Source organism: Blennius ocellaris (genome assembly GCF_963422515.1).
Source record: "Blennius ocellaris genome assembly, chromosome: 4".
NCBI classification, from domain to species: Eukaryota; Metazoa; Chordata; class Actinopteri; order Blenniiformes; family Blenniidae; genus Blennius; species Blennius ocellaris.
In genome coordinates this window covers 26,309,206-26,381,294 of record NC_137653.1, presented here as the reverse complement: position 1 = coordinate 26,381,294, position 72,089 = coordinate 26,309,206, and the positions used below count along the sequence as shown (strand labels likewise).

Genomic DNA, 72,089 nt, shown 5'->3' with positions numbered 1-72,089 from the left:
TGATGCTTCCTTTAGAGCCTCCTTTAGCCTAGGAAACACTGATGCTTCCTTTAGAACCTCCTTTAGCCAAGGAAACACTGATGCTTCCTTTAGAGCCTCCTTTAGCCGAGGAAACACTGATGCTTCCTTTAGAGCCTCCTTTAGCCTAGGAAACACTGATGCTTCCTTTAGCCAAGGAAACACTGATGCTTCCTTTAGAACCTCCTTTAGCCAAGGAAACACTGATGCTTCCTTTAGAGTCTCCTTCAGCCAAGGAAACACTGATGCTTCCTTTAGAGCCTCCTTTAGCCTAGGAAACACTGATGCTTCCTTTAGAGCCTCCTTTAGCCTAGGATACACTGATGCTTCCTTTAGAGCCTCCTTTAGCCTAGGAAACACTGATGCTTCCTTTAGAGCCTCCTTTAGCCTAGGAAACACTGATGCTTCCTTTAGAGCCTCCTTTAGCCTAGGAAACACTGATGCTACCTTTAGAGCCTCCTTTAGCCTAGGAAACACTGATGCTTCCTTTAGAGCCTCCTTTAGCCTAGGAAACACTGATGCTTCCTTTAGAGCCCCCTTTAGCCTAGGAAACACTGATGCTTACTTTAGAGCCTCCTTTAGCCTAGGATACACTGATGCTTCCTTTAGAGCGTCCTTCAGCCAAGGAAACACTGATGCTTCCTTTAGAGCCTCCTTTAGCCTAGGAAACACTGATGCTTCCTTTAGAGCCTCCTTTAGCCTAGGAAACACTGATGCTTCCTTTAGAGCCCCCTTTAGCCTAGGAAACACTGATGCTTCCTTTAGAGCCTCCTTTAGCCTAGGATACACTGATGCTTCCTTTAGAGCGTCCTTCAGCCAAGGAAACACTGATGCTTCCTTTAGAGCCTCCTTTAGCCTAGGAAACACTGATGCTTCCTTTAGAGCCCCCTTTAGCCTAGGAAACACTGATGCTTCCTTTAGAGCCTCCTTTAGCCTAGGACACAGTGATGCTTCCTTTAGAGCCTCCTTTAGCCGTGCAGAACCGAAGAACTTTGAAAATAAAATTTGACAATCTTCATCATGATAACATCATCAGTTTTCTTCAGCGGTTTTATTTGTTTACTCCAGAAATGGTTGAAAAATAAGTATAAGCAGTTGTAAAAACAACATTTTTAACCCAGGATCTTTCAAATCGGTGACGTTTTGACCTCGAGATGAAGCTTCTTTGCTTGTTGAGCCTGTTTTAACTACAAATTCAACCCGTAGCAAAACAACAATATCAGACAACTTCAGCAAGTTACTCCCACCGTGATACTTTTTACAGTGTGCACTGTAATGTGTACTTTTGTTCCTGAGAGAACTTCACTTTGTTACACTCTACACCTGCTCACGGCCGTTAGTTAAAGCGTCTGATTCCTTCAAATTGGTTTCAAATGCCACTAAAACCTCCGACGCGTTACACCTGAAACATGAGGCCATGATCTAACTTGGTTTCTTTAGCGTTTCCTCAGATTTCCACTGGGAAATGGGTTTTTTATGTTGAGTGCGTACTTCTCTGAACATCAAAGATAAACAAAGAGGTGAGGGGGGGAGTGGAGGAGGACGAGGAGGAGGAGGAGAAAGAGGTAAATATCCAGCAAGTTCACATGAAGTTCTCTCACAAACGTGTTTTTAAAAACCAACACATGAAACAAAACAGGTTGATCTGAGAATCTGTTCTATTTCCATCCAAACAAGTTAAATCACACAGAGACGCTTGAGTTTTAAATTCCTACTGGAAACTTTAAACTCGTATGAAGAGATGAGTGACGATGAAGTTTTGATCCTTATCGTTTCACTTCATAATTAAACTGGAACACAAATATCTGGATGATGGACTGTGTGTGTGTGTGTGTGTGTGTGTGTGTGTGTGTGTGTGTGTGTGTGTGTGTGTGTGTGTGTGTGTGTGTGTGTGTGTGTGTGTGCGTGCGTGCGTGCGTGCGTGCGTGCGTGCGTGCGTGCGTGCGTGCGTGCGTGCGTGCGTGCGTGCGTGTGTGTGTGTTATCCAGATTACATGGTGAAAATTATTGTTTTGTACAGAATAAAATTACTTTCTCAACAGAATTACTCAAAAGTACACATCCATTACAGTAATGTAATACCACATCTTTTCACTCTGGAGTACACAAAACACACACACATCTGTATGAGTTATATGTATTTCCTTGGCTGCTGGCCTGAAGGAGTATAAGCTCAACCTTTTAGATGCTGAAAAAAAGATTTCGATATAGTGTTTCGTGTTTACATTTGGCACATCAGAGATTCCTTCAATTAAAGGAACGATTACATATCGATGGGAGGAAGTTGTAGTGGAAGACGTGTTTCACACGTCTGCTGGGTCTATATGGAGAATACAGAAAAAACACCAAATGACATATAGTCACTTTTGAAGCTTGATTTCTGCCGATCGCTCAGTTTCTGCCTCAAACAACAGGAATGTCTTGTCAATCTGTGCCTGTTTATCGTTCACGACCCTGATGTGTGGATGTGTGCGCTCCCTCGCTCCTCACAATGCTGCCTGACCTGAAAAATGGATTGACCGTCCAACATTGTCGCTGTGTAGATTCTGCTTTTCATCCTCTCCAAGAGGAGGGGCCGCACGCAGCACACACACACACACACACACACACACACACACACACACACACACACACACACACACACACACACACACACACACACACACACACACACACACACACACACACACACACACGTACACACACACTGTCATGGAAATAAATATAAAGTGCAGGATTCATTTCACTGCCAGAAGAGCATTTGGGGATAAAAACAAACGATTGGACATGGTCGGCTCAGGAGTCTGAGGAGCGACGGGAAAACTGAGAATTCAGTTTAAAAACATCAAATCAAGCAGCTTCTGTTACAGCCAGCTACAGGTCGGGCTAAATTATCAATGTTTTTGCAATACATGTTTTAATCCATTTGCAAGACATACATCTGCTGATATGGCAGAATAATAAATCCAGAAGTGTGTTGTGAGTTTTGGATCTGGTTCTTCTGCTGCCATCTGCTGCTCTACTTATGTCATTTCATTCAACATCTAGCGTCCAGATTATAGAGCATCTTCCTCCACTAACCTCTTGGTTATAGAGCATCTTCCCCCACTAACATCCGGATTATAGAGCATCTTCCTCCACTAACCTCCAGATTATAGAGCATCTTCCTCCACTAACCTCCAGATTATAGAGCATCTTCCTCCACTAACCTCCAGATTATAGAGCATCTTCCTCCACTAACCTCCAGATTATAGAGCATCCTCCTTCCTCATCTGTTCCCCTCATAGTTTAGTCTTGTATTATTTTCATTTTCTAAAAGCGTTTCACCTGATCGTCTTTACTTCCTCACAGTGTGTGGAGGCGTCCCGGCCAGCCTCCCTCCCCTTTAGAACCTCTCTCCCCCCTGATTTCTAGGCCATGCTGGGTTCTCTTGCAGTGGATCGATGTGAAACCAAAGAAGAAGCGTCTCTCATTGGTCAACAACGTCCTCGTATTGGAAGGTGGCGAAACGTTTCACTCTGAACCACATGTGCCAACCTCATGGTGGTGCTAGAGGAAAACCCAGAGCGCCACCCATCAGTCCACCAGCTTCATGTTTCATGCGTTCCGTGAGACATTCTAGAACCAAAGTGGTGAAGACAAGCAGACCTAACACAAGCAGGACTAAGAAGGACATCATGGAGTCAATATGCACCAAGAAATGCATGTTATTTGTAATCTGTGATGAAAATCGGCCTCAGAGACCAGATTCCTGGCTCCTGATAAAGCTTGTTATGGTGAATGTGACCTTTAAGTGCACCCCGAAGACAAAGAGAAATATCCACATTCGTATTCGATTAAGCCGGAGTCCATCTGATTAATTTAAGTGCGGTATGGTTTCCCCCGCAGGTCTGGATTTGTTTCCACCTCCTCCCAGGGGAAAGTATGTAGCACTTCATCAGCTCTCTTCCCGCACCAGCTGGTCACTTTTCAACTTTCTGTCCAGATCCGACAGGGAGTTCGTAGAAGGACCTTCTGTGTTTTCTTTCTCGCCCTTCTTATTAAGTGTGTCGAAGGAATACCGTCTGTAGTTGCGGCCATTTTAATAACTCCCTCACCACCACCCCCACCACCCCCAATGAAACGACTGTTTCCAGTTTCCCAAAAACAAAGTGCTGATAAACTGTTGACGTTGTCGGCATGAGAAGAATTTAAAGTTGAGTCCTGCTCTATTTCAGATTCACACGGTCGCCTGCATAACACTCTCACACCCCCGTCTGCCTGCGTGTCAGAGGCACCAATTAGCCACAAACTTTGGCATGAGGACAGGAAGAGATGGGAATCAAACGTGCAACCTTCCGATTGGGAGGTCACTGCTCTACCGACTGAGCGTGTGGCTTTAATATCAGCGCTAATGTGTCACGTGAGCGACACAAGCGTGAGTCATAGACAGATGTGACGGAGAGAAGTCGGTCAATTTTCAAAATAAAACATTGTTCAGACTCCGATAATGAATAAAATGGAAACGACGTAAGTTATTTATTCTTTCTGTGCGGCGGAACAAAAAAAAAACAACAGCACCCACTAGTGGCCCAACAGGAAAACTGCAATTAAAAAAAAAATGTTTTCGCATTTCTGCCGTTTCAGTTCAGAAGAAGTATTTGCCGCGGCCGTGATACACAAGTGCAGTAGCAGCGTTTTAGCCGTCTCCATGGAGACGGCGCCCCTCGTGGTTACAGGAAGTTTTGTTTTCCCTGGTGACACACCGACAGAGTTGTAGCGTTCTCAAAGAGTTCCACCTCGGGAGCCATTCTCAAAAAGTCACGTTTTCAGTGGATCGACATCAATTAAAAATCAAACTTTATTCACAGGATAAACAGAATAAAAACAGAATGATACCCACCCACCTGCCCACCCCTGGCCATTGTGTGTGCATATCAAAAATAGCTGAATACATTAAAAAATGTATTAATTAATAAAAAAAAATATATATAATAATATATATATATATGTAATTTCTATCAGGCAAAAAAAGGGAGAAGTTAGTTAAAATCCTCATTAAAACCCAAAGTCTTGAGCCTTCTTTTGAAAAGGTGAGTGTTGCTCTGCAGCCCTCCGGTTCTGATCAGGCTCTTCCATAAACAAGGTGGTTCTTGTATTGACGGCGCGAACGATTAAATAGAACCGTCGCCACGGTTCACAAGGTCAAAAGTAAATGTGTGAGATAAGAAGGTGCCATTAAGACCTTTTAAAAGCGTTTAAAGAGCGAGTCTTAACAACACTGACAAATTGCCACCAGCTTGGCCACAAAGCCAAACCACTCAGACCTTCTCGCCTGGTCAAAACATTGGACCGGATCAGGATCCATCTTGTTTGGGGTTCAGACGTTCACACGACTGATGGCGTCCTTGTAGTTGGGATTGAAGAAATGCTGTTATTGTGGATTTAGTGGAAGTCCAAACACCGTCTACTGTCGCTCTCACACATACAAACTGGGCTCCTCCATCTCCTGTACTTATTCAATGAAAACTCACTCATGTCATCGGACACAAAAGCCATATCATTCACTGACACGACGTGTCTGATGAATCCCGGAGCGCCGCGTTATGAACTCTGTTACAAAAATTATTCATTTTTACAAAATGAGTTGCACTATTGCATGTTGCGCCATTATTACACAACGCGCTGCTACTTTCAGCGTCAGACTTTGACAAACGTCTCTCAGTGAGCCACATGTGGATGTGAAGTTTCCACATGCTCTCAAGTTGAACGTGTATAAAATGCATTGTCACATTTTCCATAAGTGCTTCGTGTCCTTGAGGACATCTTGAGTGCTTGGAGTCCTGGACTTCTGATTTATTTATCCAGAAAACAAAAGAGCCGCTAAAGTCCAAAGAGCACAGCTGCTCCGCAGAAACAGGAAGGAAAAAGAAACATGTGACGGGGAAAACATCCATCCTGTGTGATGACTGCTTGATGAAGCGTCACACATGTACTATTCTGAAATCCTTTTCTGTTACTTTACAGTTTGTCAGTGGATTTTTGTCAGAACATCTGGAAATGTGTTTTAGTATTTTTATTGTGTTTTAGTATTTTTATTGTGGCTCCTTGTCGGAGTCTATTTATCCATCCATCCATCTTCTGCTCCTCTTCCTCCACATGTGATGAAGGTGGCATTTGGTGGTTTTATTTTGACAGTCACTGTAATAACAATCCAACTTGGTCACCTGTCCACATGACTCTCCGTGTTCTCCCGTTGTTAATGTTCATCATCACATATAGTTTGCGCCACAGCAAAGAAAAAACTTTAAAGGTTAATTTTATAGGTCTCATTTTATGGGAAATCCACTCTCTAATGTTTTTTTTTAACAGTAACGTGCGTCATTGAATGAGGCTCTGGAAGTGAAGAAATTCTGTTATAATAATAATCCAATCTATCCACCTCACGATGTAAACTCTGTTTTGCTCCCATGGTTTCCTTTCTTCTTGAGACCTGATGAAAAGGTTGAATCCCTGTCTGCAATAATCTGTCAGTGATGGTCCCACTACTCGAGATCCTGATTTTGAGTGGGATCATATTTTTAAAAATGTCAGGGAGGCTTCCCGCAACCCGAGTCACCAGCAGATTCACTGTAATTATGCCCAGAGAACCGATCTCACTCCCTGTAGACGACATGTTACGAAACTGATAAACGATCCTTGTTGCGGCCTCTGCAACTTGAATTCTCCAGGTACTTTAGCTCACCTGATGTGGGCGAGTCCTCCGGTTGGGCAGTTCTGCACTAATGCGGCTTCTCAACTATGAAACTTAACATCTGGTACTGCACCTTGTGTTTGTTTTCTTTCTTTCCGGTTCGTTTTTCAGTTGATGTGTTGGTTTATGTTCCTGGTTAGTTTATGCTCTTGTGGCCGAGGCAACATTGCAGGTCAGAGTTTCTGTGTAATGTACGACAATATTGTGAAAATGAAAGGTGTGGTTGAGCCTCTGAGGGAACTTGAGGGAAATGCTGAGGCTGTTCCCGCCATTCTGACCTGCTCCAGCAGTATGTACTGGCTTTCACCGTATGCTGCTGAATCTAAGACCCTTGTTATGTTTTTACTCTTTTATGTCAAATAAGTATTGTATCTTGTCTAATCTGAGTCAGTTATTTAAAAAAAAAAATTGATCACAAAAAATAAGAAAACTGACATGAAGTAGGCGTGGCCACGCACTTAAAGGTACAGACACAGAAACAGCCTGTTTTCTTGTAATGCTCACTGGAGGGACTTTTAGACTGAAAATCAGGACCGGGGTTGGATTTGAGGAAATACACTTATATATAATATAATGTTGCTGAGGCTCTGACACCAATATTAAATAGTTGAAAAACTGTCTAACATGGGACCTTTGAAGGGTTTTCTTGCACTATTTTACCAGTGCTGCTCACTCAAGGTGAAACTAGGTGGAACGTGGCCCCTGAACTAAATCGTGTTTAACTGCCCCGGTCCCGGCCTCCACTGGCCTAACGCCTAACGCTCACTTCAACATACTTCATGTGGGATATTAATAAATCAAGCCCAAAGGCACTTCAGTATATTTCATAGTGACTTTCTTATTTCAGTTATGATGGACCTGCAGATACATTTTGAAAAGTGAATAAATTGAAATCTGGATAATCCTTCATTCCGCCTGGCAGCGCCGAGTCCAGCGTCCATCAGAAATATGTCGATAAATGAAGAAGCAAAGGAGACGGGCCGTCGGCCAGATTCCAACATGACTGTTGGACAAACTAATGCGCTTGTCTTGGACCATGAAATAACCTTGACGTTCCAATACGCAGGAAAGCTTCGCCTTCATATAGACCAGTAAGCTCTTCGGCTTCAAAAGAAGAAGAAGAGGGAGAAATGAGAGAAACAACAAATTCAAACATCTCCAGCCGAGCTGGTTTGATTTACAAACGAGATGCGGTCACAGTTTCTCACCTCCAGCTGAGCAGCAGTAAATATCCGAGGTTGATTCTTGGAATGTTTGAAAATGTTTCAGGTTCACTTTCTGAGGCGTTCGGGGTCTTTCACATCCGTCAGCAGGGGAAAGAAAGGATCGGTTGAAAACTGAAAAAACACAATTTTTTTAATTCATTTTTGGAAGGTCTGGATATAGTCCAATCAATCAAAATCCTGTAAGAGGTAAATATGTAGAGCAGAGGTCCACAAGCATTATGACCAAAAGAGACTTTTATTTGTGACTTTCCACCAAATCAAAGTTAAAAGCCGCAAAACACAGCTCTTAAAGTCTCATTTATAATTTGGATTTATGATGATGAATGTGTTTTTATGTTATATTTATGAAGCTTCAATTACAATTAAAGATGCTAATGCTAGACATTTCATTATATCTTCAGCTGTTTCCATGCCTGATTTTAGAGGTTTCAACCTTTTCTCTATGCGTTTTTTAGACAGTTTTGACATTTTAGTTGTTCTAACCATTTGTGGCTCTTTTTTAAGTGTGGTTTTGTTTCCCATTTTCAAGCTTTTTTTCTTTTAGACATCCTAGTTATTTTAGTTTTTTTTTCTATTTCTTGTATTTTCTAGCTGTTTTTCCATATTTGAGCCATTTTAGTTGTGCCTTTTTGAAAAGTTATAGTTCCTTTTGAAAATGACTTTTGCGTGTAAATAAAATGAATACAAGATAAAACATGTATTTATTGCAGAAAGGCCAAGGAGCGGCAGTTTGCAGTCCGTTGGTGGAAAGCACTTCAATTGATGCCAATCAACTTACTCAAAAAAAAAAAAAAAAAACATTGAAGACGAGAGTGTGTCACACACATGGTGTAAATAGCAGTGAGTAACCACAGACATGTTTATCCGTTATGTCCACATGCAGAAAAAACGAATCGCAAACTGTGCGCACAAACGTTTCGTCAAAGGAAACCATGTAGATTATATAACCTGAGATGTTACACAATCAAATGTATGTTGCTTATGTATGCAAATGCATACAAGCATAGACATATGGACATAGACTTACAGTCCTGTTCACCATTATTGGCACCCTGGAAGTTCAAGTACATAGTGTGGAATAACAAAGACATAAAAAGAAACAACTGGTCTTTGATAAAGTGTAGCTGAACAAGCTGAAATCCTTTTTGTGGACAGATGAAGCCAAAATAGAAACATCCAAACGTTCACAGGAAGGTTTCAAAATAAAAAGAAATAACCAGGAATGAATTCTAACCTCAATCTGATTGAAATTCTACTGGCAAATGTTAAAGTATTTGAGTTTTAGTGGCTTTCAGCATTACTATTGCAACAACACATCATCAATAGGGTAAAACTAACCTGTCTCATGACGGTCTAAACCCAGCTATATATATATATATATATATATATATATATATATATATATATATATATATATATATATATATATATATTAGAGATGCTCTGATCGCTGTGGCTCACCTATGCCAATCACATGGATTGGCCGTAAATATTTCAATTTCGTTTTAATGAGTGCCACTGGCGAGATGATTTTGAAAAAAGGAACGATGAAATCACCTTCCTTTAGACAAAAGGATGTTTTTACTTTTTCAAGAGAGAAAATACAAAAAACTTGCAAAGAACAAGTGAAAAACACTTCAGATTACCTTCTGTCAGTAACACAATCTTTAACAGATTGAAAATATTAAGACTCTCAACAGGCTGAATAGTGCAAAAAAAATCTAATAAATTAAAGGCAGTACATACTACGTTAGTGCTACGTCACTGTGTGGTGCTCTGGCAGGGCCACGTCAGTACACTGTGGGTAGGGCTACATCAGTACACTGTGTGTAGGGCTACGTCAGTATACTGTGTGTAGGGCTATGTCAGTACACTGTGTGTAGGGCTACATCAGTATACAATGTGTAGGGCTACGTCAGTATACTATGTGTAGGGCTACGTCAGTACACTGTGTGTAGGGCTACATCAGTACACTGTGTGTAGGGCTATGTCAGTATACTGTGTGTAGGGCTACGTCAGTACACTGTGTGTAGGGCTACGTCAGTACACTGTGTGTAGGGCTACGTCAGTACACTGTGTGTAAGGCGACGTCAGTACACTGTGTGTAGGGCTACGTCAGCACACTGTGTGTAGGGCTACGTCAGTACACTGTGTGTAGGGCTACGTCAGTATACTGTGTGTAGGGCTACGTCAGTACACTGTGTGTAGGGCTACGTCAGTACACTGTGTGTAGGGCTACGTCAGTACACTGTGTGTAGGGCGACGTCAGTACACTGTGTGTAGGGCTACATCAGTATACAATGTGTAGGGCTACGTCAGTATACTATGTGTAGGGCTACGTCAGTACACTGTGTGTAGGGCTACATCAGTACACTGTGTGTAGGGCTATGTCAGTACACTGTGTGTAGGGCTACGTCAGTACACTGTGTGTAGGGCTACGTCAGCACACTGTGTGTAGGGCTACGTCAGCACACTGTGTGTAGGGCTACGTCAGTACACTGTGTGTAGGGCTACGTCAGTATACTGTGTGTAGGGCTACGTCAGTACACTGTGTGTAGGGCTACGTCAGTATACTGTGTGTAGGGCTACGTCAGTACACTGTGTGTAGGGCTACGTCAGTATACTGTGTGTAGGGCTACATCAGTACACTGTGTGTAGGGCTACGTCAGTATACTGTGTGTAGGGCTACGTCAGTACACTGTGTGTAGGGCTACGTCAGTACACTGTGTGTAGGGCTACGTCAGTACACTGTGTGTAAGGCGACGTCAGTACACTGTGTGTAGGGCTACGTCAGCACACTGTGTGTAGGGCTACGTCAGTACACTGTGTGTAGGGCTACGTCAGTACACTGTGTGTAGGGCTACGTCAGTATACTGTGTGTAGGGCTACGTCAGTACACTGTGTGTAGGGCTACGTCAGCACACTGTGTGGAGCGGGGCTACGTCAGTGTAGTGTTTACATCATGGCAGCACGTAGCGAGGCTCCACGTGTGAGAGAGTGGTCAGAACCCGGTGTCTTCCACCACTGAGAGGCTGCTCATCTGGTCTCATGAATTCAATGATGTTCCTGGTGATTTGCTGAACCTTCTGACCGTCACACTCACGAGGAAGAGCGTTGCACAGCGTGAGCTGCGTTATTCGCCGTCTGTCTGTTATTGTGAGCCTCAAACTCACCGTACTCCGTCAAGAGTTCGTTTAAATGTCGGAACAAGTTTGTTGTGTTGAAGCCTTCTAACGTGCTTCCCCCGCCAGCTGTTTTATTACTCTCACAGATCTTAAAGTTCCACACGGCCGACATGTTTGTTGGTGATGTTTGCAGCAGCACATCTGAGCAGAGTGAAGGAAAGGGGCCGAGGTTTTGTAATCAGCAATGAAAGGCATTGATCGGCAAACACCGATCACGTATTTTCCACAGAGATCGGCAGATAATTATCGGTGGCTGATTGATTAGAGCACAACTAATATATTCATATATATATAGAGATGGAGATAGATATATATAAATATGTATGGATATTAAGTGGGTACATCTCCATTTTTTGCTGATATGCGCAATTATTTAAGATATTGCACAAACACGTGGCAACAATGGCGAGTGGCACTGCACATACATGCCTTCATAATGAATAAACACAATCCCTCCGTTTGAAATCCAACCTTATTTCAGGACATGTGATCTGAATTTACACTGTCGTTTATTTTTTAACCTGGAACACGTCAGTAGGTTTTACTCTCTCTGTGTCGACGCTGTTATGTGGTCGTATCGCTGATCGCTCCGGCGTTCTTCCAGGAATGTCCGCCTGACATGTCTGGTCCTCGTCGCCCAGGCTACGCCTACCTGGGACTTGTGACCTGGTTTCTTAACGTGATGGGTAGTGTGTGTGCGTGTGTGCGTGCGTGCGTGCATGTGCATGTGTGTGCGTGTGTGTCTGTGTCTGTGTGTGTGTGTGTGTGTGTGTGTGTGTGTGTGTGTACACCCCCACCCCCCCCTCCCCGTTTCTCTGCCTTACAAACAGATTGCGAGGTGAGCAGCGCTGTAATAAAGTGGCTGTGCAACAGAGGGATAATAGCTGTTTATAGGGAAGCGTTGCAAGCCATGTTCTGCTGTTATTGTCATTTTTATGTACAACAATCCCCCTTTGAACTTTTTCCATCCATTCTGTCGTGACCTCACGACTCCACTTCAGCCTCTGGATGTTCCTTCACGGATTTACCTGTCCATCTCTGCTTGTCTCTTTGTGTCTCAGGTATTGTTCACTGAGGCGGAGGAGGAGGAGGGGGAGGAGGAAGAGGAGGAGGGGGTGGAGGAGGACATGGATAGAGACCAAACAAGAGATAGCTGGTGGGCAGAAGCAAGTGGATAACAGCACCGGAAGACCATCAAACAGCAGGGAGCTCAAAAGACACTCATGGACAAAACCTTTAAAACACACAGCAGAGACAGACTTGACACGTTGAGCCACAGGAAGAAAGTAAAACAGCAGGTTACTGCCAGAACACATCATAAACTGATGACTTACACACACACACACTATGAATCGATGATAAAAAGAAACACAACACAAGAGATACACTCAAAAGCTCTGTCAGTGCTGCAGGCACATAGGAAAGACAGCAGACTGTTATCAAAGCACTTTTTAAATTGACAGATTTTACACACTCACGCACACAAACACAAAAACTCACAAGGCCCTGATCTGCTTCACGGAACTCAAAGCGCCGACGCTCGGAGCCCGTTGTTGATTGAGAGTTTTGGTGACCCTTCATCTACAAACTACGCCACAAAAAGATCAGAGCGACTATTCATCTTTGACACTCCCGCGCCGACCGACGCGAAAACTCATTCGACAACAAACCTCAGAGAGGTTTGTTCAGGGCAGAAGCTCTTGCTGTGAAACGTTCCAGCAGAAGTGAGAGGGAGCGCTCATCTTACGGTTCGTATAGCGTCTTTTATAAACACTGGGAATTTGATCCTTCTGATGAAACGTCCATCCATCCATTCATCGAGTCACTTCAATGTCCCAAATGAAAACTCGTCGTTTTCGCGTCTCCGTTTCAAAAAGTTTCGAGGTTGGAGGACGGCGTCCGTTCACACGGATGAACTCATGTCTTTGCTACACAAACTCATGAATTCACCTGGAGTTTTGAACGCTTGCTGCACAACACTCGTTCCAGATCAGAACAACATTTAAATGACATCGTCGCCCAGCTGATATTAGAAAGACGTCCAGTCAAGACTGTCGGAGCATCGGGATGACACTTGCTCGAAGCCAGTCTCAGTCACGGGGCAGCAGAATCTACTCACCAAATCAGAAGTGTTTTCAGAAGCGTCTTTATTGTCATTGTAACAGGTACAACGAAATTGCATAGAAAGTTTGGGGGAAAGAATGACAACATGAGGTTAGGGGGGGGGGGGAGCAGATTACAGACTGTGCTCCTCTAGAGCACAGTCTGTAATTGGGGGAAAAAAATCCACCTCAGGCACATTTAGCATCACATTTAGACCCTTCATTCCACGCTCACATCCAGGAGAGTTGAAGACAAAACACCAGCCTTGACGACTGGGTGTCTGGGAATCCGAAATGTCGATTAGGTTTGTTTTCGTTCAGGCGATTCAGCTTTATCTGTCGAACTTGAGTGTCTCTGGTCTCCAATGTTGCTCCAATCGTGGCAAGATTTTAGCTTCCCAACCGAGTTCGAATATCCTCCAAGATCGATCCAATTTCGCGAAAATTAAAAAGCAAATTAAAAGTCCCATATTATTTTAAATTCACTTTCTGATGGTTTTCTAACAGTGGTATTTGCCTCCACAGACTGTATGAGGCCCCAGAAGTGAAGAAAGTCTGTCATCCCCCTCACTTGCTTCCACCACTTTTCAGCCAATGTGTGCTCATGCTCGCCAATCAGAGATTTTCCCTTCATGATGTCATGCGGGGAAATAACCCCCGTCTCTGGATACTCAATTTGACTCTCCCACGGGTCGGTAAAAACTTACAAAGATTACTGATACAGTGAATAAATTCAGCATAATGTGAAAAACAGCCACATGGTATTAACTGTAACGACACGCTAACCGTTCTGAAACGTCCTGCTGAGGCCGCAGATCTTCTCCTCATGGGTCAAACTGATGCGGTTGTAAAACAGCGTTTGTACGAGCCATAGCGACAAATCTCCCTGAGAGGGGTGTGGACAGACACAGCTCATTAGCATTTAAAGGTACAGACACATAAACTACCTGTTCTCAGTAGAACTCAATAGAGGGACTTCTATGGCCTTTTCTACTCGTGCCTACTCAACCCGACTGGACTCGCCTTTGACGCTTTCCCACTACATGTTAGTCGCCGCTACCAGGTACTTTGGTGGTACGCTCTCAACCAAGGTTCCCGGCGAGTTGAGGTGAGTAGAAAATGTGACGTTGGCAGATGGCAGGTCACTGATTGGTCAGGGTGTGTGGACACCCCGCCATTTTTAGGGGCCGTCCAAACGAGATCGCCGGTTCACATAATCGAGCCGTTTTTGACCGATCAGCCACACGAACCACTATTTTAGAAGCTCGAAAACATTTTGTTTTTAACACCTGTCCCAGAGTGGCGAAATTCTAAGACTCCGACTCGGCTGTGAGGTGTGGACGGCAGAGACGATCGTCTGTGGAAAAACGATGATGTCACCAACCCCCTCACCACCCATGGCGGCCCGCAATGTCACCTAATAACCACAATAACGGCGAACTACAAGCTGCAGTCCAGCTGCAGAAGCTGCAGAAGCTACTGACGCTAGCTGGAGGAGGAGCAGGAGCATAGACCTATATAACTCAGAGTTATATAAAAGTCTATGAGCAGTCTATTTCAAAATTTGTATGTGCTCCGTGTCTTCTTCTGTGTTTTTGGTGTATTTGGTGAGTCACAGTGCCTCTAAAGGCCTGGCATGTGTACTACAGGCCCATGTTGAGCCAAGTTCATAGTCAAGTGTGAACAGAATTTGTTTTGAGAACCTCCAGGAGAAAAAAAGATGCTATTTGGATCATGTGGATGTGGCCTTAACACTCAATTACAACCAGAATGCTAACAAACAGAGAGACGCACAGAAATCAACCCCGTGGAGCAGCAAAGAGCTGCAGGCGTTTCTTTGTCTGGTGGCGACCAGAAGATTCAAGAGCTCGACGGAGCGACCCGCTACGAGTGTCGGAAGGTCTCTGAGCCGCGGATACCACCGGTGTTTTGGATTAACTGGTTCCCTGACAGGCTTCTTCAAGTGTCCCCTTTTCACAGCAGATGGTAAAAAGCTGACCAAAACCCATAGCTGTCCCGGCAGCGCCAGTTAACCACATTTCCATTAAATGAAAAAGTATCATACTGTTAATTGTGGCAGGGGTCACCAGTTAACAGGGGGAAAAGTTAAACCGAAACACCAGACAGTGAAGCACATCTTTACAATACAGCACTATCGTAACAATGCACATTTTGTAATATTAATCATTTGAGCTGATATCCAACTTGGAGTTGTGACTTTACTCTTCCAAATGCACGTTGGCTCTGCGTCCGGAGATGCAGATTATACCCGGGTTGATTGTGGCACTATATTGTAATGGGAAACGAACGAAGCTGAGGCAAATTGAGGATAGCCGAGAAGGCACTGGTGGAGAAGCGCCATCAGACTGGCTGAACTTCAGCAGCAAGGCTGGATTTGGGAGAATTCACTTTGAATACATCTGACACCGATGTGCAAAAACTGTATAATATGGGACCTTTAAATAAAACATTGCTCGGATTTCATGCGATACATAAAACAAAACAAGTTTTCTCGATGTTGAGGTGAAGAAGTTGCCGGACGAAAACTTGACCAACAAGTTGAAGCCTCACGTTCTGATTTACCTAAATTAAGTTGAGGCATCTGCAACCACTATGAGACCCACTTTAAAGGGATTTCTTTTGACACGTTTGCAAGGCTCATTCTATAAACAGGCGAAGCCGTGGGAATGGCTGCAGATATTTGGGAAACTTCTATAAAATTAATTCCTCTTCTTCTCCGTTCATTTATTAAATTCACTGTACCGAAGCCTCAAAGATGTGGAAGTGTCTGTTTTGACTTTGCCTTGTATTGTGTGAGTTTTAAGGTGCCGCCGAGCCCGTGAAACGTTATCATTCACTCCAACATCTGTTAGACGCTTTGAAGACGAGGATGAGCCATGATGTTTGACATCCAAACCCAAGAGACCCAAAAACAAAGACAGGAATCCACCGATATTGATATAATCACTTATTCAGTTCATGCCTCCTTTTTCAATCCAACAGCCACAACTTGTAAAACACATGGGGTCAGAATGGAGGCATTCAGGAAAAATACATGATCAATGTGTAATAACAGGTTGGAGAGACATTTTTAAAATTTTTGAAAGAAGAAAAGGTTGAAAAGTTTTCCTTTTGTTACCAACATGTAGTTGTCTATAAAATAACCCTTTTTTGTCTTCATCTTTTAAAAACTTTACTTTATTCCATTCACTTTCCATTAATCTTCCCGTATCTGGCTTTTATCGCTTATTTTCTTAAGTGTTTTTTTTTTCTTCTGATGAAAATATCCCTTGTTAAAAGTATTAATATTCTTCACTTGTATAAAAGTACAGTTGTAACAAGGGACTTTGGTTAAACTAAAACTACAGATTGAAGTTCCTGGAACCTTTTTCCTGCTGGTGGTTGAGGTCATTTGCTCAGACATGTATGACTGCAAACACACTTTTTATTTCTTGTTTTGTCAGCAGACAACATCATAATGGCAGATCAGAATTAAACTTGTGTCACCAGAAACTAAGGCTCCATTTACACCAGGGTTCCTCGACCAATGGGACCCTTTGGTACCAGGATAATTTGGTACCTTTATTTGTTTGCTTATTTAATGTATGCATTTTTTTTTACGAACTTTTCACAAAAACTATTAACCCAAATTGCTTGAAATCTTCAGGGATGAGTTATCTTTGTCTCAAGACCAATCCATTAGATTTTGGGACATTAACGGCTCACCGTTTCTGTATCGATCCCAAAAAACTGAAAGAATGTCCCATGCAGAGCGGGTGAGAGAGGCACCTCATGAAGGAGATCAAAGGAGATCAGAAAAGATTCACCTTGGAAACAATTCTCCAAACAAAAGTTTTACATTTTCACTTGAAATCGACTAAATGTCATAAGTAGGGTAGCAAAGTACTTTATTACTTTCCACGTCTGTAATCTACCTTCTCATTCTCCTCAGCTGCCATATAATCATTTTTTCTGCTTTGTTGGGTTCCTCCTCCCTCCCCGTCTTCTCTTGTTACATGTTTTCTCTCCTCACCCTTTAAATAGTGACTCCAAATGGAAAGGAAAGAATTTACTGGGAGAAACAAAAACAAAAGATTACTGTCCTCGTGACACTTCTTTCATTGTGTGGTCTCTTCATGATGAATGGATGAATGGAGATTCCGATCAATCAGCAGATTTTTACTGGGAATTTTCACATGTATGTCCAGTATTTCTACGCCGGCACATGAAAGGTGGTTCTGGTTCATACTGAGTGATCTGTGACTGTTTCACTCAGTCCGAGGCTCCTGCTTTCATCCTGAGAAGATGCTCTCTACCTCCCCTTCCTCCTCTTCCTCCTCTTCCTCCTTTTCCCCATTGTTCCCGTTGACTTTCTACATGCTGATGTTTGCTGTTATTTTTAATGACTTGTGCATACTGTATGAGGATGCAGGCTCCTCTGTCTGTGCTGCAATGGTGCCAGAGGCCTTTCCAAAACATGTAAATATTCAAAATACCAATTAAAAAAAAAATGTTGGAACTTGTGATTGTTGTCTGATGTGTTTTTCCCTGAATCGTTATATTCACAGCCAAGTCCACATCTCCACTCTGGCCGTTTCACCTTTACAAATCCCCTCCTGCACTAAATAAGTGCATTTCTTAAAGGTCTCATATTATGTAAAATTCACTTCCTCAAGGTTCTCCAGCACTACTAATTGTCTCCACACCTGGAACGACGCCCCAGAAGTGTAGAAAGTATCACCTCTCTCTGTCTCCCTGGCTTGTTCCAGGTTTTAAAAAGTGTGTTGCTCCAACCAGCCAATCAGAAATCAAACCCTATATAGTGTCATCGGGGGTTTAGCCAATCACAATCAAGGTAGGCTCCTCCCCTTTGACTCCTCCCACAATCAGGCAGCTCTGCTCCGGCACATGGCACCACTAGAGGAAGTACTTCCTCCTCTTTCCATAGATGGACATGTGGGGGCGGAGCCAGTCCAGCTCACACAGACACAGCAGATTCTGAATGTAGCTCCTATGATCCAATATTCTAATGGAGGAGAATCAAGGAGGAGCTGGAAACTTTGAATACAATGAATTTGGACAAACGAGACCATGTGAAATTGTTGAAAAACTGGATGACATGACCCCTTTGAACAAGTCTTCACCCGACCTTCACACGTGCAAAGAGTTAAGCTCGGAGTCTCACTGCGAATGGTGAGAAAGCGAAAGTTCACCACCGTCATCTTAACGGCCTGACTTATGTACCTGTCGTTTAAGTGCTTCAGACAGTCGCAGTTCAGTATAATTGGCTTTTTCGGGAGGGAGTTCAGCTGGGAGGCAATCTCTGAAGGCCTCAACCCCAAACACCTCAAATCCTCTTACAGACTGACCTCCTCGCTTTTATCTGCCTGTGATCGTTGATAATCTACTCCAATGCCAAGATGTTGACTTCACACCACCCGCTGAATTACAGGCATTAAAGGGAATCCCCCTTTAATACCTGGTAATTGGTAACGGTTGACGTTTGTTCTCTGTGGGATCCTGTTATTGGAAGATTTCCCGTCTGCACATCAAAGTGACACGTCTCTATCTACGGCAGCCAATCACGCGCAGCCGCTGATGGACGGAAACACGACGATCGCCAAACAACACACTGAACTACCGGAACCAAGCAGACACAGAAACAGTTGAGAAAAAAACGTAATTCTCTTAATACATTTTAAGAATGAGTAATCAAGTAGTGATTTTCAGTCATTTGCAGAGGGTCGGCAACCAGCGGAGGAAAAGCAGATCTGGAGACATTATGGAGACGTCAACCAACCAGCATCTGGCCGCCACTTTATTTAATCTGAGCTGCCAACTTTCGACTTCAGCTTGGCGAGAGATCTGTTTCGGTCGGGGGTGAGGAGTGAAGCACACACACACACACATACACACACACAAATTAAACGCTAAAAAAGAGGCCCTGATATAATGTTGGCAATAAAAAGGAATGTCGTTTTTTTTTTGTTTGTTTTTTTTTAATAAGTCTTTCATAATGTGTGTATTAAATCATTGATTGTTTTACTTGGAGATTTTCGGCAACAGTCAAACTATTGTTTCATTGCAAAACAGAGGAATAATCTCAAGAAGTAATCTCAAGGGGATAAAAATCAGGGAGGCACCGATATCACTTTCTTAAAGAACAAGTACAAGTACTAACCTTTTGCTACTTAGCAATAACGAGTACCGATACCAGTACTTATTAAATGCAATACAGCCTAATTCATTCTTCCTACACAAACAATATGCAAAAGCTATTTGTTGCCACTAAACCACCATCGGACCAGATGTCCCATACTGGTATTGGTGTCAGATCATCCATGATAGAAATGTAAATATGGCAACTATATGTTCTATCTTATCACCTGTTTTTAATGCATTGAAGATAAAGTTCGAATCACTGCACCCAAACCTTGTCAATCTCACACCATCCATTCTTACGGATCTGTTGTTAAGAAATAATCATTCAGAAACAAAAAGAAATGTCAAATTTAATACTGTGAACTACATAGTGGCTGTGCCAGTATCTATTCTTAGACTTTAAACAATATATAAGTCCTATCGCCTTGTCCTGCTCCCTGTATTTTTTTCCCCCCCACAGTAAAGCTTTTGAACTGCAGCACATCTGTTGCCCGTTCATCCTGCTAACTGTTTCCACCTGCTGCTTTTCACAGCAGGACTGACTCACCCCACCTCTCAGGACAGTTATTATCAAATAACCTCTGACGTGACAAAGATGTCACGCTTTCAAGCCAAACTACCGACACCCGAGTCCTGCGCCCCGGCTCCTGGCTTGTTTGGACAAATTCACAATGTCATGCATGGGAAAGCTTTGGGTGCCGCCGGTGGGATCCCGCGCCGGCCCGACAACCAGCCGAATGGTGCATCTGGACACAATGTGCCCGGAGTTGCACTAATTGCCTGGCGGTTCTGACGTTGCGGCTTTAAAAAACACAGTGGAAGTTGCTTTAATCAGAGTCCACCAGGCAGGGTCTGGTCTGTGTGCTCTGTCGAATCTGGCGTCCAGCGTTTGGACGCTGGCCAAAGTATCAGCACGGCTCTGGGAGGAAGGGGGTTTTTTGTTGTTGTTTTTTTTTTAAGTTCTTAATAATCAGAACCGATCACTGTGCACCTTGGGGGGAAGGTTAGCGTCAACACGGCCTAAACAGGCCTAAACAGGCCTTAACAGGCTGGACTGAAGATGTATGAGGTTGTTTTCACTCACAAAGAATTCCTCATAAAGTGGAAGTTTGTGGTCTGAAGCCTCCTGCTCTGGTCCCTCTGCAGCGACTGTCCTCTTCTCTCTCCTTCCATCCTCTCTCCCCGACCGGAACGGTTGAAATTCTGGTTTTGCAGGTTTCTTCCTGTGAAGAAGGTTGTAGTTTTTCCTTTCCACCATCTTCTCGTTCGACACCATTCAGCCAAGTACAGTGCATTTATTTTTTAATATTACTGTTGTTTTTTTGTTTTTTTTATTTAAGATTTGTTTTTATACTATTTTCACACTCAATTTGATCTTTTTCCGATTTATCTGCTGCTCCAGGAAATCTGATTGCTGTTTTATGCGCACGACAATAAAAGTTATCAGATTGTTTTTTTGTCTCTGTCTTTGATTGTTTCTTCATGTGGGATTTTGGTTGTTTTTGTTCTGTGTCTGTGTTGTATTTGGTGCCATAGAAATAAAGTTTAATTTAAAAAACCTCAACTTTCTGTCACTGTCCAAGTACTGATATCTTTGACGGGTTAAACTAAAACCCCATTTACACAACAACTTTTGTTGTATGTCCATTTACACAAAACACACAACTTTCTGAAATATTACTACTGCGCATGCACACCACGTTTGTAGTAAACAGTTTTTCTGCACATGCTCAGTAGCTGGACCATCACAAAAGTGTTTTCTCTGTGGTGTCATGACTCCCAGTCCATTTTCTCCTCAGACTTGGTACTTTTATTTTGACAGTCACTGTAATAACAATCCAACTTGGTGGTTTGTCCACGACAATGTCTGTGTTCTCCCAGTGTTCATGTTTGGAGATCATTGCTCTCTGCTGCATGTGTGTGTGCTTTCAGTGCAAAAACAAACGACAGCACCCACTTGTGGCCAAACACGATAACGACATCTTTTTCAGTGTTTCTGTGGAAACCGACATCGTATGCAGAGCATTGCAGTGCAAACGCAAAACCTTTATCAAATGAAAACACAAAAGCATTTTCATGTGAAATGTCGTCGTGTAAACGAGGCCTCAGACTCCTTTTAACTTCAGAATCTCAGAAAAACAGAATTTGCAGGTCAAACAATGGTCTGACTCACTTTTTTCTTTGCCTTTTCTTTTTTCATAGAATGAAAAAGTATTTAGTCACAAATGTACATGATGAAGATGGAAAATATGATTATGGCACAAAAGAAGACTAAGAAGAAAATATGTTTATGTTTCTTTTGTTGACTGCATGACTGTGTGTGTGGTTTCATTAAAAAAAAAAAAAACACACACACAACAGAACCCACTTGAAACATGAAAACTACATTGATTCCCGACATTGTTGTCAAAACAGTGCTGTATATATGCAAAACAAAAAACTAAATTGTTTTCAGAGATTAAAATGTTGCTGTGTAAACACTAAACATTTCGGAAAAGAAAAAAAACATTTTCACTGGAAATGTTGTCAACGGGCTTTTCTTGTAAGGCGTTGCCTGACAAACGGAAAAAAAGCTTGGTCAGAGTGCTGGTTGGTCCCAGCAGCAGTGAAGTGAAAGCAGCCCTCCAGCCTCCAACCCCCCCACACACCTTCAGGCCCAGTGTGTGTTTGTGGGAGAGGCTTATGTACAGACCTTCAACATGTGGCTTTCAGAGAGTACTTGAAATCAGAGGCAGGGCTTGAACCTGTAACCTCAACACCTGTGCACATTTAAGACCAGCGTCCCGCACCTTCACCTTCACTTCTCTTAGGGGCCGTCCACACCAGGAAACTGGTTAATCGAAACCAGATGTTTTTGAGCCAGTTTTAGAAGTGTGAAAATGTTTTTTTTTTTTATCCCGGGTCCCAGAGTGGGGAAATTGTAAAACCCCGGCTTGTGCCTTCCAACCCCCCAGGGTGTGGACAGCAAAGATGGCAGACATGATCATCTGTGGAAAAAAGATGATGTAATCACCCCCCTCTCCCCCCACCGCAGTCCGTGATGTCATCAAATAATCACAACAATGACGGACCGCAAGCTCCGGTGGAGCTGCAGAAGCTACATGATGCTAACAGCAGGAAGAGTGTGGCCATACACCTATAGAACTAGGATTATATAGAGGTTTATGAGCATGTCTATGAGTAGGAATCTACTACGCTGTCTTCTGCGTTTTTGGTGTGTTTGGTGAGTCACAGCACCCCTAAAGGCCTGGCATGTGTACTACATGCCCTGAAGCCTCGTGTTGAGCCGCGTTCATAGTGACGTGTGGACAGAATTTTCTGGAGAAGGCCTGGGAGAAAAAAGGTTGTATTTTTCATTGTGTGGATGTACTCTTGGTGTCGTCCGTGTGTTATTTCTCCATCAGTACATGAAACTCTTGAACCTGAACTTCACAACTTGAATCCAAACTCAGGAATTGATAGTCGGAACTCAGTTTCTCCAGGCTTCATTGGTTTCCAGTCACCTCTGGTTTTTACAGGCAAACAAAATCGGTGTCAGTTTCAATGGAAATTCTCTAGTAGGATACAAATTTATATTTCCAACAAATCAACAAACAGTTAAAGGAAACCTGTTTTCCTGCCTGTGGATCAGTAGAAGTGTGTCAGAGTGGACGTAACTCACAATGTGTCGATATTCTACAATGATATTCGAACAGTAATACATACTTTTACGGTTTTCATCACCTCATGATGTTAAAATCAAGGCAGAAACATGAGACTGGTTTGTATTTCCAGTCTTGACAGGATGTAAATGTGCTTTGCAAAGTGAGAGCAGATTCATTCTGGAATGTTTCCCACCTCCACCATTCACAGAGCATAGACAGTTTGAGTGCATAATACACCAAATCCAATCAAACTGACCGCCGTCGTCCAGAATCGCGTGTTTAAATAAAGCTGTGGCCATTTTGCAAGAACGCTCGCAGATTAGTCACAGAAATTAATCTTTAAATCCTATGATTATAACAATTAGGTTAATCCAAAAAGATCACACGTCTCCTGCGGAGTTTTGTTTTATGTTAATCGGTGAGCTGCTCCACGAACACCAACAGTGAAGAGCGACAAATAAGAGAGAATGAAAATAAAATTCCAGACTGTTTCATGCACTTGACACCAATTCACCTTCAACCTGCACAAACTTATAAAAGTGATCATTTTGGATGAATGCCAGATTTCATGTGTTTCATACGTTTCACAATATGAGTTGATATTATTGATGGCTGTGGTGAGCCGTCAGCAAAACAGTAACATGAACAATGGCACAGCTGCCTTATTGTGGGAGGAGTCAAAGGGAGGAGCCTACCTTGATTGGGATTGGCTAAACACCCACAACACGCTTTTTAAAAACTGAAACAAGCCAGGGAGAGAGAGGAAACACTTTCTTCACTTCTGGGGCGTCGCTCCAGGTGTGAAGATGATTAGTACTGCTGGAAAACCTTTAGGAAGTGGATTTTGCACAATATGAGCCCTTTAAAATATGTTGATTGAATGATTGGGGGCAATTGAAAAACACGCTGCTCTGCAAACAGAGCTACAGCCAACCCAGTAAATAATCATTCTAAAATCAGTGTTTTTAAAAAAGTACAGAAAGAAAATCATGCTTAAAAAACGCAAACATCTATCCACTTTGTTTTTCTGTCATTCAAATTCTAAGCTCTACTCCAAGGGGGTTGGAATAAAAGAGCATTCCTTACTCAGAAAAGTCCAGACTAAATTGTTTGGTTTCTCTGGCACGATCAGGAGCAATCTGAACTTTATTACGTACAGCAATGTCTTCTCTACAGTTTGACTTGTGATTTTAATCTGGCAGCCACAGTCACTGTGTCTTCATCGCACAAGAGGATTTGCTCTCAGCGGGACTTTCTTTTATAAAGTCGAATCGAATGACAATAATTTCATGCAACTGCTGAAGTTTAAACGAGTGCATTGCTTTCAGACTGCGGGACCCTCCAGAGGAGAGACGATTGGTCCCTCAGTGACCTGGAAAAATGTTAAACTCCCCCACGTAGGCTTTCAGCAACACATAACCACTCCTGTACCTCTCTATTTGAATTGGTGTCCCGCCGCCTATTCACCTTCATCTTCTGCCCGAGCTCCTTAGATCGTAACTGGCAGCAGTGAAAGGAAAACCGGGCTGGAGTCAAGAATGTTGAGATTCACAATATTTTCTAGCAAATCAATTGAAGTTACGGCGTGTTGTTCTTGCTCCCGGACGCCTTCGGGACCTCTGAGCTCTGCCTCATTTGAAACCTCCTTTTCAAACTGTTTTGTATTGGTGTGGTTCCGTGGCGCTCGCAGGACGGTCCCTCTGCTCCGCGATAACGTTTCTGCACTCGTCACGTTTTCAAAAACACCTCGGGGATTCGACCTCCAGCTGGACTCCGGCTCTCCCCGGGGCGGCCGAGATGACTGATGACCCAGATCACTTCTGCTGTGATTTTGCTCCTTATACAATCAAACATGAGACTCAGAAAAGCGGACGATGTTTATTATCACTCCTGTTGAGGACTGAAGGTGGTCGGAGCACACAGCGCATAGCGTATAGTTACAATAAAGTTGTGTTTTCAGTGACTCCGAGCCCTGCTGTCCTCTAAACAGATGCCCGAAAGCAGGACAGGTTTCGTGGTCGATATTTCTCACTTCTCGGTGGATACATTAGCGGAGAATGGCTGCGATTGATGTCGGATTCAAGCGCTTCTCAAAATGACCTTCCTGGTGTGGAAACAGTACCGACCACTGGTAATACTTAATCCAATATCCTCATGATGTCCTTCCAATAGGTCAATGAGTTCTAAAATTATTAAGAGGTAATATAATTGAATGTATAATATGTAAAAACTTAATAAAAGAAAATGTAATAGCTGCAGCCAATAATGTATTAATGTATAATAATAATTTACATAGTAAAACTGCAGTTCTTGGAAATACAAATGTTTTTGCTGATTGAAAAGAAAAGTCATTCGTTATGGATACATATGCTCTTCAGCAACCTCTGATTCCATTGTAAGTAAGTAAGTAAAATGTATTTATAAAGCGCTTTTCACAGATAAAAATCACAAAGTGCTGTACAGGAGAAAATGGTAAAAACAACAATATAAAATGTATATACATGTGTAAAATTAAAGTGACACTAGTGATCCACTTTGTTTTTCTGTCATTCAAATTCTAAGCTCTACTCCAAGGGGGTTGGAATAAAAGAGCATTCCTTACTCAGAAAAGTCCAGACTAAATTGTTTGGTTTCTCTGGTACGATCAGGAGCAATCTGAACTTTATTACGTACAGCAATGTCTTCTTTACAGTTTGACTTGTGATTTTAATCTGGCAGCCACAGTCACTGTGTCTTGTTATAAGTATTCTATTACATTAGTGGCAAGATATTACATTATTGGCTTAATTGAATTTAAAATGTATTATGTAATTGGCCATAATTCTATTATTGGTTGCTTTCAATCCTTGGTGTTGGCGGTGCGGTCCAGGTGTGTTTAGACCCAAGCAGAGAACACTGGACACATGTCAAAGTGTCCTTGAGCAAGGCACTGAACCCCAAACTGCTTAGTGCCTTGCATGGCAGCCGCCTCCATTGGTGTGTTAATGTGGATGAATGTGGGTGAATGTGATTAATAGTGTAAATCGCATTGGGGACTGCTTAGACGGTGGAAAAGCACTATAGAAGTTAAATCGTTTCACCTAATTTTCAATGACAGATATGCTTAGAATGTATAAAAAGCCAGTTTAACCATTATAAATGGTTGATTTGTGCTTGAGAATTGATTCGTATTGAGAGTTTTCAACACTTGTTCTTGAAGAAAACATCAATAAATAACAAATCTATTGAAAAGTATCTCAAACTGTTAGAATCCAATTAAATTAAAATTATGATGCACTGCTGAGACATGATCAAAGATGTATACACAAATAAGCAAAATAAATCTTCTTTCCAAACTTTTATTTTGCAATAGAAACAATATCAGGAAACTTATCACGTGTGGATCTTTTTACATTGCCTGCCCCGAAACTTCTGTCTGACTGTAGGAGCTTTTGAGGTCATCCAGGGACAAATGGTCGACTGAAGATCTCCTGGGCCTTGCTTGTGAGCCTGTGGAGTTTCTTCTGGGCTGCTGTGAAGCTGCTGAGGGAGGCTCTCTGTGGAGCGCCGATAAAACCACACCTGCAGTTTCTGCTGGGCCAAGACTTCCTGCTCCAGGACAGTTCTGTCACAACCCGCAGATGTCTCCTGTTGTGTTGTTGTTTTTGGGCGTGTGTGATCGTAGGCGGAGCAGACGGAGCAGGACGCACACCTGAAGCGGATGAGGAAGCCAGTATTTAAGGACCGGGATTCCAGGCACTCATCGCAAGATCGTTACGTGTACTCTGCGGTACCTAGACTCTGCCCCTCGTGCTCATTGTTTTTTGAGGTTGTTTGCTTCGTGTGTGGAAGCTGCCGAGTATTCTGACCTCCGTTTGTTCTCCCGTACAGTCCCGGTGTGCGCCGCTGCGTCCTGCTCGGAAGATCCCGTCTCCGTGACGTCCGCCTCTGCTTCTCCGATCCCTCGCCACGGACTGCCAGCCGTTGGAGCGACTCAAAATAAACTTTACTTTCAATTTACATCCCGGACTAGTTGGTGTTTGAATCCTGTTCACCACCATTCCTGACAAGTTCTTCTTTAACGTCCGCCGTGTCCACCCAGGAGTGCTGGTGAAACACCCGTCTCCTTCAATAAATGGGGTTTTGTTTAAGAAGTTTCCCACTGAGCAAGCAACGTCCATGGATGTCCATGACACGTCTGTCTGTCTGTAATCTGGACGTCTATCTGACAGTCAGAACTCGTGGACATAAACCTGATGGACATTGAAGACAGCCAGAATCAGTTGAAAGGTCACAATCTGTCTAAGTCCAACTGCCTGTATGATTACTGACTTGTCATTAAAATAATGAGGAAGTAGATCATGACAGGCAAGAGGAGACGGCATGTGAAGTTTAATGTCTGAGTTATGACCATTTATTGTTTTGGTCACAAGGTATTGAACTTTTTAAGTCTCTACAGAGAAACTAGTCACTTTGATAGCCTTTCTGTAAAGAATACAATTATGTACATGAGTAAATGTTTTATCAGCACTATCAATTGTCAGTCAATTTTTTCATTGGCGCAATGGTTAGCTCTTGTCTCATAGTTAAAAGGTTGTCGGTTGAAATCCAGCTGGAGGTGTTTGTGGAGTTTGTGTATGTGTGAGTTTCCTCCCACATTCTGAAAATGGTCATGTGATAGTAAATGTCAATGCTAAATCACTCCTGTGATAGACTGACTTTCTTCGAATTGTTAAAGTCTCACTGCGACTCCATGGAAGAGCTCTTCTTCCTGTTTGGACCAGAGACGTCTTCACTTTGACCGCTTGAAGCTCCCCACATTCAGTTTTCCTCAGAAACTCACCCTTTGATCCTGTTGTGTAGCTTCCTGTTGTTTCCAGAAGCCGTCACATGGTGACGAAAAGTACATTCGCTGACTTACTTTGCAAAGTTTCACAAGGAAATGTTGCATACAACATTACTTTAGTGGTATACCTCTGTAAGTGAGGCCATTTAGCCGCTAAAACCATTTTCAACCTTTGAGAACAGATTTACTGCATCATTTGTACTAAAATCAAACATTTATTGAAACCCTTATTTTTTTAGAGCAATGCAGCTTCTGTCGTGTTTGTTTTCCAAGATAGAAGAGAAGCACCTTCCCACTTTTGACTATTTATTGGAATTTTGGAATTATTTTGTACAAGAAACATCTGTGCTTTGAAGCCTGACGATTCTGACATCATGTGTTCGAGCTTCGTGCCACAGGACTGACGCTTCCTTTACTCTCTATTGAACAACACCTTCATAGTCGAACATTGTAAAATCAACATTTATCACGTGCAGTGAAAAGCAGCCTACATGTAAAACAGACTTTTTTCCAAAATACGTTCAAACGATGAACAAAATTACAGTTAAGGCAAAATATCAAATTATCTTCTGATTGTATTTTCTTGTACATATTTAAGTTTTGCATTGTGTTTTCTTTCTTGCCTCGGTTGATCTGAATACATCCAACTGCACTGAGCATCATCACTACCACAGACTGTCATGTAATCTTTATTCTTTGTCATAGTACAACGTGATTGAACTTCCATTTGGTTCCACTCCACTCATGTGAAGCTCATTACCACTGTTTATGGCTTTAAATGCCTGTTTATGCTTGGATAGGTTCTTTCATTTTCGTTTGCCCTCATCGGGAGATGTTTTGTGAAATGATTTATAGTTTTAATTGTGGTAAATATAGTTTCAATATGTATTGATGCACGACTGGTGAAGTTATTATGCTGTTTGCAGCACCGAGGCCATTATTATTCTAACAGCTGAACAGTTTAAACTGAGCCACTTTGTTTAGCAGCAGGTAAATAGATTCATTTCAGTTTCTTTTTTGGGGTTTTTAGCTCAATAAAACAGCTGTTTGACTCAGATGTTTCTGTTGCGGAAATGAAGAGGATCCATGTAAGTAAACAGATAAGAAACAAAAGAAAGAACAAAGACGTCTGAAGCTGGATACAGTCTAAGGGAGGAGGTAGACTAATATCATGTACATTGTAATATTCAGGCGGTGGTAACCATGAAACAAAGATTATTTCAGCCTTTAAATGTGGGTAAGTTAAATGCGCCAAGGTTATAGAAGTAATAGTGAAACATCAGTTGAGGTCCTCCAGCTGTCTAAACCGACAACAGCTTCACTGGAAATGGTCCAGATTGGCCTGAAACAGCTTTAACTGTAGACTTCATTGAATAGAAAAGTCTCAAGTTTTAAGTCTTAACTTTAAAATAGAAACTAACTCAAACTGGGATGTGGTTCCACATGAGGGGAGCCTGAGAGCTGAAATCTCTGCCTCCATTCTGCTTTTAGAAAACCTAGGAACCTCCAGGGGGCAGTGCTCTGATAACCAGGTGTTCTTGGGAGATACGGGACAGTTCTTTATGATAGGATGGAGTCTGGTTGTTCACAGCTTTATAAGAAGGAGTTTAAATTATATTCTAGATTTAACAGGGAGTCAATGAAGAGAGGTTAGTATTGGAGTGATGTGATCTCTCATGCTGGTTCTTGTCGAGACTCTCATTGCAGCATTTGGAATCAATTGAAGACTTTTTAATCAGCTACTGTTTCACTCAGATAATAGGGAGTTAAGATAGTTTACTCTGGATGTAACAGATTAGTTTTTCAGCTTCACTCTGAGTCAACATGTTCCTGAATATAGAAATATTGCGAAAGTTAAAAGAAGCAGTCGTGCAGATTTGTAATGTGTGAGTGAAAGAATAAATCCTGGTCAAAAATAACTCCCAGGTTCTTCATAGTGGTACTGGAGGTCAAAGTAATACCATCTAGTGTTACTATTTCTTTAGATAATTTGTCTCTCAGTTGTTCTGGGCCAAATATAATAATTTAAGTTTTATCTGAATTTAGAGGCAGAAAATTATAGCTCATCCATGCTTTTATGTCTTTAAATGAATGAATGAATGAATGAATGAATCAATCATTGTTTTGTCTTCAAGACAATCTGCTAGTTTATCAAGTTGATCAGTATCATCTGATTTATTAGATAAACAGAGTTGCGTATCATCGGCATAGCAATGGAAGTTGATGGAGTGTTTCCTAATAAAGGGAACCTTATTAGGAAACACAAGTAGCATGTATTATGCGAAAAGTATCGACCCGAGGATAGAACCTTGTGGAACTCCATGATTCAAACTAATTTTTTATCGCCTGCTAACGCTAATTACAGCCACAGAAAGTTATAGTTTCGAAAAGTCAGTGAAGCTGGGGGACACAAAACAGATCTTTATTAACATAACCATGGCAACCTAAGCTTTTCTGTCATCTTTCGACAGACGTATCGGTTAAAAGGGTTAAAAGCGTCTGCTGAGAGAATAAATCACTTCCTCCAGCCCTCCAGCCCTCCTGCACGCTCATCTCAGGTGACGGGGTGGAGAGGTGACGGGGTGGGTAGTGTTGTTGTTCAGCTCCGGGTTTGAATCCACGTCAGGAGATGAAGCCGTGAATATCACTTTACTGGCAGATTCAAACAGTGAGTGTGTGTGACAATTTGATATCAGTGATGAAGTCCCATTTTGCATTTGTACAAAGAGGAATTGGCTCCTGTGGCGATCAAACATGTTCTCTGTGTTTGCTACAAGTTAGATGATTTCAATCTAATCTCCGAATAGTTGTCAAAAGATACGAATTTCTCGATACGCCACAAATGGCTCCCCTTCGCTGTTAAAACCAGCAATAAAATAAATTTTTCAAAAACATAAAAGAATGGCCACGTTTCTACAGTCGCAAAAGTTTATTTATTCATCTTTATGCATGGACAGAATTAAACATCATATACTTCACATAGTATTTAAAAAGCAGCATTTTTTTTATTTGCAATTATAAGTTTTCTTATGGCTCGGTTACTAGAATCAGCATGTTACCAGTGCTTTAAAGGAAAACATATATTCAAATGCAATTTCACAGAAAAAAACACAGAGTGGCAGAGACAATGTTTATAGAAAAGACTGAAACCAAACCAGAAGCAATAGAGCAGCTCTTTAATCCACTTATTTTTGACTATTAGTTCATGTTGGTTCTCGCTCCTCACAGTCCCTCCCCTTTTAGCTTGTATTGACTCACCAGTAACACGAGACTACTGTAGATGAATAAAGCAGCTTGTTTTAGAAACAAATACCACCAAATAAATCAACTGGTTTGTCTTTTCTTCTAAGTGAGAAAGACCCAGCAACACAAAGACCTGCTGGAAGATGCACTGATGATCATTTCTGAAAGAAACCACACACGATCCATTTGGCATGAGGAATATTGGGAACGTCTTCTGGATCAGGCGAAATACAGAGTTTATCGTGTATCTTGAAGCGTGATGTCAGATTTACTCTGTCGTGCTAGTCATGCTGCTTTTATTGTGACGAGAGACGACTTTAGACCACGTTTACACGACCGACAGCATTTCAATTGAAAACTTGCCATTTTGCATTTTTGTTTCAATGGCAACATTTTGAAAACGATTTGTGTTGTTATGCAAATGGATGCAAGACTGAAAACAATGTCTTTTTCAAGTAGGGCCACGTGTGGGTGAGGTTTTCCTCATTAAACCACACACATAGAGAACATTACGCTATATACATTAAAGGTGCCATATTATTCAACTTTTTAACTCTTCCACATGTCTCGTTGCTTCTCCTCAATTTCCCTTCATTAGAATATAGGATCATAGGAGCTGCATTCAGAATCTGCTGTGTCTGTGTGAGCTGGACTGGCTCCGCCCCCACACGCCCATCTATGGGAAGAGGAGGAAGTACTTCTTCTCGTGGTGCCATGTGCCAGAGCAGAGCTGCCTAATTGTGGGAGGGGTCAAAGGGGGAGGAGCCTACCTTGATTGTGATTGGCTAAACCCCCGATGACACTATATAGGGTTTGATTTCTGATTGGCTGGTTGGAGCAACACACTTTTTAAAACTGGAACAAGCCAGGAGAGAGAGAGGACACACTGTCTTCACTTCTGGGGCGTCGTTCCAGGTGTGGAGACGATTAGTATTGCTTTAGGAAGTGAATTTTACATAATTCGACCCCTTTAACAACAGGAGAACAGGAGCATTGTAGTAGACAGACAATTATATTGGATTGTTATTATGGTGATTGTCAAAATAAAACCACCAAAACCAAGGAGAATATGGAATGGGAGACACTCTAGAGGAAAACCTTGTCCTTATTATCTTATCTACTGAGCATGTGCACCACAACTATTTACTACTGTACATGGTGAGCATGCTCAGCAGCAGCTTTTTATAAAAGTTGTGTTTTTGGGCCCATTTTCACCGAGTCGGAGTCGGAGGGGATTTTAAAAACTTCAAGAAGGTGCGTTTTCAGCGGCTCCAAGACCCGTTGTTGTGTGAACAAGGTTTATAGACTTAATTATTTATTGTTTTTTTGTTGCCATATTCACATTTAATTGCTATATTGCATCAATATATTTCATAACTTCCATTCTCTCCATCTTTTTGTACAAGTTTGAACTCCATTAAATCACTTGAAAACAAATGAGCATAAAAGTGACCCCATTCCAGCAGGAAAGCTACAAACCCAAGTCCTTAGTGCTTCTGCTTTTATCGCAGCTCACATCCTGTATATTTGTGGGAAGGTCAAGTGACACTGAGGATTTAGAAACCACTGAGACTCCCTTTAAAGTCACCAAGAAGAGTTTCGACACTCACAAATCATGGAAAATATCAGCGCACAGTAAAGCTTAAATTAATACATGATGATTAATGCAAGGAAAGTAAATTGTGACACAGTCATGTAAATATGTGTTAAGATTGTGTATACAATTGCTCAAGCAGATATATTTTATGTAAGTGTGCTAAAAGCTCAAAGTCGTAGTAAAGAACTGGTTTTAAAAGCTATTCTGTGAATTTCAGAGCAGTTAAAAGCAATACACCCTGTAACATTTTCGCAAAGTTCACTGCCGTGCAGTCCTCGTAATAAAGTGCTTTCATGCAGTGAATTTTAGTCAAACTACAAACCAAGAGCAGAGAGCGGTCGACCTTTCACGATGTTCACAGAAGGCGACGGCGGGTGGCGGCAGGCGGTAGTGGTGGCGGTGGCGGTGGCGGCAGTGGCGTGGAGTCCTGTGAGCTGGGAACTGCAGCCGCAGGCTCAGCAGCGAGGGTTGCCCATTCGGCAGTAACACACAGTTCTGAAGAGGCGACAGTGGCAGAAAGCGCAGTGGTCGCAGCACACGTTGCCTTGAGATTTACAGCTTCCCCACAGGGGGATGCAGTTAGCAGGAGGAGGGGGCCGCTTCTTCACACTGAATTTTTTCTGAGGGAGGAAGAAAGAGGGAGCAGAGGTCACGACACAGGAGTTCACCTCACAGCGGTTTAATCCGACACATGTGAGGATCCAGACCAGATTCAAACAGAAGACAACTTTCAAACCTGGCTTCCATTAAAACCTTTGTAAAAAGTAACGGCTATACTGTTTTAGCCCAGTGGTTCAGTTTATTTATCCATTTCACTTTTATTCTACCAGGTAGGTCCACTTAGAACAGATTCTTATGATCCGTATGAACCGGTCCTTACTAAATAATGATCCTTCATTATTATTGGTTTTCAATGGAATAAATGGAGAACGTTTGAAAAGACAAGCGACCAAAAGAGGGAGGAACGTTCGGATTTGACCAGACTGATGAATCTTGCAGACCAGAGGTCAACCTGCAGCTCTGCAGCCACATGTGGCTCTTCAGCTCCTCTGCAGCGGCTCAATGAAGCTTCCAGAATGTATCATGTAAATAAACATTCTGCTTTCATTTTTGATGTTCACAAATGGTCGAATCGCCAGGATATAAACAGCTAAAGGTAAAGAAGCTAAAGTATCCAGAATAGCTTGAATTTCTAAACACTGATAAAATAGCTAACCCCCCCAATGATACATAATAATAATAATAATAATAATAATATATATATATATATATATATATATATATATATATATATATATATATATTTGGGAGAAAAGAAAAAAAGGAAAAAGAAAAAGAAAAGAAAAAAGTGAAACAAGCTGCTCGTTCAACTCTCACCATTAGGAAACACCAAGACATTATAAATGGCTACAGTGGCTAAAATAGCCAAGATACATAAATTAAAATCCCTGGGAACAATAAGCCACAAAAGCTCAAATGTAATGAAATGGTTAGACTTTAAACTTTTAAAAGGTTTTCAAGATCGTAATCAAGGTCAGTAATACTCCAAAGAGCATTTGAAAACATTTCAGACTTATCTGAGCACATCTTCCTGTAATTATCAAGAAGCAACATTTCTTTGACGCAAACCTTTTTGTGCTTCTTTGACTTCCTCTTCCTGGTGGATTTTGGCAACTCTAAAAAAGCGAACATCAGAAAATAGAGTTACATGAATATCATCAGCATACATGATCATTAACTTTCATAAATGCTACAGCTTACACTTACAAACTCACCTACAATAAGAACGGACGGGGAGCTTATTTCCACACTTTGGGACAAGGCGTTGGATGCAACGGCGTTGTTGGTGGCGGCGGGTCTGTCCTCTTGGATCATGTGGGCGGAGCTAAGGAAATACTCTGTCGCTGCCAACACGAAGCAGCTGAGCAGCAGGACGGCGTGCATCTTTCTCTGGAACAGAACATGGAAGTGTTTGTTTCAACTCTTCAAAATCACACTTTCTCCACCACAACACACTAGTCTTCTGTTCACGTCTGTTTCAGGGTCACCACATCTCATCCTCCTTTTCTAATCGTCTCTGTTTCCTGCATCAACCTTCCCCAGCTCAGCCTCGCCTCTCTCAGTCATTGTCAAACTTTCCCATGAAGCTCCTCATTTCCAGCGAGAACCTCAACATCCTCAGTTCTTCCACCTCCAGTGCCGCCTCAGTGCCGCCACCGTTAGTCAATGCAGATCTTCCTCTTTAACCATAACTTCACCTCTCTTTCACCCCTTCCACTGCTTCCTGCTCTTGATCCCAGGTGCTTAAACTCCTCCACGTGCTTTCTATCCACTCCTCTATTTCCACGGAGATGGCAGAAACACCGAAAACGATGTAGTGAGCATGCCAGGCCACCAGTGGGTGCTGTTGTTTGTTTTTGTAATGAAACCAGCACGCACATGCCGCAGAGAACAAGCCGCTTTAGAGACTGACGATGGGAGAACACAGACATTCTCGTGGACAGACCACCAAGTTGGATTGTTATTACAGTGACTGTCAAAATAAAAGTAGCAAGTCTTGAGTCATGACTTGCTTCCACTTACACCGATTCCCAAGACTTGCGTTGTCAGTGACTCAGAGCGCCGTTGACGTTGAAACGGACACAAAACGCAACGAAAAATCTCTGTTTTCACTTGAAATAGTTGGCGTGTGATGGAGCCCTGAAGCTAACCTCTGATTGAAGTATTGAATCAAGAGCAAATAAAGACGATAAGCACATGCACTTCACAAATGTTTACATTCGAGTCACACAAGCAGGCAGACAACTGATTACGCTTACCTCACTGCACATATGTTGCACACGTGTGTGTGTGTGCGGCTATTAAAAACATTTATTTATTTTTTGTTAGTTGCTTTCAAAGCGGACAAAGATGTTGCTCATCTCTCACAGGGTCGAAGAATTCAGATGATTTAATTTAAAAAAAATTTAAAAAAATAAAAATGGAGGAGAAGCCAAGAAAGATATGCAAGTGCAGCTGAAGCTCAGTCAAAATGGAAAACTAGAGAATAGTAGAAACATGAGTGGGAGCCTGATGACTGAAAGCTGTTCTGGGTCTTTGTAGTGCTGCGGGATAAGTAGCTCCGACATTTGGAAGCCGCTCCGAGTCGTGCTGTTGTTCATTTGTAAGAAAAGAAGCTGGACAAGGAGGCTCGTGCTTCTGCATGACTTTGGAGGGATTTGGTGACAGGGGATGTATTTATGTCTTGTTTTATTTAGGACATCGTCAGGATCCCGCTGAAAGACACTGGGAAAGTCAAACATTCAGACGATATGATGGAGTCTGAAGTCAAATCATTTCCAGGCATACAAAATTGAAGAAATGCATGACTGATAGAAATCTACGGTGGCCTGGAAGTGCAAAACCCTACAAACTTGAAAAGCACTCCCAGAAAAAATAAAAAAAACACTCCGTTGAACGTCGACCCAAGGAGTATTCACAAACATACACTCAAGTATTTTCAGGAATGGAACCTTTTAGTTAATCAGTCAGTCTTTATATATATACTGTAGGGCACCTTTCATGCATTAGGCCCCGTTTATGCGACAACGTTTAAAGTGAAAAAACATCATATTTATATTCTTGTTTCAGGAAGATTTCGCATTTACACAGCATTAACATTAAAAAAACGATGTTCTTTAAATGCCAGGTCACAACTTGTTTTTTGGACTGAAGCCACACACTACCATTATACTCCTTTTTTTTTTTGTAATTATTATTCGATCATTATATATCACTATTAAACACATTATTAGCATTGTCCACCTACTCACATGCTCAGTTCAAAAACGATGCATTTTGCCTTCAAACACTGTCGTACAAACAAGGCCGACAGGTTTTGTGTATTTGTATGATAGAGGAATTGAATACTTTTTTAATATTCCTTCGGCGGGAATTTGTAGAATCGTGTTTTCTTTTGCATCTAATTAACGGTTATTCATTGGTTGGATGCTTGAGCGCAATTCCCACTGGACCTGGTTCAGATAAAAAGATCTTCATCGAGGCCCCATAACAAGAATCAGGTGTGTTGGACCGGGGGAGGGGCCGAGAGCGAGGGCCCGGACTGGAAAACACGTTTTGGGATTTAACTGTGTGGCTCATTAATGTGGGTCAACACTCCTCCACCACTTTGTGTTGTTAAGTCTAAATGGTATAAAACAAACATTACTCCAACATGTGGAACATTTTGCACCTGCTGCGCTAACATTTACAGTAACGTCTTTATTTTTTCCCTCCCTCCTTCGCTCACTGTGCTGCAGCTCCAGCTGAAATATGAATTGCCCGCCGTCGGCACCACCGGCGCAGCATTAAAGCAACATGTGGCCGACTTTGTCTTCCCTCCGAGGGGTGATCGATTGCTGCTGAAACGATTCCGTGGCACGACGCTGTTGCACCGTGGGAAGTGCAGTTTGATCTTCTGGGTGGGAGAACCGACGGTTCAGCCAGGTTTTAGGTTACATCTCTGCACAGTGGTGGAGTGGTAACAAGAAAAAAACCCCGGCTCCATTACAGAATTGCCTATAGTGGGGGATCTGATGGATTTCAGAACGGTAGATTTGACTGTCTGCTAATTAAGTGACAACCAGCTCAACTTGTTGCAGACTCGCTCCTGTGAGATACATTTCCTCCGTTTTGTGGGTTTTTTTTATATTCTTTTTTGGTCAAATTCACATTGAATTGCCTTTAATGATCCGACACATTTGATAACATCCTCCACCAACACGTCTGTACGTCACTCTCAGAATAGAATTGAACTTTATTTATATAGCACCTTTCACAGACATGAATCACGAGGGGCTTTACAGCACGAGAAGCAGAAAAAATAAAACAGAGATAATTAAAAAATATAGACGCACGAAGAACATGCATAGTTATAGAAAAACAAAAGCTAACTCCAGGAGCTCCAGGTCAAAGGCCTGCCTGAATCAAGATGTTTTTACCTGCGTCATCTCCTATCAAGATTTAGGGAGACAGAGAGCAGTCGGTGTGGTTTTAACGTGCTTAATGCATATCTTGGAATAAAATCACCCATCTCAGTCTGAAGTGGGAAACAGGAAGGTTTCTCTGCAGGAAGTAGTCTGAATGGGAACTTTCCACGTGAAGTTAAGACGTCACTCGTCGCCCCGTTTACTCGACGAAGTGAAGCGATGGGAATTGATACGATTTTTATTATTCTGATCCTATTTTTTGATAGTGCTTGACGATTCGGTTCTTTGGACAATGAAACCTGCTGCTTGCCGATGCTGCTGGGCGGAGCGTCGCTACTGAGCGGATCAAAAAATGCGACGTTCATTCAAATGTATCGCTGCCGTGTGTGCAAATGATCGCGTTTCCTCCCTTTGATGAAATATCCACTTTGCAAGTCCTGCAGGCTGCCCTGCTGTCGTCCTTCCTCCGTAAAGGGAATCAATGTGTTTGAGCCACTTGGGCGCCGTGTTTCCTGCACTGGTGAATGGCGGAGTCTGCAAAAGCTACGTGACGCGCGTGATGATGTCATTCACGCCAACTGTAATCGATAAGTTTAATTTCTCTCTCTCTGCTACAGTCTACAGACATAATGGGGAGAGGCATTGATAACCATTCTGGGTCTGTGTTTGAGTACAGTTCGTCTGTGTCAGTGCCTTCGGATTCGCTCCACCAACTACCTCCACCTACATCACTTTAAAGAAGGTCTGGTGAAACAATTGCTGCCGAGTTTTTAAGAGATTATTTTCAAAGGTCTTCTGGTGAGTCTCAAAGTGAAATCGCTCCACAAATGTTCAAAATCTGGTAAACAAAACAAAATAAAGCTTGAAATTAAACATGTTTGAGCTTCTCACGCTGAAAATACTCAAATGCAGTCATTCGGTATGAATATCATAACTGTGAATTCCAAACATATATTAATTTTTTTTTTTTTTTTCTGGCTCTCTGGCCTCTTTTTCTACTTGGCTGAATCATTATTACAGTCTCTGACAGAAATCTGGATGGAAAGTGCCTGTGCTCAAACAGCTGTGAAACGATTCAATCACTCAAAAGACACAATAGCGAATCACATTCCACAGTCCACAGCCTGCCACTCAACCAGCGGATACACAAGCTGACATCTGTGGTGCATTAAAAAGAAAAAAGATAGGATTGACACTCGGAGCCAGGGGATAAATGTGTATTGTGGTTCAGCAAAAACTTCTATTTGACTTGTCAGATTTTTATGTGAAAATACAGCAACACATGTTTCTAGAAAGGCTTGAATCTTTTTTTTTTTTTGTGGGGGGGATCCTGAAGTTAGACTGACTACATGGTTTAATTGTTGTTGTTGTTGTTTTGTGGCTCTCGCTGTTATTGTGGTTTGTAGCACCCGTACTAGTGGCTGTTGCGTCACGTCCGCGGCTCCCTGGATTCCTGCAGAACAGCTCCGGGAGCTTCAGCTTCCTGCAGAGTGACGCTGACGGAGGATCGACGGCTCCACCTGCCTCTGCCGCCATCGCTCTATGCTGGACTCATCCATCAGAGACGACAGATATTCAAGAGTCATCTGCCGGGCTGAGAATTTTCACACCCTCATTTGGTTCGGTGGCGTTCACGTTCACTTTAGAGACCCGATCAAACCACCTGGAAAAGGTCACACAGTTACAGCAGCTGCTGGTTTGGGGCGCTGTCGCCCGAAACAAACACTGACCAGAGAGGAAGTGAAGACAAAACATCGCTATGGCGTCACTTCACTGCCAAAATCACAAACGCATAAAAATTGTAATCGCTCTCAGTTAGACCACTTTCCGCTCGCTGTGACTTCTGTGATCTCTCCATGTGCGTCGATGTTGAGTTTTGGCACTTTGGGTGCAGACATTGCATAGACGGCCTCGTAATCCCCCCTCCTTTTTGATTCGTCACTTTAAACGTCACTGTTTCCCGGTCAGAGGTACAGTTGAGGATGTCAAGGCTGAGCAAGTAAAGACTCACATATAAGAACCCATAAGAACAAAAAGAAAAGTTGAGCTGTGACGTCACCCGGCTGCCGACAAAACTGTATTTTCACCAGGAGAGGTCGTACTCCGTGAAGAAGCCGTGGCGTAGGGATCACAGACGTCACAGCGAGCGCACAGGAAGCGGTCCAAACTGTGCGCCATCACAGCTTGTGATTTTGGCACTGAATTGACGGCTCATTGAATGAAGAATCGCAACATAGCAAAGCTGCAGCGAAAACCTCTGTGTTGTTTTTAGGTCATTGTATCAATGGAAGTTACTTTCCTATGGATGCCATTAAACTTTAATATAATTAAACATTAGAAATAAAATCAAAATGTAAGACATTTTAGTGTCTTTGTCATGATGCTATTTTTTGAGAGAAGTGATTCATACTCAGGTGACACTGGAAAATAGGGCTCAATAAAAATCTTCACCTTGTGACATTTAATGTTTGGACCACAGCTTCCTCTGAAACGTTGCCAGAACAGCTCTGCGGTAATGGGCCACTTGGGGAACTGCCTGTTTTTGGGATTTCATTTAGATTTTTCAGGACCATCTAACTGCAGACACACAAAGCTCATCGCACTTCAGGAGTGTAAAAATATAAAGAACACAGGCTGCAAGTCGTCTGCCGTTGATTATGGAAAAGGAAGTGCCGGTCACGTGTTAAAAACGTGAGTGTGCTCCGAGCAAACACCTGTGAAAATACACAAATCAGTCAGTGTTACAAATAAATGTAAATATTTAAATCGTATTAAATAGTCCTCCGCTTACATGACAATGTCGCACATGAAAAGTTTCTGTTTCTGTTTCACAAAAGTTTTCGCGTTCATATGGAAACATTTTCAAAATGATGCCCATTGATAGGAAACGCTTGAAAACTATGCTGTGCCACTATGTGTCACTGTTTGTTTTTGTTATGAAACCATGCAGGAAAATATGGGCTGGGACTCATGACACTGGAGGCAAATGTTGTTCTTACTGTTCATCTACTGAGCATGTGCACAACTACTAGTTACTACAGCCGTGGCGCAAAGTCGCCAGTAGCAGCAGCAGTAGCAGCAGCAGTAGCAGTAGCAGTAGCAGCAGCAGCAGCAGCAGCAGCAGCAGTAGCAGTAGCAGTAGCAGTAGCAGTAGCAGCAGCAGTAGCAGCAGCAGCAGCAGCAGTAGCAGTAGCAGTAGCAGCAGCAGCAGCAGTAGCAGCAGCAGTAGCAGTGTTTCTGCTGTCTACAAGGAGATGGAAGTGTTTTCAGAAAGTTGCGTTTTCTCTCATTTTCAAAGAAGAGTTGCATTTTCAGTGGCTCCGAGCATCATTGCCATGTGAACGGATCCCGACAACACAAACGTATCTCTCTTCACTTGAAAACGTTGTGTGAACAGGGCCCATATTTAAAGATGAGATATTTCAAATTAAAAGCATCTACCTTTGGGAGAGAGATACTTTTTAAACACCTGATAATCCAAACAGCTCATAATTCCCATGATTACCCTTACCAACGACGGTTGGGAGACCAACGAGAAGGACGACCAGTATGTCTTCGTTTGTGTGTATTTATTTATTTGGGTTGCATGTATGTACGTTTCACAAAAACTATTCATCACTTGAAATCTTCAGGGACGCTAAAGGCTAACTGTTTCCAAATAAATCCTCAAAACTTTGGAAAAAAAAAATGTCCCATACAAAGCGGCTGAGAGAGTCAACTCAAAAGAGATCAGCGCCTGTTGCCATGGTGACGCTCCCTGCTCAGTGTTCCACACAGTGATGTAGATACCTGAGCTACCGAGTTAGCATTGACATGAGCCAATGGCTAACATCCTAACGATGCTATCTAGCTTCCGCAAACAAATGTGGCATTGGTGAAGGTCTGCCCTCTACCGAGTGTAGCTCTAGTTAATATTCAAAAGACCCAACTTTCAAGGCTGTCAGGGTTTTACTGTGTCTTTGTCTCAGTCACAGAAAGTTCCATAAGAATTATGTACAAACATGTCGAAAGTCACATTTATTGTATTTCTTTGTAAGAGAGTTGGTTTTTAGAATTGACATTTGATGGTGCATATTCGGGAAGACGGTGGTCATCTTTCAGTCAGAAAGTTGCAGGTTCAATTCCACATCTCTCCCTGTCAAAATGTGCTTGAGCAAGACTAAGTCAACGCAGAAAACTTTTTCCCCAAGGGGCAACAACAAAGTATGTATAGTTTAGTTTTAGTTTATATTTGTACTGAATATATATATATATATATATATATATATATATATATATATATATAAAATTTATTTCAGAGAGGAAATGCTCATTGAAGTAATGATTTTCTCGAATGAAGTCACTGTCAACTCACCAGTACTATAAACTCAGCCACTCAAATCCCAGAAAAGTCCTTTGACAAATTGCAAATTGCCATTGTTAATTTTGAACTTACTCCAAAATTCAATCAAGCCAAAAGAAAATCTCCAGACCCCTTCAGACAATCTGGGTAAATCCCCCGTTCGAGCACTAAACTCGTTCCATATGCTCCAAGCGTTGCCGGGGTTTTGACCCCTGCTCGGTAATGACTTCATGCTCTCTAACACACCGTGAACAAATGAATTTAAAGCCCACAAAGGATTTTCAGGGAGATGCAGGGGCGATGCTCTGAGTCTCACAGGTGAGGGCGGTGAAGTTCTGCACTCGGGCCACCACCAGCTGACGAACGAGTTCCAGACAGGCTCCGGACAAACACTCCCGGATGCTTGGCAGGATTACTGCCTCGGAAAGACGATACCGCAGCCAATGATTTGAAACACACGGTGTCAACGTCTCACTGCCAGCGGGAGAAGGCGGGAGCGCCCCGAGGTCAGGCGTGAGCTGGTCCTGTTATGGCTTTCTGTTGTTACGGGAAATAAAACCGCTGTTGCCACCGTCTGCCTGGTCCTGGAGTGGAGCTGAATGCTGACCTGCACACGGCCTTCTTAAAACTGCAGAACTCCGAGTGGCACATTTGTTCAATCTCATGAGGAGATCTTTGGATCTACATCCAGGCCTCATTTTTTGCATTTTTGTTTCAGAGAAGATTCACGTTTACATGGTAACGTTTTGAAAATGATGTCGTGAGCATGTCGGGCCACTAGTGGGTGCCGCTTTTTGTTTGTGTAATAAAAACCACACATACATGCAGCAGAGAACAATCCACTTTAAACATGAACGATGGGAGAACACGGACATTCAAGTGGATTCTTATTACGGTGACTGTCACAATAAAAGTACCAAGTCCCGGGAGAATCTGGACTGGGAGTCATTGTCCATCTACTGAGCATGTGCAGAACAACTGGTGACTAGATTTAGTGCATGCACAGTTGCTGCATTTCAAAAAACCGTCTTCTTTAGGAGCCATCTTCAAAAAATGGTGTTTTCAGTGTCTTCAAGTACCAGAACTAAATATTAAGTACGTTTATACTTGTAACTTTCTCTTCGCTGTCTCACGTTTGCCAAACACACTTCCTGTGTGCGCTCACATTTCAAAGAAAGTGATTAAATTAATTGATTGACATGAACAAACCGATCATGCACCGATACCAGTACTACACAGAGCACCCGTACTCGTGAAAGCTCGCGGACGAGGGGAATTACTCGGTCAAGTCCACATGTCTTCCTTCATGTTGACGCAAATTTGAGCAGAAATTTGAGATTGATGTTTTGAGCAAATTGGCCATGTGATGGAAAATATAGATCCGTCACCAAACTGCTGCAGGAGTTCATGCTGATTCTGCTGGAAAGTACCAGAATATAGAGTTTCTTGTATGTGAGACATCGAAAAAAAAAAGTGGACACACACACACACACCCACACACACACACACACACCATGTTTTACAAGTGGCTGATTGCTATACGTTTCAGGCAGTTTCTGCAACATGAGCGTCCCGGTGGGAGTTACAGTGGTTTGGCTGTAAAGACGATCAGGCCCATGAAGGGTGAAAAAAAAGAAAGAAAGAAAGAAAAGGTGCGTATGAAGAGCAAGTGACGGGGCAATCAACAAGGAATGCCCAGCGGACCCTCGTCCTCTAGATATTCCTTACGCAGCGTCTTCCCCAAAACCGCCGCCCGGAAGTGGAGCTCCCTCAAGAATCCCGTTTCCTCACAAGATGTACTGAAAACATTCATGTGGGTCTGCTGCCCTTTCACTTCCACTGCTTCGTTTGTAGTCTGCTCTCAATGCACCCTCTCTCATTTCTGCACCACCCCCCCCCCCTCACTGAAGCCCCCCTGGCTAATGGTGAAGTCGCTCGTCAAACCGGAGAAACAGGAGAAAATGGTCATTTAAAAACACATGCTTGTGCTTCGTGGAAATGTAGGGAAATGCAACTTTTCGACAAAAAAAACAAAATACTAAACTTTTCTCTATTACGTCACATGCGTAACACTGCCATGGTAAAGGGTTCTTCTGCACATGCTCAGTAGAGCCAATCAGAACCACCTCTCCTCCGTGTTGTCACGACTCCCTTGGTCATCTTCTCCTGGGACTTGGTACTTTTATTTTGACAGTCATGGTAATAACAACCCAACTTGTTTTCTGCTGCATGTGTGTGTGTGTGTGTGTGTGTGGTTTCCACTCTCTTCCTCCTCCACATCCCCACCTCGTCTCTCACTCTTCAATGAGTCTCTCCGTCATCCTCGCCTCACCAGAGTCCAGACCCGCCGCTCTCCCATGTGGTTCTCTCTGCATTAGATTCCTGTCAGAATCACTCTCTTAACCTGGAAAGCTCTTAATGACCAGATGCCATCATCTCTGAAAGAGCTGCTCCTCCCACATCGCCTCGGCTCCCCCAGTGCTGCTGACTGGAGGATCTAAAAGTCCATTTCCAGCCGTCAGACTCTTCCCATGTGGAACCAGCCGCCGGTTTCAGCTCACGGGGCTGAACAGTCTCTACTTTTAAGAACGTCTTCCTCTCTTATGAAGATGTGTTTGGCGGGTCCTGGTTGGTTTGGAGCTTCTCTCGTTTCTCACTGTCCAACTTTCCCTGCACCGTCGTTTGAACGTTGTTTTTACACGATGTCACTCCCCGTGTTACGATAGAGTGATTGGCTGAAAACACATGCGCTAAAAGTGCAATTTATTTGCATGTCATCCTGAAACTGAACACGGGATCTTGGTAAGTCAAGCCCGTGAAGCCAATGACCGTGACGTTCCAACCGAAGGATTTTTGTTTTCAGCGTTTCATAAATCTGAATTAATTTCTGGGAATAAAAAAAAAAAAAAATTCTGGAGATGATTCCCATAAAGTCGAAGTAATTGAGAAAAGATTGTAAGACCCAACAAGAGTTACAAGACAGAAAATATCAAACCTGCTGATAAAAGTCATTTATTTTTCTCTGCTGCATGTTTGCACCATCTGGTGGCCGAGCAGGTGAATTACATAATTTTCAAAATGCTTTCAGAAAGAAAAACTCACAGTGTGTTTTCACTTAAGTTGTTGTAAGAGGGGGTTTTATTTGGTGTAATGAGGGCATCAATAGGTTGCAATTCATCTTTATTGGTCTTTTAACTGGAGGATATTCAAGAACCCAAGAGAACGTTTCTGTCCCGTTTCTGAGTTAAATGCTAAAAGAGTGTGAAGGTGCCATATTTCACATGGCTTTTCGTCTTTGATGAAAAACATACAACCAGCACTTAATTTTTATTACATAACAACTGATAATGCTGAGCAGAAAGTTTTGGCCGCCTCCCCGCGGCACTCGGAAAACCCACTGGAGGTGTTTCTTCATGCAGTTAAACCAACACACACACACACACGCACACACACACACTGACAAGAAACCCATTTACTGCCGACGCCTTCAGGATATGCGAAAATTCAAGAGTTTAACCGCACAAAAGCAATGTATTTGTTTAGAAATGTGTGATGAATGTGGATGTTTTCAGAGTTCCTCCAGTTCTTTTTTTTCGTTCGTTGTTTGGTCAGTATTTTTCATGGTTCACATCATTCTCAGCATAACATTTTGACTTTCCATTCATCTTTACATTACAGCTGAATCCACACAAAACATCCAATCTATATACTATAAACAGTACAGAGATAAGGTTTTGGTCCTTCCATCATATTATAATATCATGTATTAATACAACCTTACAGCTAAATAGCAACACTCCACAGAACAGGGAAGCATGGGTGCAGCTTTGTGATATAAAAAAAAAAAAAGAAATGAATCAAACCTGGAAATAACCTCAAAGAAGAGTTTAACATTGTACAAATGGTCGCCTCATGGTTTAACAAAACCTGCTCCATCTTTTCAACAACACATTTTGTTGAAGTCGTATGACAAATTATCTTCCCATCTTAAAAACATCATAAATAATATCAATCCACGCGTCTAACGTTGGGTCTTTCTAGTTTCAACCACTTCCTTGTAACGGCCTTCTAACCACCCGTAAGAGTTGAAATGCATGTTAATCCTTGGAGTGACTGAGAACCGTTATGAGCTCAGCGTCGCCGGATGAAAGTGAAGACACAAGACGAAGGGGAGGAGACGAGTTCTTCTCCCTCACTGATCCACTCTCGTCACAAACTGATGCAATAACCGTGATGTAATCTGTACTCATCTGTTCTCATCTATACTTCGTCTGTCCAGGACACTTCGTCTTCCTCCTGCATGTTTAAGTATTTCTCTTTAATGTGTAAATCGGATTTTTGACTTTCACCTTGTTGCTTTGCCTTCACTTGATTTAACTTCAGCTACAATTATAGATTATAGAGCATCTTCCTTCTCATAACTGATGTAACTATATTCCAGATTATAGAGCATCTTCCTCCTAGTAACTGATGTAACTTCAGATGAACCAGTCGTTAATCTGACGGTGCTGAATGTGTAAAATGTGACAAAATGTTTATTTTGTGTTGACAAACACATTGGTTTCATTTGTAAATATCTTGTCTTTCTTTAATGGCTTACTTTAAAAAATATAATTAAAAAATAATAATGTTAAAGTGTATTCGTTTGAGTGCAACAGCACGACACTAACTTGTTTTATGGTAGTTGAAAGTTGTTTTGTGCAGAATGTGGATTATAATGCATGAAACTTGGAGAGAAATTCAAAACAAGATGTGGCTCCGGGGCAAATTAAGTTCCAAATAAAGAAAAAAGACTATAATAATCCAGATATGTTAATCGGAGAGGCTTACCATATTTTCTGGACTATACGTCACAGTTTTTGTCGTTGTTTGGTTGATAATGTGATTTATAGTCAAACGGGACTTATACATAACATATAGTACTACACACCATCTGGTACTACTCAAAGCCAATGTATAGAGATGCAATAAATACTCAGATACGACTTACATCTGGAAATTACAGTATTTAAGGAAGAATAACAGCAACAAATAGTAAAATAATCAAACCACTTTAAAAAAAAACCTGGATAGTTCCAAAAATGTGCACAACATGGATTTAGAGTAGTTGAATACTGTAAAAAGAAAGTAGATAAGATGAAACGGGAGTAGATTTGTCTTGAATTTGACCAAAGAATGAGACTGAGAAGCATTGTAACATAAAATCTGTTTAAAATGAGGCTTTTCTGGCCAAACAGGACAGAAACCCTGAGCGGCACCGGGTGCAAATCAATCCAAGGATCCTCTTTTCTTCTATATTATCTGAAGCAACATGTCACGGAGACTGTGGTGGGAGCAGAGGAAGAACAGCATCACAACGCTGCAGAACGCTGCAGAACGCTGCAGAACGCTGCAGAACGCTGCAGAACGCAGCCTGCTTCTTGTTTCAAAGTCATTTTGGGTCAATTCCATTGTGGCGGAGGCCGGCAGTAAACACACCGGGTTCCCCCCCCTCTTTCTTTTTTTGGGTTTTTAAATCAATCTGCTGCGATCTGGCTCCGCTCTCGATCGCGATCCGTCCTCTTGTTTATCTGCTTTTAAAAAGTGAATGAAAAACAGCAGGGAAACACACACAGAGCCTCCTGCAGTATTTCACCCTGGCCCTGCTTTTCCCACTCATAACAAACGGAGCGTCCTAAAACAACACGGCGCGACGCCGAGCAGATTCTTCACCAGTGATTAAAACGCCATCAATCCTAAAACGCAATAAAAACACGGTAGGTAGACGACTACTGGAAAATATATTGGTGATATGTAATAAAAGCCACTTCTTCTATTTATTTATAAAAGATAGAAAAACACAATCTTTTGGACACGTTCACATTTTTTTTAAATGTGACTGTTGGAACACGTGGATTTATTCTCTTGATATATTCTGAGGGGCTGAAACTTACATTTATCGATTCATTCACCCTGAATGAGAAAAGTTATAAACTCATATAAAGTTCTGACTGCAGTTTATACTTTTTTAAATTCCTTAATATCTGCAAGGTAATTAGGATACTGAAAACATTTTTGGTATCATTGAAAAGCCATAAATGTCCTCTGTAGACACCAATATGAGTTCTTTCAGTAAGATGCAGTGGGTGGGAGACAGCCTGGTTTACTAATGTCCACCACAGAGGACACATTTGAACTGCTGCTAGTCTGGAGGCTAATGTATTTACACATTACTCAATGCAAACCTGCCAAAATACCAATCAAATTGAAGACATTTCAAAGAAATTTAAAACCACATTTTGTAAAAGTACGACACAGCATGACACTGAGACCCGAGCTGAGATCTTGGCGACGCTCTTTGCCATCAAACGATCCTCAAAGCTTCACTGCCAGGGTGTAAAAACACCCAGAATGCAACAGCGAGAAGAGCTTTTATTTGGACATTTCACTATATTTTGTTTTATTAAAATTGGTTTGGTGTTGAGATTGCAGTCATTTTTGGTCTTAATTGGAAATAAAACTGTTTAGTTCGTCTGCGCCACAACAAAGGAAAACTAAAGCTTCAAATTAAAGCTTATTATGGCACAATTGAACCGCTCCAGGAAACTCGACATGAAACGGGGGGCCGTTTGTGGCCCCTGAACTGAAACTGAGAAACATATTTGATGTCAGTGACAAACATCACAGAGGTTACATTATAGACATAAAACTGTATCGATGTTGTATTCAAGAAGTTGAAGCTCCATGTTTGAGAATTACTAGCATGTTATTTCAGTTTGTTGGCTTGTTAAAGGGGAGCTGGAGGAGCGCGGCTGCAGGGCCTCAAACCAGCAACCTGCGGGGCCGGAGAAGGGTAGAGGGCGGCTCTGAAAACATTTATTCTACCTCACGTCTCCTGGGCGCGAATCGACCCAGCAAATTCAACTCAAACTGCGAACGTGCGGCGACGCATGATGAGACGGAGGGACGTTTTCCCAGAACAAAGGACTTCGGCTTTCGACTGATTCTGACGCCACATGTGGTTCTTTAACAAAACAGTGTCTCAGGACACTTCCAATCTGAAGCGTCCAAACTTATAAGTAAACCAGCTGTGAAGAAAAAGAGGAGAATATTCTCACTCTGATCGCTCACCCGTGTCTTCAATATGTGGAGGGAAAGGAAGCAGTCAATCAATCTTTATTGCAGGCTCTTAGGTCCATATTAAACCATGTAAAAATGTATAAAAACAGCAAAAAAAACAACAATAAAATAGAAATATTAAGACCCATGTAAACACTCTGAACCTGATACTACTTCCCTTTGGTCTGATTAAAACTTTGATCATTCCATTGCTGGACAGCTCCAGCCTGCTCATGCATTGAAAAACAACATTTCTGATAGCAGCGTTCAGACTGGACAAGTTATTCATCACGAACTGCTTTTAACCCGCTTCACTTTCAACATCAATTCATTCGTCTGCTCAGTTGGCTTTTTGCTGGAATCACAGCAGAAATCTGCACCAGGTTTGTTCTTATTCACTCGTATTAAATTATTGGATTTACAGCTGAATGCATGTGACCCCATTGAATACACATCAAAACAAAATGGTCCCGTCAATCAACTTGTTTTCTTCTAGGTTTCTGTAATTTTTCCTCCTACGACTGGGTTAAAAATGTCTTTTTCCCAATGTCACAGAGCCATCCCAACATTTCCAGGACGGTTTCACACTTCCGGCGATGATTGACTTTCACTACTGAAAAAGCAAAAATGAGAAACGTGGAGTCGGGGGGTTTCTAGAGCCGTCCAGCAGCACAGATGGGAACCAGTTTCCAGAGATCCACACCCAACTTCTGTTACATTGCAATCTTCCTTTATTCTCCAAATCCAAAACAACAAGGTCAAACAGAGCCAGACGACGAAGAAGCAGAACAAAACCCAAATGGCCGACATCAATCAATGTTTTATCCATTTGTTATTCCATTTATAAGTTGCTAAGATTTAAAAGGCAAAGAAACGTAACTATGCGTAACATGCAGGGGGCAGATCTCAACAGTCTGACACCAGCAGGCCAAAGAGTTCAATCCAGGGAGCAAAGTAAAGATTAAACTGCCACTTTTCAACATTCTCGCCAGTAAGTGAAAATAACAATCGTTCAGTGACTGCACTCATTTCTTCATCATGAGGTTGTTGGTTCAGCTCAATCTGACTCTTTGGTAACACGAGGTCGGTCGCGCTCCTTCGGTTCCAACGTTCTCGTCAAAACGGGTTCTTTCGGATCAGCTGAAGATGAAACTTGATGCTCGGCAGCTCCGGCAGCGTTCACACCGCAACGTTTCAGCTGGGGGAAAGTTTCACGTTTCTGCGGCAAAGTTTTGGAAATGATATCTGTTGAAATGCTGAAAATGATGTAGTATTCCTGTTGGGCCACTAGTGGGTGCTGTTTTTTTTTTTTTTTTTTAAATGAAACCACACACACATTCAGCAGAGAACAATCCGCTATGAACATTAACACTGTGTTACGGCACTGTATTATAATAGTGCTATAAATAAAAGCTGGATTGTTATTACGGGGACTGTCAAAATAAAAGTCCAGGGAGGAAACACTGTTTTGATTGGCTTTACTGAGCATGTGCAGACTGTGGTGCACATTTCAGAAAAATTGCCTTTGCTTCTGTTTCCGTGGAGATGGAGCATTTTCAAAAAGTTCCACCTTGGGATCTGTTTTCAAAAACAGAAAACTATTCTTGTGTCAACAGATCGCCAAAACACAGTGAAAGTTTTATGGTTTGACAGCGAAAAATATGCAGAAATGTACTGAGAGTTAACTCAAGGGGAAAATAACTGGTGAAAACGTGAAAGTATGTTTGACTTTTTTCATGTTTCCACTTTATTCTGCACATTTATATTAAATATAAAAAAAGAAGTCAATGCTATTTTTTTTCTGTGGAAGCCAAAACGTGTTTTCTGTAAATTGACACAAATTAAATTTTAAATCCAACAATGAACAAAGAGCAGTTGAAGTTTGATCCTTTAAAACGGGACATAAAAATTGTTTCAGGAGGAAAGAAACTAATAATATCTTAATAAAAAAAAAAAAAAATCCTCCATTTTGGAAAAGCTGATTGAAGACATGTTAACTGACATAATTTAATCTGATTTGTCAACTTTTATCTGACTTGATGAGGCTGTTTGTGAAAGTTCAATTTCATATAATTTGTCTGTTGTTGTCCATTTATTACATGTTAAACTAAATCTCTCAAGCTTTTCGTTTTAATCTTCAGGTTTAAAAAACTGCAATAAAAAACTACAAGGTTGTAAGTATTATAAGTATTTCAAAATGTAGATTTTATTTTAAAGGGTCATGTTTTTTTTCTTTAATAAGATGGAAAATATCTTGAAAATTTTAAGTTTGTTTATTTTAGAATAGAATAGAATAGAATAGAATAACTATTAATGCAAAGGAAATTTCTTTAAGAAATGAAAACTATAAAAAGTTATTTTCTTTTTATGTGTGTCTAAATCAATTTGTTTCTTTAACATTTGTTTAAATCTTTTCTTTCATTTTACTTGTTACTGACTTAATTTGTCAGCATAAACACACATTTGGGTTTCTTTTTGAGGGATTTTAAGTGGGGTTTTTTTACTTTTCTTTATTTAAACCACCCTTCCCCTTTTGACCATGCTACATTTTCCATGTTTTTACATCTCTCAGTGAAGATTAAGTGACAAATCTCTACTTTAAAATGCAAAAAATAACTATAATAATAATAAGTGCATTTTCATGAACTAAAATCCAGAATTATGTTTTTTTTTAATCCCTAAAACACAAAAAAAAGGATGTTAAAACACATTTTACATGTTTTTACATCCTGCTCTGAAAAATCTGTGCCAAATCTCTCCTAGGAAATTCAGTGAGACCAAATACGTCTATGTTTTCATGAATTTCCAGCCCAGAAACGTCAAAACGTCACAGGACTTTATTTCTGTCTTCACAGTGGATGACGATTCCCTTCTGGTGGCTTTGACGGAAACGACTTCAGGATGAAGACGGATTTACTGCGTCTGCGTCACGTCTGTCAAAGCGTCGCTCTCTTCTGGATCGGCTGGGCCAATTTAATGCAAATTCAAAGCTTTGAATACTTTAATAATCTCCTTCCTGCGTGATTTTGTTTTTCTTACATGTCGTCCAGCTTATTGAAGCAGAAGCTGTTGTTGTTTCATTTCTTAGGCGTCAGGATTTCAAAGAAACGGCACAGGGAGGGAATATTAAACATAAATAAGGAAGCGCGAGAGTTGCGGTTCAGCCAGCAACCCGATCCGGGTTTTAATCCGGTCCTGCCGGAACGTGAACCCGGGCACCGCGAGACCAAACAGGCTGTGTTTGACCTTCCGTCGCAGCGTGGGAAAAAGTCACCGCGCCGAGCCCCGAACCTCCACGTCCGAAAGCAAACCCATAAAACCCATGCGTTCGCTTGATCTCAAACAGATTCCACAGACGGACCGACTCGTCTCCGCGCCGCGTTTAACGATTCCTGACGTGTCCGTGATACATCTCAACTCCTCGTCCAGACATCGTCCAGCTGCCGCAGACGTCAAGAGACGAATAAAAACCTATGTACTGCATCTGGCATGAAAACAGGAGGGTACAAGATGGATCTTCTTGGGAGAAGATGTGCAGAAAATGGCGTAAAATACATATTGTGTGTGTGTGTGTGTGTGTGTGTGTCTGAGAGAGAGTGTGTGTGTGTGTGTGTGTGTCCTGAATAAGTTGGGAAATAACCAGCAATGAAATGAAAAATTTTCAGTTAATACATCAGCCGTCATTATCGTGTCCAAAGTGCGGCCCCCCGGGGCCAAAAGTGGCCTGAGGTCAGCTTTACTTTGGCCGCCTGCACAACCTGAATATTACAAAATGGTTCAACGCCACCAGCAATCTTTGCTCGCAGACAATGTAAAATGAACATAGTGCGAATCGTTGCCTGAGCAGTGTGTCTCATATCCACCAAGAAGAAATCTGAGTCAGCGCACCACATATTACTTTGATTTGCAGAATTTAGCCATCATAACAGTTATAATACCGGTAGTAATAATGCAATAAGGGAGCCTACTTTCACATAATCTAATTGTTCTGGAAGAACACTTTGTCTGTTTCTGTCTGCTGCAGATTTTATCCGTTTAAATTACATTTCTTCTCCTTATCTATTTATTTTTTTGAGACATTTTTCTTGCTCTGTGAGTCAGCTGGTGGTTTTTCTGAGTGCCTGTGGCATTCAGAGACATATAGTGGTCACTAATGGTATGTACCACAATGTTTAGATAGATCAGTCTCATCTGAATACAAGTTAAACAAACATTCCAGAAGATATGGTAAATTAATCACCAAATGCTAAATTCTAAATTCATGCAAAGTTTCAAAATATTTTATTATGTATCTTATATTAGTGAGAAAAATGGAAACGGATGTGGCTCAAAAATCTATTGGAAATGTATTAACAGAAATACGTCATTTTCAGATTAAACTGCACTTTTTGACTCATAAATAAAAATTAATAATCAATCATCCAAACTGAATTTTCATTTTCTTCTTCAAGGCTGCTTATTCTGTGACTTAATTAAAATGATAAAGAAAATAACGATTAAGTTTTCATTTTCAAAAGACGCCCCAGGAAACAGTGACCGAAATTCATTTTGAAATGTCAATTTTGAAAATTAAAATGCATTAGCAAAAATGCTTTTACATTTTCAGATTAAAACGACACTTTTGACTCATAAATAGAATTAAGAATTAATCATCAAAACTGCATTTTCATTTTCTTATTCAGGTTGCACATTTTGTAACAGAAGTCAAAAGAAGGAAATGCTTTTTCGTTTTCACGTCCGCTGCGCAAAAAAAAAAAAAAAGGCTCAAAATTCAATTTGACTTCTCATTTCCAGCGGCGCAGGAGAGTGACGTCACCAGACGCGCTCCGTCCTCCGACTGCCTGCATCTGATGGCGAAACCAGGACGTGAGAAAACAGCTTGGCAGATTCTCTCATAGCGAGGAAACCGTGCTTGTTCAGTGATCTGCTCACGTACCGTGAGGTTTTCCAGTCACTGGACGTACCGCGGTCACTGAACGCACTGTGGTTCACAGGCGGGGCTCCTCTCCACAAGCATTGAGCCATTCGGTGAACACCGACGTCACTCTCCTGCGCCGCTTGGAAATGAGGAGTCCAAGTGAATTGTGATTGTTTTTTTGCAGGGTGGACATAAAAACGAAAAAGCAATCCGCTCTTTAAGTTTTCTTTTGAGTTCTGCTATAATGTGAATTCTACTATAATGTGCACCCTGAATAAGGAAATGAAAATACAGTTTGAATGAACTATTGTTAATTTCATTTATGAGTCAGATAATGCAGCCAACCTTAATTAATTATAGGCGGGGCTCATATATATATATATATATATATATATGTATATATATATCCACTGAATATTGTGTGTGTGTGTGTGTGTATATATATATGTGTGTGTGTGTATATATATATATATATATATATATCCACTGAATATTGTTCAGTCTACTTATTGTTAAGTCTTCCAGATTCAACACATTTGCGCACGCGCGCACACACACACACACACACACACACACACAAGGCTGAGACCTTGACTTCCTTTGGTCTAGAATTTTTTTTTGTTAATTATGGGTGTGTGTATGGAATACAGTAGCAATCCATCAAATATTCACTCAAACATCTAAACAAACCTTCAGGCCAGTTGATAAATGAAGATTGTTTCCAGATGATCGCAGTACAGCTGTGTGTCATTAAAAAAATAAACCAGTTTCAAATCATTTAACCATTAATTTGTCTTTTCCCTCAGACACAATCAACATTTTCCGCTGCTATCAAACAGACGCTTGTTGTTTCGATATTTTTTTCCTGCTACACGCAGCCAATCTGTTTCCTCACTGACGTATCAGATGTCTTCTAACATCTTCCAGCAGAAAAAAACTGTAGTACAAGACATTAACAGCCTCCACTTTGTACAAAGAAGGAGATCTGTGCGCAAGCACATTCTTCAAATTGCTCCGAGGGCAAAAGAAGGGCAAAAAAGGATCATGAAGCTGTGGAGGAACCACCGGCCAAATAACAGAAATCCAAGCTACCATTTACACATTGTAGTATATATTTCATAGATTTATAACATAAGTTAAAGCTATTAGGATTTTTTTTTTACCAGATTAATTTATGTTTTAGGGAGTTTTATGTAAATTCAGTAAAATGATCCCTCATTTTAATGGTAAAACACATGAGAGGAAGTAGATTAACAAAATATTTCATGCTTTAAGGTCTGGGGAAGAAAAGTATGGAGCGTGCAGCTTTTGCAAAATTGCAGACGGAGCAGAACAATGTGTACATGTGCATCATTTTATCATTTAAATACTTGAAAAGAAGCAAACGTTACAGCTTAAATAGAGATTATAGTTGGAGAATTAGATGATAAATTACTAAACTCAGTTTATTCAATTACAGATTACGTTTAAAAAGATAATTAAACTTCACTTTTTGCTACATTTGCTCTTCAAAGGGACGTTTTAAAACATTTGCTGCTGAAAATGTCAGTTCAAACAAGCAAAATGAAACACGTGTCAAACAAACCCTCATTAAAAAAAAGTTATTGTCTGAAATTAATGGAGAAAAACTCTTTTATTTCCCTTCAAGTTCAGTTAAATTCTGAAAGTGGATCAATCAGGGCTTTGATTAATTTGGTTCCGACTTTCATTGGATTGTTGTTTCTGCAGTTAGTGCCGAGGCGGGAGAATCCATTAGAAATTAAAGATCTTTTCCAAAGATAACTTCCTAAGGGTTTCAACGTGTGTGTGTGTGTGTGTGTGTGTGTGTGTGTGTGTGTGTGTGTGTGTGTGTGTGTGTGTGTGTGTGTGTGTGTGTGTGTGTGTGTGTGTGTGTGTGTGTGTGTGTGTGTGTGTGTGTGAAACAAATCAGTGGGGAAAACATCAGATACATTTAGACTGAAGTCAAGCTTAACCTGCAAACATTAAGAGAACAGAAGATGCCTCTGGTCTCAGTGTCGATGATAAAAATGGAATTGAAAACATAGTTTTATACACAATGAAGAATAAAAACACACCGTAAATGAAGGAAATGTTGTCTGTGATATAAACTGTCCACATGTGGGATTATATTCCTGCAATTATAAAAATCAAACGGAAGATATCTCCTAGAATTCGCTCCGTACGATTAAAAATGAAGATAATTTTAATAATGTAACTGATTATTCCTCGATTGTATTTTTGCCTGAATTATAAATAACACAATTTTCTTGTTGTTTGCAGTTCAATCTGGATTGTTTAATTCAAATGCTGCAGATTTTAAATAAAGCGTGTCGACACGTCAATAAAAGTAAATTGTAATCTCAAACACTGAATCGCCACCAAAACCTTTTTTTTTCCCTTTGAAGCTTTTCTGCCGCTACAATCTGACCTCCACAGAAGCGAGGTTACTTAATGTGATTTGTTAAAGGTCACGGCCCCTCCGGCTTCACCACACAATTTGTATTCCCAGATTCTTCATTCAAAAAAGAAGCTTTTGACATCTTGTTTGCGTCAATTTGATCGTCTAAACAGCAGATAAATGTAGTTTTTCTTTTTTCTTTTTTTGCGCCTCAGGAAAACAAATGCAGATTAAACATATCAGATTTCTGAGAAACGACTTCAATGAACCATCAAGTTTCTGATTAAAAGGATTTTGATTGTTTAAGTCCTTCTGGCGACGCATGAATCCAGTCAGGGCTGGAATCTCACTATTTATTAAACGAGCCCATTATTCACTTAGGTGCAACTGTTTATTAATTAAAGATTCATGTGTCCCGGTCTACAGGGAGACCACAGATCTTTTTAATCATGTCAAATGGAAAACCGAAATTGACCTTTTTGTGTTTTACTTCCTTAATAAACACTCCATTACTGCCTGTAGTTTTATAGCATTTAAACATTGTGAATGAATAAATAAATGTGTAAAACTGCTTCACTTAATGGTGTAGTTAAAGTTAAATTCTGAGCGTTTGTTGCTTTTACAATAAATTGACTGTGTTTTCAATGTGTGGACGAGATAGAGCGTGTAAAGAAGTACGCAGCCACTCGGTCTCACATTTCCAGCAGGTTTTTTTTTTTGTTTTGATTTGGGTTTTTTTTTAAATCTCTGTTCATTTGTCTGCCGTTCAATTCCAACAACAACAGCACAGTGTTGTGTCCTGAAATTGTTTTAGGAGGAACAGTCAAACATTCCCGCTTTTCTTTTCTCACGGTTTAATTGTCTTTTCTTTTCTTTTATTTGTGTGTGTGTGTGTGTGTGTGTGTGTTTTCCCCTTCGGTCGCTCGGATCCCGATGACCAGGCGGCCAACAGGTGGAGCCCTGATGGCGTCCGGACGCACATGTCTCAGCCAACGCTTGTCAAAATGTTCAAATATGTAGAGTTTAACGACCCCGGTCCACTTTCGTTCCATCGTCCTCCGAACACGTCGCGTCAGACCGGATCGGTACATTTTGGGTTTGGATTGATCTGAAGCCGCCGGGCCCCGCGACGTATTTTCAGCGTGTAATTTGAAATGTGGCCGGTTCACTTTACAGGCCACAGCTGGAGGAACCGTCGCAAAGCTGCTGGCACACACACACACAACAACATGTTGAGGAATTTCCTAACAAGCCCAGAAAGGATGATTTCCACTTAATTAGGCTTTGTGTTCTCCAGACATGTTGGATCAAAGTTCAATGGAGTGAAAATCAAAAGTGTCTGTGGCGCCTCGCCGCCTTTCCTCCACCTTCTAAAGTCGAACGTGAGCCGGAGGAGAGTTGGTGTTTGCCTTACCTGCGGATCCCGTGCCAACCGGACGAGTGTGTCACGCTTTGGGTTTCTCCGCTTCCTTTCGCGCCGCCGCCGTTTCTCCTTTTTATTTCTCTCCTCTTCTTTTTTTTTCCCCCTCCCTCCCTCCCTTCTTCCTCACTTCACCTCTGATTCTTTGTTTTTTGTTGTTGTTGTTGTTGTTGCTTTTCGTCTCCTCGGAGTGTCTTCTTCTTTTGTCTGGTTTCACCTCTTCTTCTCCCTCTGCCCTCCCTCGCTCTGTGTCCCCCTTTCCCTCCGCTGCGACTCGTCCTCCACAACGTCTCCTCACCCCTTCTTCCCCTCGGCGTCTCTTTATCTGCCTCAGTAGCAGTACCTTGCCATGCTGTTGATAAAGAAGACTTCCTCTGAGGATTGCACTGGAGGCGGGACCAGTTCGGAGGGGGGGGGGGGGCTCGGGGGTGGGGGTACTCGGGGGTGGGGGTCGGGGGTGGTGGAAAAGGTCAAATCATGCAGAGGATGGACAGATAAATGTGAACCAGACCCTGGAATGAAGGGCAGTTAATAGGAGTTGTTACCCCTGTAGCCGCATGTGAAATAAGACTCTCATATTGGCCTTATGGGGGAAATGTCGGTGCCGTTTAGTCACCTTGGGTGATTAATATCAAAATCCACCCCCACCTTCCTCCTCCTCCTCCTCCTCCTCCTCCTCCTTCTCCTGCAGCCTCTTTGACTCCTGCTTGTGATTTTCCACATTTCTTAGAAAAACCACGCTGATCACACACGATAATCTGCGCCCTGCTTCTTGACAACATGTAACTCCAAGCAGGTGGAGAAGCGCCCGGCGCGGCGCGGCCGTGCAGCAGTGAAGGGAAGGGGCATTCTGCAGGTGAAACACGCAACGTCCAGTCACGTTACTAGAGCGCCGGCTCGTCGCCGCGAAGCAAAACAGAGCTGCGCCGGACGGAAAGCACAGAATAATGAAATGATCAACACATGGTCGTGCGACTCAACGCCAAAGAGGAACGTATGTGCCGACGGGGGGGATTCCACTCAGATTCAGACGCGGCAACCTGCTGGTGGCGCTAGAGGAAAACTCAAGGAGGAATTCCTTCTGGACGGCAAAAGAGAACAGAAACATTTAAAGCGCTCCTTAAGTCAAGTTAAGGCTTGGTTCAAGTCCCGGACCAGCAGATACTCAATATGGATGGAAATCTCTTCAAGCTTGTTTTTATTTTCATTTTTCTGGTGGGATGATGAAGATATCCTTGATCTCTTCCTCCTTCGAAATCAGACAAATGTAATCATTTTGAAGAAAAAGATTTAAGAGGCCACAGATTTGCTCAAACCGTTTAAGGTCATTTACAGTAAGCAGAATGTTTGGAAACATTAGACCTGAATATGTCGCCAGATGAGCCGATAAATACCCAAAGTCATGAAGTATGAAAGATGACCCGAATGTTCCGCTGAGGAGAAACATGTTGTATATTTGCTGTTTCAGATGCGGCACAGAACATACTGAGAGAGCGAAGCTGTGTGTGAACGTTGATATGGGAGATCTGCAACAACAAACGTACGCTTCCATGAAGACCCCAACAGCTCGGGTGACGGACGCAACCGGCCGGCCCACAGGTCTCACAATCGTCAAGATCTCATTTCACCATCAGGCAAACAATCCAGCCAACACTGAGGGATCGAGTTTCTGAGCTCATGAGACGCTGAAAACCTCCAAAGCCTGAAGACAATTACCGACTCATTAGTTCACTCATTCTCGACAATCCTCACCCGCCTTTCCCAAGAGCTTCAGAGAGCGTCTGACCTCACGAGGCGGAACAGGTGGAAGAGCCTCCTCCCGACGAATTCACATTCTCAACCACATAAACGATCGGTGAGCGGTTGTTTCAGTGTGTGTGTGTGTGTTTCAAGAGCTCTCACAAGCCGACAAAAAGACTCCCCGATATTAAAGACTCCCTGAGCTCGGTGGGATTCAGAAGGTTTGTCTTTACCTGTGAGCCATCGCCCCCGCCTGCCGTGGCTGCAGCCGCTGCGTCCTCGGTCGGGGGCCGTCGATCTTCCACGTATCGCTGCTCCCCGCCTCGGCACGTCGTCTGGTGACTGAGCAACGGCAAAGACGTCTGCCTCCCGCCGCCCCCCCCCCCCCCCCCTGCAACTACCCTTCCCTTATTGGCTGGAACCTCCGATTCCCGTCCGTCCTCCTCGGCTGGGATGTGCCGCGTCGTGTCAATCAAGTCGGAAAGCGACGAAAACTTCTGACACGATAAGAAAGCGAAGCTGAAGTTGGCGGCATTGAGAGCAAATGAACGTTGGCGTCATGAACGCCGCGGCAGAATCGACGCTCCATAAAATGATCGCAACATATCACGCGGTTCGCAAATTTATAAACAAAGCCCCATTTTTGGGTTTTTGGTTTTTTTTTTCCGCATGTGTAAAAGATAAACATCTGTTGCAGCAGTTATGGTCAATAAACAGGAAAACACTCGGTTGGGAGTCTTTGCAGTGTTTTACTGTTACTCGGGTAGTGGAAACAACAGCCAGCGGTCACTTTTAGAGAAAGTCTCTGGTCCGTTTCAGCATCGGTCCGTCAACTAAAAACAACAGTTACGGAAAGTAAAAAAAAGTGTGATGCTTTAATCTGCTACAGTTGGAGGCAAAAATCACCAACGAAGCCAAGAATTTGACCCAAACAGCTAATTAAAGACCTTTTGCAACCGCTTTCAGAGAAAGTCTCTGGTACTTCTCAGCATCGGGGTTTTTTGCTACGATGACTGCATTTATGGACATAAACTTAAGAAAAATCAGAGTCGTGTTTTAATCTGCTTCAGTTGGAAACTAAATCACCAAAGAAACCCAGAGTTCAACCTAAACTGCTAATTTAATTGCTGTGCAACGTCCCCAAAATAACCTGCTGGGAATAACATTCACTCGACGCAAAAAATTGCTTGACAAAGCATTTTGCAAATTAGACGAATGAAGACTCGCAATTTGAGAAATTCTACGCAGGATATGATCGCATACTGCTGATGCAGAAAATATACTATTTAAAGTCATTGTTTCGCAGCGTTGTGCCAAAGCTGGTTCCTGCGGTTGGTCTTGACACCTGACGGGTCCGGATCGCGGCGCCGACGTGCTTAATGAAGCCCCGACAGCCAATTTCCCAGCGACGGCTGGATGTGGCTGTGGCCTGCCTGCAGTGTTTCCTCTCCTCGCGCCCGTGGTCACGCTGCATTTCTCTTGCCTGAGAGCGGGAAGCAGAGTCACTGTGGTGCGGTGGAGGCGATCCCAGCATATGAAACGCAGCTGCCCTGTTGACGCCAAGCTTCTGGGGGGAAAGAGCGGCCCGACAAGCAAACCCCAAACTCTGACATGAGGTGGGGGGGGGGGGGGTTCTGCCGATCGCCTGCAGCTCCCCTGCAGGTTTCCAGAACTGGGTCCTGCTTTCTCGGCGTCACGTCGAGTCCAGACGTCGGTTTAGTACCGCAGGGGTCAAAAGTCACGGTCTTTGGAGTGTTTGAGGGAAGCATGGGGTTTTTGAGGGAAGCATGCGTTCGCCACATTTAATGATTTTCCTCAACAGTCTTCACAGCACGTTTACCGGGGCCTTGGAGGAGATGAATGTAAAGTGCAAGTCGACTGGCTCGTGGAGGAATGCAACCAGGAGGCAGTAATTCTAGTTACGACGGGGCTCGGAGGCGAACACCCCCCACAGTGAGAAAGCCCACACAGCTGGGTCATAAAACGCATACTACTTTTAGTGAATTCAGTGCCGATATTTAAATGTTATTCCCTGATCACCAGCATTCTGCAAGTTACTGTAAAATAAAAATGAGAGAAATCACTTTACGTGATAGAGAAAAATGTAAATAGAGATTCGTCTCGCATTACTTTTAATTGTCATTAGAGAGTTCTCAGGTTCTGAGAGACATTATTTATGTAGATACATAGAAAATCTATGAATCGCGCCACCAGAAACAGAATCTGAATTTATTGGCCGGGTATGTTTGACGTACAACAAATTTATCTTCAGTAAGCTGTGCACTCTTGTTCAATGTAAACATAAAAAAAAAACAATAAACAAAAGATATAAACAAAGAATTTAAAAAACTGATATGTACAGGGCTAAATAAGACAATAGATAATAGATAGCAGTGCAGTGCAACAGATGATGAAGTAACATGAGCAAGTTGAGGATTTACATTATGAAGTGGCGTAGATGGTTATTTAAATTAGTAATATACATGTAGGTACAGTGACAGTTTATTCTTGGTTATTCTGCAGCAGCAGGTGACATTCAGTGACTGAGTAGTGTTCATCAGAGAGACAGCCTGGGGGGAGAATCTCTTCTTATGGCGGGTTGTTTTGGCGTACAGTGATCTGGAGCGCCTGCCGGAGGGGAGGAGTTTGAACAGCTTGTGTCCGGGGTGGGCGGAGTCTCTACTGCTGCTACCTGCCTGTCGCCTGACCCCGGACAGGTATAAGTCCTGGACGAGGGGAAGGTCGACACCGACGACCTTTTCTGCAGTCCTGATTGTCCGCTGTAGTCTGAGTCTGTTTGGTTGCAGATCCAAACCAGGCAGTGATGGAGGTGAACAGAACAGGCTGGAAGATGGAGGTGTAGAACATGACCAGCAGCTCCTCATAATAATCAAAAGATATCTCGCCAAACAAATAAAATAAAGAAGTATAACTTATTAAATCCCTCTTTCCATAAATACTAGAATGTTTGTTTTTATTGTATAAAGGTGGATGATATGTACACTATATTACAAAAGAGAGTACACTCCTCACACTAATGTAAATATTTAATTTTATCTGTTGATGGGACCCTGAAGAGTTGACACATTCTTTATTTAAAATGACTTATTTTATAAGGAAACATGTCATAGCTATTGTAAAGTGTTCTACTCTGTGATACATATGATGTGCTTTCACTGTTATTTAAATTCCATACACTATTACTTTAATTGAATGTATGCAGTGGTCCCTCACTATAACATGGTTCACCTTGTGGCCTCGCTGTTTCGCGGATTTTTTTGTGTACAATTTTGCATGCTTTTTTTTTTTTAACAGCATGCACAGTGTCCTGATTGGCTAAGGGACTGTAGACCCTTGTCAATCAATCTCATGTATGCGAATGCGTTCGACCAAATATACATCAATGTCTGATTGATAGCAGTGAGACTCTGAAGTGCTGCATGTATGCAAGTTTTGTTCCTGACAAACCCACAATGTCGACAAAACGTTCTGCACCGACAAAGGAACCTGCGGTCGCAGCCAAAAGGCAGAGGAATGTTTATGTTTTAAAATCTACCAAGGTTTGAACTTTGGGAGTGTTTAAACAAGAGACAAATGTGAGAAAATGTTCATTCCTGTCTGAGAAAAGTGTATACATTGTGTGTTGATGGCTTTTACAGCCTTAAAACATATATCATACTTGTAAAAAAAAGTTAACTACTTCACGGATTTCGCTTATTGCGGGTTATTTTTAGAACGTAATCCGGCAATAAACTGAGACCACTCTATTGCTCCCTTTTCCATTATATCTTTTCTTTTGTCTTATTCTCTGTTAGTGGCCATTATTCATTAATTATTGTGGTGTTTTAGTGATTGTTCTGCTGGATCAAATCAATTTACATCTGGAGGAATGTTAATAAATATACTACTTTAGCTCTGAGATGTCCACAGTACAGTTGAAGTAAAATATAAAGTACTCCATAAAGCATCAATACAAAGGAGAAAACACAAATTCAAATATCCTTAATAATGTCTTTTGTCAATGATTTCTTTACAAAATGTTCACATCTCCAATAGTATAGAAAACAAATTTAAATGACTCAAAAAATGATTAATTTTCTGACTCGTCCAGGATTATTTCTTTACACGAGACTTTGTACTGCAGACCAGCCTCTGTCTGTTCCTGCTCCTCCATGTCCAGTACTGAAGGGCCTGTTCCTCCATGTCCAGTACTGAAGGGCCTGTTCCTCCATGTCCAGTACTGAAGGGCCTGTTCCTCCATGTCCAGTACTGAAGGGCCTGACCCTCCATGTCCAGGACTGAAGGGCCTGCTCCTCCATGTCCAGGACTGAAGGGCCTGACCCTCCATGTCCAGTACTGAAGGGCCTGTTCCTCCATGTCCAGTACTGAAGGGCCTGTTCCTCCATGACCAGTACTGAAGGGCCTGTTCCTCCATGTCCAGTACTGAAGGGCCTGTTCCTCCATGTCCAGTACTGAAGGACCTGACCCTCCATGTCCAGTACTGAAGGGCCTGACCCTCCATGTCCAGTACTGAAGGGCCTGTTCCTCCATGTCCAGTACTGAAGGGCCTGATCCTCCATGTCCAGTACTGAAGGGCCTGTTCCTCCATGTCCAGTACTGAAGGGCCTGTTCCTCCATGTCCAGGACTGAAGGGCCTGTTCCTCCATGTCCAGTACTGAAGGGCCTGTTCCTCCATGTCCAGTACTGAAGGGCCTGTTCCTCCATGTCCAGTACTGAAGGGCCTGTTCCTCCATGTCCAGTACTGAAGGGCCTGTTCCTCCATGTCCAGTACTGAAGGGCCTGTTCCTCCATGTCCAGTACTGAAGGGCCTGTTCCTCCATGTCCAGGACTGAAGGGCCTGTTCCTCCTGGTCCAGTACTGAAGGGCCTGATCCTCCATGTCCAGTACTGAAGGGCCTGTTCCTCCATGTCCAGTACTGAAGGGCCTGACCCTCCATGTCCAGTACTGAAGGGCCTGTTCCTCCATGTCCAGTACTGAAGGGCCTGATCCTCCATGTCCAGTACTGAAGGGCCTGTTCCTCCATGTCCAGTACTGAAGGGCCTGACCCTCCATGTCCAGGACTGAAGGGCCTGTTCCTCCTGGTCCAGTACTGAAGGGCCTGATCCTCCATGTCCAGTACTGAAGGGCCTGTTCCTCCATGTCCAGTACTGAAGGGCCTGACCCTCCATGTCCAGTACTGAAGGGCCTGTTCCTCCATGTCCAGTACTGAAGGGCCTGATCCTCCATGTCCAGTACTGAAGGGCCTGTTCCTCCATGTCCAGTACTGAAGGGCCTGACCCTCCATGTCCAGTACTGAAGGGCCTGTTCCTCCATGTCCAGTACTGAAGGGCCTGACCCTCCATGTCCAGTACTGAAGGGCCTGTTCCTCCATGTCCAGTACTGAAGGGCCTGATCCTCCATGTCCAGTACTGAAGGGCCTGATCCTCCATGTCCAGTACTGAAGGGCCTGTTCCTCCATGTCCAGTACTGAAGGGCCTGACCCTCCATGTCCAGTACTGAAGGGCCTGTTCCTCCATGTCCAGTACTGAAGGGCCTGATCCTCCATGTCCAGTACTGAAGGGCCTGACCCTCCATGTCCAGTACTGAAGGGCCTGACCCTCCATGTCCAGTACTGAAGGGCCTGTTCCTCCATGTCCAGTACTGAAGGGCCTGTTCCTCCATGTCCAGTACTGAAGGGCCTGACCCTCCATGTCCAGTACTGAAGGGCCTGACCCTCCATGTCCAGTACTGAAGGGCCTGTTCCTCCATGTCCAGTACTGAAGGGCCTGATCCTCCATGTCCAGTACTGAAGGGCCTGACCCTCCATGTCCAGTACTGAAGGGCCTGTTCCTCCATGTCCAGTACTGAAGGGCCTGTTCCTCCATGTCCAGTACTGAAGGGCCTGACCCTCCATGTCCAGTACTGAAGGGCCTGATCCTCCATGTCCAGTATAGACTCCAGGTCAACTCAGCCACTAAACAGATCCATGTTCTCCTGAACCCACTTTGCTGCAGGTCTGCAGTCACCAACAATCCTTGATTCACACGTTTCCTCTGGAAAAGACAGAAAAATGATCTTTCCAACGCTGCATCAACAGTATTTGACCAACAGAGACTGAAAGCAGACTCCTCTTCCACTGTCGTCTCCCACCTGGTGGACTGACGTCCAGTCTGAAAGAAACATTAGTGCACTGCTCTTCTTAAAGCATACAAACACACATATTTCAATATGCAAACACATCAAGACACTATTAGGGTGTTTAATTAGTCCACACTGACATTATATTAGTCATTTCAACAATGATCATTGTTGGCTTCTAAACCTTACATATATTTCAACTCAACACTGTGTGAAACAACAAAACAAAACAGCATAAGACACCACAACTTGTATTAATGTTAATTTTACTAATATTATTAAAGTTTACCTATAAACGTTACACGTCACAGGGAGCATCATTCCTTACAGAGAGCAGGGAGTGAGCAGGTTTCTACACAGGAACCACAATGGGATCTTTCACTGGAGCATCGCGCTAATATAAAGAAATAATTATCATGAAAACAGTGAAAATGCTTAAATATCCATCCATCCATCCATTGGCTACCGCTTTATCCGGGGCCGGGTCGCGGAGGCAGCAGTCTGAGTAGAGTTGCCCAGACTTCCCTCGCCCCAGACACTTCCTCCAGCTCCTCCGGTGGCACCCCAAGGCGTTCCCAGGCCAGCCGAGAGACATAGTCCCTCCAGCGTGTCCTGGGTCTGCCCCGAGGCCTCCTACCGGAGGGACATGCCCGAAACACCTCCCTCGGGAGGCGTCCGGGGGGCATCCGAAATAGATGCCCGAGCCACCTCAGCTGGCTCCTCTCGATGTGGAGGGGCAGCGGCTCTACTCCGAGCTCCTCCCTGGTGACTGAGCTCCTCACCCTATCTCTAAGGGTACGCCCAGCCACCCTACGGAGGAAGCTCATTTCAGCCGCTTGTATCCGAGATCCGATATCAAAAAGCGAAGCTCTCGATTTACCGGTCGATCTTCGTTCCTACCCTCACCTATGGTCATGAACTATGGGTCATGACCGAAAGAACGAGATGCTTAAATATGATAATTTTATTGAAACTCAGTATGACATGTGTAAACAGGTAAAGTTTCCAGTGTGTTGCAGGCTGTTGGTTGTTGCCATGTTGGCACATCACAGAGATCAACCACAAAAATGCTTCCCCCCTATGGGAAATGTAAAAGCACATTAAAAATAAATTAAAATAAAGGCGAAAATTAAAAGCAGCCATTTTTATCAATCGCTAATGGATTAATATTACTCCTGCATTTGATATATGTTAATGTATTTATTACAACTGATTAAGGTTGAGCTATTTTTAACAACTTTAGATGATAATATAAACTACAGTAATGCATCATGTTGCTTTATATTATATGTTGATACTTTGGCCGTCCTGTGAGAACCACGCTTCTCCAAAACCTTCACAAGCTGAGAAAAACATGTTTTATACTTCACTGCAATGCATTATTGCTTCAGTCTGTGGTCTAAAACTCACAATTCCAACTCTCTGAACAGCACTGGGCAAAAAGCCTTCATGTGTTCTGCTCCATATTCATGGAATACTTTACAGAACAATCTTTAACTGCCTAAAATGCCTGAGAGTGGAGGTCCTGCACCTTTCGGAAAGTGCCTGATGCTCTGAAAGACGCAAATGAAAGAGCTGAAAAGAATGGAGGACCTGGATGTGAGAACCAAACAGATGGAGCCGACAGACTGGGTCAATAGCATGGTAACTGTAACAAAACCTAACAAAGTGAGGATCTGCATCCACCCTTAGGATCTGAATACAGCCATCAAAAGAGAACATTACCCACTGCGCACATTAGAAGAAGTGGTAGCTGACATGACAAGTGCAAGATTGTTTTCAGTTTTGGGTTTTGGCAAATCCAACTGGATGAAGAAAGCTCTCCTGTCCACCTTCAATGCACCGTTCCAGATCCAGATTTAAAAGACTTCCATTTGGGATAGCATCTGCACCCACAGTTTTCCAGAGCTGCATCGCTAGATATCTGGAAGGACTGGAGGGTGTGGTGAATATGATGGATGACATCCGAGTCTGGGGAGAGAGCATTGAGCAGCATGATCAACGTTTGAGAAAACTGCTGGACCGCCTGAGAGGCAAAACTCAGAAACTGAAGAGAAGTAAGTGCAAAATCAGGATGACAGAAATAAATTATATTGGACATGTGCTCAGTGAGAAAGGATTCAAACCTGATCCTAAAAAAATAAGAGCCATACAAAATAAGCCTCCACCAGAAAATAAATCTGTCCTCCAGAGGTTTACAGAGTTGCTGCAATATCTCTGAAAGTTCATCCCCAACCTTTTAGACCTGAGGTCTCCTGTGAGGAAGTTGGAAGGAAACGTGGACTGGCACTGGGGGTCCGAGAAGCAAAGGAGGTTGGACCAACTTAAAGCTCTCGTCAGCCAGGAACCAGAACTCAAGTACTATGATGTCCGTAAACCTGTTGTGTTGTCTGTTGATGCAAGCTCTGAGGGTTTATAGTAGCTGTGCTACTTCAAGAGAGACAGTCAGTAGCTTATGGCTCCAGGGCATTAACGCACTGCCAAAAACACCCAAATTGAGAAAGAAATGCTTGTCATGGTGTTCGGCTGTGAAAAGTTTCATCAAACTCTATATGGAAGACATGTCCATGCACAAGCCACTGGAAGTGATATTTAAAAAAAACACTCCAGCACCCCTCCCCCTTGAACTGCAACCTTATCGTGGTGGGGGAGTTTGAGCACCCGAATGACCCTCGGAGCTATGTTGCCGGGGGGCTTGCCCCCCCAGTAGGGTCTCCCAAGGCAAACAGGTCCGAGGCGACGGGTCAGACTAAAAGCAGTTCACAAGACCCCATGGACACACTCACGAGGAAAAAGGTGACGTCGCCCGGTTTGGCGCAGCCGGGGCCACACCCTGGAGCCAGGCCCGGGGTGGAGGCTCGCACGCGAGCGCCTGGTGGCCGCGTTCTTGCCCGCGGGACTCGGCCGGGCTCAGCCCGAAGGGACGACGCGGGCCCCTCTTCCTCATCCTCCTGTGGACCCACCACCCACAGAGGCTGCCGTAGGGGTCGGGTGCAATGTGGATTGGGTGGCAGTCGACGGCAGGGGCCTCGACGACCCGATCCCCGGACACGGACTCTGGCTTTTGGGACATGGAATGTGACCTCGCTGGGGGGGAAGGAGCCCGAGCTTGTGAGGGAGGTTGAGAGATACCGGCTAGATATAGTCGGGCTCACCTCCACTCACAGCTTGGACTCTGGAACCCAGCTCCTCGACAGGGGCTGGATACTCCACTTCTCTGGAGTTGCCCGCGGTGTAAGGCGGCGGGCTGGAGTGGGCTTGCTTATTGCCCCACAGCTCAGCCACCATGTGTTGGAGTTCACCCCGGTGAACGAGAGGGTTGCGTCCCTACGCCTACAAGTAGGGGACAGGTCTCTGACTGTTGTTTCGGCCTATGCACCGAACAGCAGTTCAGAGTACCCAACCTTCTTGGAGTCCCTGGGAGGGGTGCTGGATAGTGCCCCAACTGGGGACTCCATTGTTCTCCTGGGGGACTTCAACGCCCACGTGGGCAATGACAGCGAGACTTGGAAGGGGGTGATTGGGAGGAACGGCCTCCCCGATCTGAACCCGAGTGGTGTTCTGTTATTGGACTTCTGTGCCAGTCACAGCTTGTCCATAACGAACACCATGTTCGAGCACAGGGGTGTCCATAAGTGCACATGGCACCAGGACACCCTAGGCCGGAGGTCAATGATAGACTTTGTGGTCGTGTCATCTGATCTCTGGCCGCGTGTCTTGGACACTCGGGTAAAGAGAGGGGCAGAGCTGTCAACTGATCACCACCTGGTGGTGAGTTGGATGCGCTGGACTGGGAGGAGGCCGGATAGACTCGGCAGGCCCAAACGTGTTGTGAGTGTCTGCTGGGAACATCTGGCCGAGCCTTCCGTCCGCGCAGCCTTCAACTCCCACCTCCGGGAGAGCTTCTCACAGATCCCGAGGGAGGTAAGAGAAGGGTCTTACTCAGACTCAATGTCAAAGGGAGACATTGAGTCTGAGTGGACCATGTTCTCAACTTCCATTGTCGAAGCTGCTGCTCGGAGCTGTGGCCGCAGGGTCTCTGGCGCCTGTCGTGGCGGCAATCCCCGAACCCGGTGGTGGACACCGGAAGTAAGGGATGCCGTCAAGCTGAAGAAGGAGTCCTACCGGGCACTGTTAGCTCATAGGACTCCCGAGGCAATCGACAGGTACCGGCAGGCCAAGCGAGCCGCAGCCCGGGCTGTGGTGGAGGCAAAAACTCGGGTCTGGGAGGAGTTCGGAGAGGCCATGGAGGAGGACTTTCGGTCGGCCTCGAGGAAATTCTGGCAAACCGTCCGGCGCCTCAGGCGGGGGAAGCAGTTCTCCACCAACACTGTTTACAGTGGAAGTGGGGAGCTGTTGACCTCAACTGGGGACATTGCCGGGCGGTGGAAGGAATACTTCGAGGACCTCCTCAATCCCACCACCACGTCTTCCATTGAGGAAGCAGAGACTGGGTTCTCAGAGGTGGACTCGTCCATTTCCCAAGCTGAAGTCACCGAGGTTGTTGTGAAGCTCCTCGGTGGCAAGGCACCGGGAGTGGATGAGATTCGCCCAGAGTTCCTTAAGTCTCTGGATGTGCAGGGACTGTCGTGGCTGACTCGTCTCTGCAACATCGCGTGGCGGGCGGGGACAGTACCTCTGGACTGGCAGACCGGGGTGGTGGTCCCTCTCTTTAAGAAGGGGGATCGGAGGGTGTGTTCCAACTACAGAGGGATCACACTCCTCAGCCTCCCCGGGAAAGTCTATTCCAGGGTACTGGAGAGGAGGGTCCGGCCGTTAGTCGAACCTCGGATCCAAGAGGAACAATGCGGTTTTCGTCCTGGTCGTGGAACATTGGACCAGCTCTATACCCTCCACCAGGTGCTTGAGGGTTCGTGGGAGTTCGCCCAACCAGTCCACATGTGTTTTGTGGATCTGGAGAAGGCGTTCGACCGCGTCCCCCGAGATGTCCTGTGGGGGGTGCTCCGGGAGTACGGAGTCCGGGGTCCCTTGTTGAGGGCTGTTCGGTCCTTGTATTCCCGGAGCAGGAGTCTGGTTCGCATTGCCGGCAGTAAGTCGGACCTGTTTCCTGTGCACGTTGGCCTCCGGCAGGGGTGTCCTTTGTCACCGGTTCTGTTCATCATATATATGGACAGAATTTCTAGGCACAGCCGGGGGCCAGAGGGGGTCCGGTTTGGGGACCACAGAATCTCATCTCTGCTATTTGCGGATGATGTGGTTCTGTTGGCCCCATCAAGCCTGGATCTCCAGCGTGCACTGACACGGTTCGCAGCCGAGTGTGAAGCAGCTGGGATGAGGATCAGCACCTCTAAATCCGAGGCCATGGTTCTCGACCGGAAAAAGGTGGCTTGCCCCCTCCAGGTCGGTGGAGTGCCCTTGTCCCAGGTGGAGGAGTTCAAGTATCTTGGGGTCTTGTTCACGAGTGGGGGAAAGATGGAGCGTGAGATCGACAGGCGGATCGGTGCAGCGTCTGCAGTCATGCGGACGTTGTATCGGTCCGTCGTGGTGAAGAAGGAGCTGAGCCAAAAAGCGAAGCTCTCGATTTACCGGTCGATCTTCGTTCCTACCCTCACCTATGGTCATGAACTATGGGTCATGACCGAAAGAACGAGATCTCGGATACAAGCGGCTGAAATGAGCTTCCTCCGTAGGGTGGCTGGGCGCACCCTTAGAGATAGGGTGAGGAGCTCAGTCACCAGGGAGGAGCTCGGAGTAGAGCCGCTGCTCCTCCACATCGAGAGGAGCCAGCTGAGGTGGCTCGGGCATCTATTTCGGATGCCCCCCGGACGCCTCCCGAGGGAGGTGTTTCGGGCATGTCCCTCCGGTAGGAGGCCTCGGGGCAGACCCAGGACATGCTGGAGGGACTATGTCTCTCGGCTGGCGTGGGAACGCCTTGGGGTGCCACCGGAGGAGCTGGAGGAAGTGTCTGGGGCGAGGGAAGTCTGGGCAACTCTGCTCAGACTGCTGCCTCCGCGACCCGGCCCCGGATAAAGCGGTAGCCAATGGATGGATGGATGGACTCCAGCACCCCAGCAAGACTTCAAAAAAGGCTCATGAGACTACAACAATACAGTGTTCAGGTCAAGTACAAGCCAGGAAAGGAGAAGTATATTGCTGATGCTCTGAGCAGGATCTTTCTGAAAGAGCACCATGAAACACTCCTTGCTGGAGGAGGTCAACTGGGTCAGTCAACAACTCCCAATCTCAGGTCAAAAGAAGCAACAAAAGAAGATACTGAGTTGATGATGGTCGCAATTTCAATTCTGAGAGTCTGGCCAGAAAAACGCAGACAGCTTCCAGATAAAATCAAACAATATTGGACTTTTATGGAAGA

At 43.3% G+C, this 72,089-nt stretch overlaps 1 protein-coding gene across 2 annotated transcripts; it reads right to left on the bottom strand.

The window, feature by feature from the left end:
• Positions 1-30,810: 30,810 nt before the first annotated feature.
• Positions 30,811-59,944, bottom strand: asip1 (agouti signaling protein 1). Of its 2 annotated transcripts, none has more exons than XM_080495486.1 (4): positions 59,851-59,944; positions 34,510-34,684; positions 34,364-34,410; positions 30,811-33,354 (listed from the first exon to the last, which is right to left on the bottom strand). In XM_080495486.1, the coding sequence occupies exons 2-4, from the start codon at positions 34,676-34,678 to the stop codon at positions 33,190-33,192; spliced, it is 381 nt and encodes a 126-aa protein (XP_080351612.1). In that variant the 5' UTR covers positions 34,679-34,684; positions 59,851-59,944; the 3' UTR covers positions 30,811-33,189. The 2 variants fall into 2 exon arrangements, with proteins under 2 accessions (XP_080351612.1, XP_080351611.1); XM_080495485.1 differs by lacking the exon at positions 59,851-59,944 and adding an exon at positions 57,872-57,958.
• Between the last annotated feature and the right edge of the window lie 12,145 nt (positions 59,945-72,089).

Coding starts and splice junctions, on each gene's coding strand:
- asip1 (XM_080495486.1), bottom strand. CDS start 34,678: ATGCACGCCGTCCTGCTGCTCAGCTGCTTCGTGTTGGCAGCGACAGAG. Junction 34,411..34,509: donor CCCGTCCGTTCTTATTGTAG/GTGAGTTTGTAA, acceptor TCGCTTTTTTAG/AGTTGCCAAAATCCACCAGG. Junction 33,355..34,363: donor AGTCAAAGAAGCACAAAAAG/GTTTGCGTCAAA, acceptor TTCCTCCCTCAG/AAAAAATTCAGTGTGAAGAA.